A 72,089-nucleotide genomic window follows, 5' to 3' on the forward strand; every position below is an offset into this window, starting at 1 on the left:
GATGAAGGGAGACATTGGGCAGTGTAAGATATGATAAAATAGTAATAATTTATAAATGATCAAGAGTTCATGAAGGAGGGGAGAGCAGAGAGGGAGGGAAAAATGAAAAAATGGGGAGCTGATTCCAAGATTCCAAGTGGAGAACAAATGTTTTGAGAATGATGTGGGCAGCGAATGTACAAATGTGCTTTACACAATTGACGTATGTATGGATTGTGATGAGTTGTATGAGCCCCCAATAAAATGATTTTAAAAAGGTCAGAAGACATAAGGAATAAAATGTGGCCTTGTATGAGACTAGTCAGTTTAATTTGGGGTAGGTTTTATAATTATTTGGTTAAAATGATTCATGTTGACATACACACTTTGATTTGAACAAGGCTCCGGACTGTACCAGCACTACCTTTGGCACGTTGGTCAGTGTATCGAAATGCTCCTTATAAGTGAGCATGGCAAGGCTTGCTTTTGTTTACTTTGGACAGATAATCAAGAAAGACAGATTGCTAGAAAATGACCATTCGTTTTGTAAGGGAGAGGGTCCGTGAGAACAGGGAAATCTCAGGAAGATGAATGGGCACAGTAGCCACACAATAAATTCCAACAAGCATCGTGAAGATGGTGCGGGAGCAGGACAGGGGTTTCTGTTATTGAAAAGGGTGTCCTGAGTTGGAACTGAGCAGATGACAATCAACAAACACAAATACTCATTTTCCAGGTCTATTAAGTGAAGGGTCAGCAACATGGAAGAGGACATTTTTGTGGACATAATTCAATCATGATAAAGCGTTAATAATTATCTTTCTAAAATTGAAGAAATTACAAACGTAGCATAATACGTGTTTGCTTGCAGGTATCAGCACTCCCTTTTCCTCCCCAATACTCATAGAAATCTAAAGTTCATAAGAATGAAGAAATTGTTTGGTAGTCTAATTTTCACCATAATTTTAATTCTCTTAATACCTCATAGAATCTAGAAACTTTCATTTATTTAAAATTGAAGTTGTGTTAATAATTTGGCATATATGTGTATGTTTATGCATACATTCACATATTACTTATATACACGGTATAGTGTTTGCCCTGTGATCCATATGGTCAGAAGTTCAAAACCACCAGCAGTTCTGCAGAAAAAGGACTAGACTTTCTACTCCCATAAAAATTTACAGTCTCAGAAACTCTCTTAGGGGCGCTATGAGTCAGCAATGCCTCAATGGCAGCGAATTTTTGTTTTCTGTATATATATGTAGAAATATATATATACATATACATATATATAATTAGGGAAGCACATTTACTTATATAAGTAATATTTTATATATAACAGATTGTATTAAGAAAAATTTTCTAGCAATTTTATATGTAACAATTTTAGAAAACAATTATATATGCAAATACTTATTAGCACAATAATATATCATCTCTAGCTCATAAATACTGCATGGGTTAAAATCAGGAAATGAGTGTGCTAAGTCTGTAACCTCTCACTAAACTTGTTCAATCTGCATCCTGAGAAAATTATCAGAGAGGTTGAATTATATAAAGAAGAATGCAGCATCAGAATTGGAGGAAGGTTACTAATAAGCTGAGATATGCAGATGTATAACCTTCCTTTGCTGAAAATGAGAACTTGAGGCACTTGCTGATGGAATCAAGGATTTCAGCCTTCAACATGGATTAAAACTCAATGAAAGAAGACCAAATTTTTCAGAACTGGACCAATAGGTAATATAATGACATATGGAGGAAAGGTTGACGTTATCAAGGATTTTGTCTTGCTTAGCTTCACAATTGATGTTTGTAGAAACAGCAATCAATAGATCAATAGGCACGTTGCATTGGATAAATCTGCTGCATTAGACTTCTTCAGTGTTGAAAATCAAAGATGTTACTTTGAGAACTAAGGTGCAGCAGATCCACACCAATGACCTCATTCATATGCATGTGAAGATGGACATTGAAAAAGGAAGACCCAAGAAGAATTGATGCATTTTAATTGTGGTGTTGAGGAAGAATATTGAAAATATTGTGGACTGCTTCAGGACAAACTGATCTGTCTTAGAAGAAATACGACCAATATGCTCTTTAGAGGCAAGGATTGGTAGACTTTGTCTCATACTTTGGAGAGTAGCCACAGGAGAGGAATCATGCTTTGTAAAGTAGAGGGACAGTAAATGAGAGGAAACCCTCAATGAGATGGACTGACACAGTGGCTGCACAATGGGCTCAAATCTAGAAACAATTGTGAGGATGGCTAAGGACTGAGCATTGCTTTGTTCTGTGTTCACAGGTTTGTGACGGATCAGAACTAACTCCATGACACCTAACATCAACAACAAAGACATCTTAGAAATCATGTACGCTAAGCCCATCCCAGGAGTCAATCAATATGCAGCACTTATGCAAATAATGCATTATTCTCATCTTCAAGCACATGCACCGAACTCCTTTCTCTATCTAAAGAATGAATGTATTTAGCACGTGAAGAGTTAAAGTCTCCTGTCTATCCTGCCTGGGCCAGGGTTCTCAGTGTTTTGACAATGAAGACTTATCTGATGAGACCCCTGATGAGTAGTGTAGCCTTTTTCCAGGATACATAGCCGCTGTAGAAAAATCTCATGTATGTATGTTGGGATTGAGCCATTAGCTTTTGGTATTGCCTGGCAGTCCTAGAAGTGGTCAACAGTCGGCCATCGTACCTGCTCACCTTGACTTCATCAGCTTCTGCAAATATTAGATTCATCAGTGTCTGCAGGTACCTCATTCAAAAGAAGTTTCCAGCCTATTATCTGACCTATAGACTCACGATGCGCCTACTTTTACAACTATTGGAGCCGTTTCCCTGATATAGACCTTTTAGTTCATCTCATTGTGTAAATAATAAAATTATGTAGCTTGTGTGATAGAATTTGGGGTTAATGTGACTTAGCCAACCGTATATTGTTAGGTGCTGTCCAATCAATTCTGACTCATAACCACCCTATGTTCAATAAGGCAAACACTGCCTGGTCCTGTGTCAAATCCACAGTCGTTCTTCTGTTTGAGCCGCTTGTTGCAGCCACTTGGTCAATCCATCTTATTGAGGATCCCCTGGTGGTGAAGCAGTTATGCCTTGGGCTGTGATCTGCATGGTTGGGGGGGAGGTGGGGGGGGGGTTTGAGGCCACCAGCCTCTCCATGGGAGAAAGACAGGGCTTTTTACTCCAGTGAACAGTTACATTCTCAGATAACCACAGCGGGTCCCTATGAGGTGGCACTCACTCAATGGCCAGGAGTTTGATTGAGCATCTTCTTTTCCAGGGGTTGCTCCTTCCGGACAACATGCTCAAAGAACATGAAATGGAGTCTTGCCACCTTTGCCTCTAAAGAGCATTCTGGCCGCACTTTTTCCAATGCAAGCGTGTTTGCCCTTTTGGCAGGCCACAATACGTACTTTAAATATTCTTCACCAGCACCATAATTCAAACAGATTCATTCTTCTGCTGGTTTCTTCATTCATTCATTCACACACACATTTTGGTTGATTTTACTTCTCTAGAGAATCCAGCTAAAACAGATTGAGACTCACAATCTCACAATGCATACCTTGTCTTTTTTTTTTTTTTAATTCAAAACTTAAGGGTGATGAGCTGGCTTTCTTTGCACTCGCAGCAGACCCAGATGAAACTTTCTTGGACATCAGACACAATTACCCTGTGCCCAATGGTCTGGATCCCTGAGATGTAATTGGCAATGTGCTTGTTCTCACACATTGGAAGCAACTTCCTCCCCAAGTCAGAGACTCGTAGAAGCTTCCCCACACCAATCAAAACCCGCCCTTGAAAAGGGGCGATGGCAGCAGGGACCTCTTCAATGGAGTCTTGTGCAAAGACTCTAGTTTCTCGCCATTGTTCTCGAGCTTGTAGGTGCAGACCAAGCCCCCAGCCACGGATCGGGGGTTCAGGAGCAGGTCCTTGGCCACACCAACCAGCACATACCGGCCCTCCCCGTATTGGAGAACCTACAACACAGCGACACTAATTGCTGCCTCATTCCGCTCCAGCTGGACACGGTCCAAGGTGCTCCCCTGAACAGGATTCATGACTCGGATCACCGAGGCCACTGGCCCATGCCAGCCTCGGGAGCGCCAAAACTGGACCCAAGGAGGTTTTTGTTGAGGAATGCAGCAGCCATCTCTGCCGCCAGCTGCTGCTCGTCCTCCCCGGCCGCCTCGACCATTTCCTCAGTCCAAAGATTAAGGGTCAGGGAGCAGGAGAGATGTAAGTCAATCCCCCCTCCCCCGCAGTCTCATATCCATGCACATTCCTCCCGTCACAGAATGCCCATCAATTTGCCCACTCTCTCTTCTCTAAACGTGCTCGCAATGTTCAAGTAATCAGTGCTTTCAATTAGCCGTGTTGGCAGACTGGATTATTGTTTTAGCTACTGAACTTCTTCTTACTGTGAGAGGTCAGAGAGATCTGTTCAAAGACATGGCTTCTGGATCTCGTCTCCCTTCGTTCGAATACTAGCACCTTTACACACACTCTCTAGGACCTTCATCAATTTATTTAACTTGCCCTGTATCCGTTTTCAGGTATGTATACTAGGGTTAGAAAGAAACTTGCCTCCTTTAGTCACAAAGATGTTATTGGTTCACATATGTAAATTCTTGATAATAGTGCCTGCCATACAGTGAGCTCTACTAATCCAGGGATATTGGTGGTAATCGGCATCTTTTCCCCTAAGATTTCTTGACAGGGAAGCTGCTCTTTCCTTACTGTGCTGAAAGCACTTCTCTTGTATTTTCATTAAGAACTAAAAAAGCTACATTTTTGTGCAATAGTAAACGATTTGAATGTTTTTCAACCTCACAAAATTTTATATATATATATTTTTTAGCACAGAAGCCTCAGTGCCCTCTTCCTTGTCCTTGGTGTTCTCTCAGGGCCTTAGAAAATGCTTTCTAAAATTTTATTTTAATCTTGTACACAAACTGCTGGTGAAAGGAAACCATATATGTAATTTATTTCTTATTTGCAAGCTTATTGTCTGTATCTTTATTTTGAAACACGGGCTCCATGAGCCCTGTGACCTTGCCTGTCACTCCTAAGTCCCTGGGCTGAAACTAGCGCAGGGCACAAAATAGACAGTACACATTTGTGCAAGGAAAGAATACATGAATGGAACAATAAATGAGTTAATTAAACAGTGTAATGAGTTATCCATGTATGAAGCCTCATGAAAAATCTTCTTCGAATGATTTAGAAAGAGTATGCTTAAATTCTTATGTTCCCTGTGTGTTTCCACATACAAATGTACATATGTGTATATAGATTGTGAAATAGAAATCCTTTCCAGATTTGGGATATAAATTTGACATGAGAGCGATGACTCGACTAGGTAGCAGGGAGATATTTGGACAAAAATATCTTGCCTAGAGAAAAGCAGGTGGAATTTGCCTTTTCAACATTTTTTGTGCCAAGCCAAGACAATTTACTTCTCACCTGGGAGCAATTTTCTTCCTGCAGCCATAATGTGAATTTCACCCCAGCTGTGGAGCTGAAGTCAAAGTCAAAGTCGAGATTGTTGCATCATGTGCTGGGAAATGACTTTAGTTTGTGTCTGTGTCCTTCTCCGGCAGCTCTATGATCTGTGTTTAAAATCACAGACAGGAGATAGGCACCCATCTCTTTCTGAGTTTATAAGTGTAATATGTAAGGAATTGGGTTTTGCAACTTTAAATTCTTGGATAATTTAGTTATCCAAACACATGCATTTTGACTTCTATTTTTGCAGCCAAGAAGGGGCAGCTGCATCTCGATATGTGCATTATGCATCGAGTTAACAGGAACATACACTTCCTCTTTATCCACAATTCCCTGACAGCCATACTCCTCAGGAGAGTGCTGGTGATCTTCCATCCCCGCTTCTCCTGCTCTACTACAGAATTTACCGTACTTAACATCTCTTCTCCCAACTGGAGAATACAATATTTTACTCTCTGGATCTCTCTCATTGCTTTTTGTTCTTTTTCTTTTCTATTTGAGAATATAGAAATAATACAGCCGAGTACATTGTATGTATTTATGTGTGTGAATGAAAGGGGCCAGAAGAAGCAGATTTACATGGGTTTTATGAGTTAAGGTGAGTTTAAATGTCTTATGGACCAACTAGGGGGTAAAAACTAGCGCAATTTCTTAAAGTTGCTTGTGTTAAGTGGGAATAAAATCTATATCTATAAATTTGCTAGGGGCACCAGTTTGAAATATATATATATATATGTTGTAAATAAAACTCATGCCTGTTATTCCTACTCTGACTAAGTCTGTTGTCACGGCAGACAGTTCAAAGCTTTACAATCTAACTTTGAGTTAAATTGATGTGATGTGTTCTCATTTCAATCATTCTCTCATTAAAAAATAATTGCTAGCATTCTGATGAAAACAAAGTTCCATCACCCACTGGTATTGGGACTTAAAAATCACAGACTTGAGGCACAGAAAGGGAAAAATGACAGCTTTTCCTACTTTTGACACAAATTCCCATTGTCTTTTGAAAATTTAAGCCTCAAGATACATTATGTGCTTTCTTTTTTGCACCTGGTCATACACCTTTTAGTATATGCCTGCTGTTAAAATGATAAATGGCTGCTATTAAAACACTTTAATGTAGAGTGCACAAAAGTGCCTACTTAAAGGCTAGTTTCCTTTCAGAATTTTGAAGCAGATGCCTTCTCAGCTTTTTTTCCCCTTCCCTTGGCACAATTCTTAAGAAGATGGGCCTGTGGATAGGCTTGTGTATCTTTCGCTAAGGGGCCACAGAGATAATGCTGTATTTCTGTTAAAGCGTCAGTGTAAAAGCTGTAATTGGCTTTTCTTTGTTGGTAAGTAGCTTACCACTTCCCCTTTTTCCTCCCTTCCCAAAGAGTTGAGAGCTTGACTGACAGTGAAAGCACCAGAATTGCTTATATCTAGAGCTTCCCATTTCAACTTGCTCTTGAACATGCTACTCTGAGAGAATAGTTTTAGTGTGATTTGGGGTGAAAGTCATGAGAATTAAACATCAACTATGTTAGACACAAAGGTATACTTTATTTATTTTTTAAGATCATTTATTGGGGGATCTTATATCTCTTTTTAATTTTTTCTTTATCTTACAGCTCTTATAACAGTCCAAGCATCAATTGTATCAAGTATATTTGTACATATGTTGCCATCATTATTTTCTAAACATTGCTTTCTGGGTATCAGCTCCTCTTTTCACCCTCCCTCCCCACTCCAACACTCGTGATCCCTTGAGAAATTCTAAATTATTATTTTCATTGCTTACACCAACCTCTGTCTCCCTTCCCCCATGGTTTTTGTTTTTCCTCCCCTCAGGGGTGTGTGTGGTTATGTGTCCACCATTGTGCTCAGTTCCCCTTCCACCCTTCCCTCATGGTATTGCTATTCATATTTTTTGTTCATGAGGAGTTTTTCTACTCTGGATTCCATGTATCCTGAACTCTTATCTCTACCAGTGTACATGCTCCAATCCAGCTCGCAGTGAAAGGCAGACTGGGGTCATGATAGTGGGCAGTGAAGAAGCCTCAAGAAACCAGAGAAATATTGTGCTTCCTTGGAGCTATGCTGCATCCTGGTTGACTCATCCCTTCCTTGTGACCTTTCCATGAAGAAATGTCCCATTGTCTAGAGATGGGTTTTGAGTCTCTGCTCTGGCACCCCTTATTCACAACAATGTTTGTCTGTTTGTTTATTTTGTGTTTTGGGTCTTCTGATGCCTGACCCCTGATCCCATGACACCTCATGATCACACAGGCTGGTGTGCTTCTTCCATGTGGACTTGTTGCTTCTCTGCTAGATGGTTGCTTGTTTAACTTCAAGTCTTTAAGACCCCAGACACTGTGTCTTTTGATAGCTGGGCACCATCAGCTTTCTTCATCACATTTGCCTTTTCACCAATATTTTTTCAGCAATCGTGCCAGCAGGGTGAGCATCACAGAATGCTAGGTTGATAGAACAAAGTGCTCTTGCATTGCGGGAGCGCTTGAGCAGAGGCCCAAAGTCCATCAACTACTTCAAGCATTGCCATATAAATATATGTAGATAGGCCAATACCTCTATTTTTTTAAGTAAGAAGGCAGTTTTGTGCTGATTTATTTCCATGCAGAAACATGTCACACTCATTGAGTTAAACAAAATAAGGAAGTTGAAGAAATAGGTCATTTAAGATTTCCATGGGCATGTGAGAGGGCAAATTACTGGGTCAAAAGAACCTTTTTTTTTTTTTTGCATCATTTATTGGGGTCTGTAAAACTCTTATCTCAAGCCATACATCCATCCACTGTGTCTAGCACATTTATACATATGTTGCCATCATCATTCAAAATTATTTTTCTTTTTATGTGAGCCCTTAGTATCAGCTTCTTATTTAACCCCTATACCCTCTACCCTCCTTCCCTATCTCCCTCATGAACCATTCATAATTTATAATTTATTTTCATGTCTTACACTGACTGATGTCTCCATTCACACACTTTTCTGTTGTCCATCCCCCTGGGAGAGGGGTATATGTAGATCATTGTGATTAGTTCCCCTTTTCTCCCCCCCCCAACTTCCTCTTACCCTCCTGGTATGGCTACTGTCAATATTGATCCTGAGGGGTTTATCTGTACCTCTATTTTTATGAATTAATATATTTACATATGCATGCACCTATGTTTATACCTCTATCCATAGCTTTGCTTCGAGATCTTTCCTCTGCTTCCTTTGTCAAAAGGTAAATTTTAGAAAATGCTGATAAACACAGAACTTCAAAGTTTCTCAAGGTTTTCTTGTCTAAAATACACTCAAGCCCAATTTTATAGAATGGTATGCTGGTGAGAGTGTACTGATAATACTTGTTTGCTCTTAAAACTACCCTTTCCACTTCAGTGTTCTTAAACCCATTCATAATATCTAGTTCAGATCATCTTTAAAATTAAAAAAAATATTTGAAAAAATAACCACGACTTCTTTTGCTGGCACAGAAAAACCATTTTTCCTTAAAAGGCAGAGTCATTTCACCCATCTTATTCAAATATATTTTGAGCATCAGTCCAGCCTGAAATGGCACTTCATGAAAATATATAAAGCAAATGCTCACTAATTAATAGTGTAATTAAACAATAAAAACTGTTTATTGTTTTTAAGTTTCCTGTTACTTGAACACTAGTTCAGAATCCACATAGAACTACATGCTATAATGTTAATTTCCTTGAATTCAATGATTCCAAAGTGATGATTCATAAAAAAGTAGAGTTCTATTTCAGGAAACAAAATCTCTACCTTATTTATTTATTTATTTATTTATTTATTTATTTATTTATTTATTTATTTATTTATTTTCCCTTGATTGCTTAGGAAATCCTACCAATCATGTGTACAAAATGGCAATGGATAGTGTGCCTCCTTGAAGATCCCTACTTCAGGTTGTTGTTAGGTGTCACCGAGTAAGCTCTGACTCATAACAACCCTGTGACACCATCGAGTTATAGGGACACCAGCGCGGAACACTGCATGGTCCTGTGACATCCTCACAATTTCCCCTACGCCTGAGCCCATTGATGCAGCTGTTGTCTTAAACCATTTTATGGAGGGCCTTCATCTTTTTTGGATGCCCCTCCACTTTCCCAAACATGATGTCCTTCTCCAGGGACTAGCCTGTCCTGACAACATGTCCAAAGGATGTAAAGAAAGTTTTGCCATCCTTGCCTCTACGGAGCGCTCTGGTCTTAGTTTTTCCAAATGAAGTTTATGCTTTTCTTTAAATGTGTCTTTCTTAGCTTCAGATTCCATTTGACTGGAAGTGGCACAGATGTCTCCAGTTCTAGCAGTGCCTCCCAGTGTCTAGAGATGGATAGGAATGAGACATCCCTAACTGCTTACCTTTCTGACCGCTCCTACTGCCGAGTGAAGAATGTTTCAAAGTTGGTACAAAGTGGTCTCCACAGGCAGTGTTCTCTGTGGCTGTCTATAATTTGTAATTTCTCGAACTTTATTTGGTTGTTATGATTTATCACCTTGCCACTGTGGGAGCCAGCCGTGAAATCGCCATGACTCAGGGGCATATAACAAAAGCAATCAAGAATGTGGCATTTGAATGAAGGGTGGCCAGATGCATTTGAACAAGATTTCATCAACCAAAGAACTAAAGCAGAGGCATTCCTCTGACTTTCTTCAATCTTAGAAAGTTAGCATGTCAGTTCTTTCTGTTTCTTAGTTAATACCCTTAAACCTGGGAATGAATTAATGTCCATGCAGACAATCAACAAAGATGGATTTAGAGAGGGCTAATAGCATGGGTTTATCCTTTTTTTCCATTTGATTTTAGTGTTCCTTATTCTATTCCATGGTTTTGAGAACAACACATGTTTTAATCTTTTCGCCAATCCCTATTTTATCCCAGGTGGTAATATTTAACAAAATAAGTTTCATGTTTTCAATACATATTTACTAAAATGGTCTTCAAGCTAGTTCTATTCTTATGCCCTTATGTATGAAAGTGGGCAAAGATCAGATTATTGGTAGGAATATGACGGATGATTTGGATATCTGCCCTTAACAGACTTTTAGTTTATGAGTCCATGTTAGATGCTGCTTCCTTGTTTTGCAAACACTATTTAACCTGCTTTGGGTTAAGAAGAGAAATAATGGCTGCTTCTTACAAAGTCTCACCATCAGGGATGAGTTCCTTGGTGAGAAACGTTATCCAGTTGCATTAGCCAGAGATTATAATACACTTACCGTTGCTACCATGGGGATTGGGAGAAGAAAAAAAAAGAATTGTCAGGGAAATTTTACTCTGACTAATGGACAGCGAAAGGGAAATTTACTGTCTGATGTTCTATGCATAAATTCAAAATATGCTAAATTCCCTAAGGGCCAGAATTGTGCATTCACTTGATAGGAGCATTACTTAGGATCTGGCCTAAGAGCCATGGAGGTAGTGAAGTTAAGCACTTGACTGCTAACCAAAAGGTCACTGATCAAAATGCAGCCCCTACTGTGGGAGAAAGATGTAGCAATCTGCATCTGTAAGCAATTTAGCTTTGAAAATCTCATAAGGCATTCTACTCTATACTAGTGTCACTATAAATAAACTCAGCCACATAAAGTTTGATTGGATTTGGGGTATGATTTGATAAGCATTCCATAGGTCATATTATATCCTTGATTGGTCTCGACCTAGAACACTATCTTCTAGTAGTGACATCATTAAAACTCACAGTAAATGGAGTCAACAGTAACTTTGGGTGTGTATTCGTGTGATTATATCTTTGGTAAGGACTGGAGAACTTCTTGGAAAGTGTATTAGAATGATGATATATATATAATTTACTTATACAAGTATTAACTTGTGCTTGATCGCTAAAGTAATATTCAACTTTTGAGAGCTAATCATCTTTTGCTTTCTTTATTACCCTAGTTAAAATAAATTAAAAATATATCTCCCTATCACTTCACATAGTTGAAATTTTAGACGTTAGGAACTAAAGATTGAGGAGGAGGTTGACTCTTTTGTTCGCTTGTTCCAAAAGTATTTGAAGCGATTTAGCTGTCTAAGTGATTGACACCTAGTGGTGCCTCACCAAATTTGGTTCAACTTTGGTAGATATGTTAGAAAAAAGTTAGCACACACCTCTCCACGTCAGTGACCTCATTTAGTCCTTAAACCAGTTCTATTGTTGTCAGGTGCTATCGAGTAAGCTTCAACTCCTAGCAGCCGGATGTACACGGGAGCAAAACACAACTCAGTCCAGTGCCATTCTTCCATCATTAACCTTGAACCCACTGTTAATCCTTTCAGCCAAGCATATTCCTCATTTCACAGACCCTCTTTTTACCAAAACCTTTTACGCTTCTCCCAGGGCTGTTCTTCCTTATAATATTGCCAAAGAATTCACTTAGAAGGAGCATTTAGGCTGAATTTCTTTTAAAACGGATTTGCTTGTTCTTTGGTCAGTCTATGCTACTTTTAATATTCTTCAACATCGTCATAATTCAAATGTATCAATTACTTCTTCTGCAGTTTTACTTTTACCCAGTGTCCAACTTTCACATGCATTTGAGGAGACTGAAAACACCACAGCTTGGGTCAGACACACCTTAATCCTCAAAGTAACACCTTGACTTTTCAACACTTTAAAAGAGGTCTGGTGCAGCAGCTTTACCCAGTGCAATCAATGCGTTGATCGACTCCTGACTGCTGTTTCCAAGAGCACTAAGTGTGGATCCAAGTAATGAAATCTTAACAGCTTCACTCATTTCTCCATCTATCATGATGTTGTTTTCTGGTCCAGTTGTGAGAACTTTTGTTCTTTATATTAAGGTGTGATCCCTATTAACAGCTTTATTCTTTGATCCTTATCAGATATCCTTCGACTACTTTTAATTTCAGCAAGCAAGATTGTTTAACCTGCATATCCATATCGAACATCGTTGAGCAGTCTTCCTCTGACTCATGTCTAGTTCTGCTTCATAGACTCCAGCTTCTCAGGTTATTTGTTCAGCATTGATTAAATATGGTGAAAAGTTATCATTCTCATTTGCTCTTTTTCTTATTTTGACCATTCATTGTTTTTTCTTCTTCTGTGTCTTCCTCTTGGTCTATGAACAGGTCCTCCAAGAGCATAATCGAGTGTTCTAGAAGTCCCATTCTTTGCACTGCTATCTATAATTTGTAGTCCATGTATCCTTTCACCCACTTTTTTGTTGTCCGTCCCCCAGGGAGGAGGTTATATGTAGATCCTTGTTGGACAGGGCAAGACATGACAAAATATTAATTTATAACTTATCAAGGGTTCATGAGGGAGTGGAGGGTTGGGGAGAGAGGGTAAAAATTAGGAGCTGATGCCAGGGGCTTGGTTGGAGAGCAAATGTTTTGAGAATGATGAGGGCAATGAAGGTACAAATGTGCTTTACACAATTGATGTGTGTATGGATAGTGATAGGAGTTGAATGAACCCCTAATAAAATGTTTTTTAAAAATGAGGAGCTGATACCCAGGGCTCAAGGAGAAAGGAAATGTTTTAGAAATGTTGATGACATCATATGTACAAATGTGCTTGATACTATTGATGTATAGACTGTTATAAGAGCTGTAAGAACCCCCAATAAATGATTTATTAAAAAATTGTAGTCCACATAATACTTTTGTCTAACAAACAAACCACAGGTAAACATCTCTTTGGTACTCTTTCTTTGCTTTCAGCCAAACCAATCTGTGATGTATAAATTGCTATTATTTTCTCTTTTTTGTTTTAAATTATTTTATTGGGGCTCTTACAACTCTTATAACAATCCATACACCAATTGTATCAAGCCTATTTATACATATGTTGCCATCATCATATTCTTAACATTTACTTTCCCTTGGTATGAGTTCCGCTTTTTTCCCTCTCCCCCCTCCCACCCTTGTAACTCCTTGACAAATAATAAACTATTATTGTTTTCATAATGATCTCCATTTCTATGAGGCAGAAGAACTGGAGGGTGCCTAGCCACCACTGATGACATTCTGTTCATAGAAGAATCTTGACCCAGTGGGGGAAAATGGAGAACAGAAGTTCAAATTCTCATGGACTGTAGACTTTCTGAAATTATTGACAAAACACACAAAAGGAAGTGATTATATGATTTTTAAAAAGATGAGCTCTTGCCAGTGCCTTAAAACAACCTGCTTTCATCTCTTCCCTGCTGACCCATTGGCTCTCCATAGCCTACTGCATGAGTGTTAATTTGAGCGTTAAGACCCTATCAACGGTTGCCTATTTGGAAAATTTACATCATTTGTTTGACTTAATTCCAATTCAAAGTGACCCTTTATACCTATGTATGACAGGAGGAATTATTTCCTTGCACTCTGCTGTCTGCACCATTACTCTGTTTGGGCCCATTGACACATCCCCAGTGTAAGCACAGCTCACTGCGGGGCTTCCTCTTTTTGATGCTCCTGTCTTTGCTCAAGCATGATGTCCTTTTCCAGGGACTGGTCTCTCCGGATAGTCCAAAGTTATGTGAAACCAAGACTGCCATTTTTGTTTTTGAGGAGCATTATGGACTACACTTCTTTCAAGTCTGAGTTGCTTATTCTGCTGGGTGGCCTTGTACTTGAAAAAGGTCTTACGCATGGCTGAATACTGTGTTTTTTTCATCCATAATCTGCACAGCCAGACACCACACCACAGTATCGTTTCCCTTTAACATACTTCCAGAGTGCTGTGTCTTCTTCATGGCATATCATCTGTAAAGGTGAACACAAAGAAAAAAACAATGTTGAAATTTGGTCAACGTAAATTGTCATTTAATGTCTTGACTACTGCTTGTTTCTTTATCTTGATTGTGGATCCAGGTAAAATGAAATCATTAACAACCTCACGTCTTTCCCCATTTATAATGGTGCTGTCTGCGGGTTGATGTATGAGGTTATTTGCTCACTATATGTTGAGATGCAATCCATATTGAAGTCTTTGATTTTCATCAGCAAGTGCTTCAAGCTTGCCTAGTTTTCAGTAATTATTCATGAGTCAATGGTGGTTAAATAATCAAAAGTCTTAACAAGACTGCGCCTACTTTCTAAAGGAGTCAAATTAATGTTTGAGAAAGGATAGGCTAGAAGATAGAAGCAGAACGTGGTTAATTGAAGTTTGGATATTAAATATAAAGTGATAAAGACAAAGACACATACAAACAAGAGAAAAATATTGACCCCATGAGGAACAAACTTTATGGGGCAAATAAATATCTATTTTATATATATATATATATATATATATATATATATATATATTGTGTGTGTGTCTGGGCTGGATAATACAAAGAGATCAAAACCATGTAATCTTACATTTCAGCTGTGATCTCATTCAGTACCCCTAATAGTGTTCTGTTCAGGCTATCCTGATCATGTCAATGTAAATGAGATTGAGGAATTGGATTCACAAATCAGGCTCCAGATGCGTTAACCCCTTTTCCTGTCCATAGCACATTGTGTTCAAGCCCAAGGGTCCATTAACTGAACTCATAAATGGAGTTTCATGCCCTCAAAGTCTGCTCTGCATGCTGCGTGCAGATGCTCACAGAATTCTCCCCCTGTGCCCATGTGAAAATCCTCCTGGCACTGAAGATCATCATCTCCCTCAAGCCATCCTGTCAAAACGAGAGCAGTCCTAAGTGAAACGCTGCAGATCAGTGAGTTGGTAAACCAGCTATGGAAACAGTGTGTTACAGCCCATCAGACCTCCGAAAAGACCGTGCTTGGAAGACCTAAGAATGGGACCGAGACATCACAGCGAGAGCCTCGAGAGGGTTTTGTAGGTGGGCAGGTTCTGATGACCTTTGAAAATGCTAGGGGCTTTACTTTCTGATGTTTGACTTCAGCAACAGCTTTCAGACCGACTCTTAGTAGAGAGGTTATAGATTATAGCAGTGAAATATAATACAGCCCACAATGATCAATTGCTCATTAGCACTGAATTAACTGTGCAATGTGTATAGTACAGACGTTCTAATTACCTAACAAGTTGGTAGTATTCTTGTCTCATTTTCCAGACCAGGAATGAGGTCTAGAGTGAAGATACACACTTTTCAAATTTATAACTAGTTCTGCCCTCTAATTTAATTCCCAATCTGCATGACTCTATACCATATGGTTTTCACATACTAGGCCAGAATGCTTCAAAATGAAAGTCAGAAACCAATTCAAGAGTAAACACACATGAATGCGGCAGTTCTTCAGTGTGCCTATTTTTTTCTGGGAGCTTTATCAAGAAAAATGTCATGGCATTGTATGTCAGCAAGGGTGGCATGGGATATGGCTCATGAGAAGATTTAATTCAGTTTTATAAACTTCTCACAGGTAAGAACCAAAGTTTGATGAGGACATCTGATTCTTCTTGCTTCTAAGCTTACTGTCATGGACTTAATTCCAACTCATAGGGAACCTACTCAACAGTTCTGAGGATCAAAGTTTTATGGGAGTCTCTGATAGCTTTGGGGAAAAAAGAGAAACTCACTGCTATTGAGTCTTCTGACTCATAGCAACCCTATAGGGCAGCGGCTCTCAACCTGTGGGTGGCAACCTCTGTGGGGGGTTAAACGACTCCCTAAGACCAGCGGAAGACACATATTTCTGATGGTCTTAGGAACTGAGGTACCTCTCTTCTATCTGTCTCCAGGCAGGTTCACCCACATGCAGATACGCCCACACAGGAGTACACGGTGTGAAGACTTTTGCCCTGCTACACCATGCTTCAAGACAAAGTTTCATTGATTTGTCATTAGAAATATATATTTCACAACATATAATTACATATTTTTGTGTTCAATTTGTAGCAATGAAAATACATCCTGCATATCAGATAATTGCATTACGATTCATCACAGTAGCAAATGACAGTTATGAAGTAGCAATGAAAATAGTTTTATGGTTGGGGGTCACCACCACATGAGGAACTGTTTAAAGGGTCGCAGCATTAGGAGAACCACTGCTGCAGGGCAAGCCTCCTATTTCTCCGATGGAGCAGCTGATTATTTCAAACTACTGACTTTGCAGTTAGAATCCCAACACATAATCACTACACCAACAAAGGCTCCTTCGATTGTTTAGTGGGACTAAATTTGCCCGTGCACAAAGAATGCTCTGCACAAGAAATGACACCTGTCTGAAAGAAGAAAGCAAGAAGGTGTTACATAATTGTCTATGGCTTTGAAATAAACCTCTTGGCAAATAGAACAGAAGGCTTGTGGAACAGATTTTAGAGAGAAAGGCAATTTTAGATCTTACCCAAAATGTACTGCCATTGAGTTCCTGGTGACTCCTAGCAGCCCCCTGTGGGTTTCTGAGATGCCCCCCTGTGGCTCACAGCCCAGTTCTCAACCACTACCCCTCCAGGGCGCCGAGTTTGGGGAACTGCTAAGCAGCTGGTGTATGATAAAGGTGTCAATTAGAAGACAGGCTTAGAGTATCAATACTTGAAAATATTTGTGTGATTTAATAGTTGTCTCTTATTGCTTTGCTTAAAAAATAATTTCAATTGACCTTTGGGAAGCCTGACGATAGGAAAGCAGGTATAAACAGATGTTTGGCCTTATCAAGTTAAATATTTGAAATGGTGTAATTCACGTGAATGTTTAGCCTTTCTCCTCACCCCACCCACCACCCCTGCTCCCACCCCCGCCCCTTTGTGCAAGTGCAAAACCTGCCTAGGCTGGTATTTACTTTTCTAATTAGAAAAGCTTGAGTGAGGTGAACAATTAAGATAATACAATACCTTTGCAAGATAATTAATCTTTTCTTTGTGATTCATCCTAGCACATCCCAAGCTGATAATGTTATTTACCTCCCAGTTAAGGCTATGTTCAAATGTAATTGGAGCCATTTGATTTGACTATCAGTTGAGAAAAGATCATGCAATTTGCATCTCATATATCTAGAAATTAAATCCGAAGGACTGACCACTTGACACCACTGAAGTTCCTGAAATGAAGCCTGCTGAGCTCAATTTGTTGTGGCTGCTAAATGACTTCTCTCTCCAATTTGAATGCATGATGGAACTCCTGTTAGAACATAGCACTGTAATAATTGACAACATAAAGAAACTGCCAAAGACAAAACGCAAATACTTCTCTGCTGACCCTTCAGACCTGCACTCTAAACTTAGAGGAAAATGCCCTCTCAGATAAGGAACGTGATCCTTTATTTTTTCTCCATTAGGACTGTGAGCCTGCTTTGGATGCTCATCCCTTTAGGAACTCACGCTTGAGAGTGGGCAGCAATGGTAGACTGGATAATGACATTTGGATATTCTGAAACTGTAGGGACTGATAAGCAATACAATTTGAAAATGATTATCACTATCATTTTATAAAAATATGAAAATTTCACACAAAATTATTTATAGAGATGTTTGTAGTGTAACAGTTTTATACAATAATTTAGTTTGGTTGAAACAGCAATATTATAATGTATTCAGTGGGTTAATTGTTTTGCACATTTGCTTTGGAGCTATGAAAACTTGATTATGCATTAGCACTGATTTTTAGCATCACAACTCTATCTACAACACTATTTTATGCTTATAATCTAAAGTCAGGCATTGCAATTAAGCTTGGAAACCTTTTATTCTGTGTAACTGATAGCATGTTTGCTTGCTGGCTTCATGTCACCTGTGGCTTTTATGTGTGAGGAGTCCTAGTCAATATTCGAGGCTATTGTCCACATCTTCCATTTTGAAAGAAAAAAAGTTATCATTTAGTTTCAACCGCTACACACATTCTTTGGGCCCTCCTCTGTAGAGTTTCTCATTCCATTCTGCTATTTTCTTTTCCTTTTTCACTGAGGGGTTGCTGTTCCTCTGGAACTGGAACAACCAATACATATATATATATCATACATATGTAATAGGGAGGAATGCTTTATCTATATACATACATACATATTACATATAATACATTACATATATAGGAATTATTTTTAAATGAAAAATCAATCATGGAATTTCCCATATACATATATTTGTATACACACATACATGTGTATATGCATACATGTAAATATATACACATAAGCATTCACAAAAGTTCACCCACATGTATACACACATATATTAACACACACATATGCATACACATTAAAAATTCCATTTTCTTTTAATTTAATATTTTCATTAACTTTTTGAAGACCCCCTCACATACTCTCATGGTTTTAGTTAATGACAAATCTTAATTTATGGGCCAGACAACAGTACTTCCAAGTATTGGATTTTATCACCAACCATTAGAAATTCCTGTTTAAAATTACAAAAGTTTATAAAATGTAACAAGTCATTATACCTTGTCCTCTGGGGGTCCCTGATTCTTCACGTGGAATTATTATTCACCTATATTTCCCAACCTCAAAGCCATTTTCACCGAATCAAGAAGATTCTTGTTTCTACATTAGGGACCTGATACAAACTTTTACTTAACGTCCCTCGACCATGCAGCCTTCAAGACGTCTACAATTCATATAGACTTTTCCTTCCTTGGAGCTTCTGCAACACTTGTGCTGCAATGAATGCAATGTCGCTGACAGTTTTTAAGCTAATTCATGTATATCACATACATTGCATGTGGACTCTATATTGCTTTCATAGGGATACCTTAACAAGCTACCTTAAACTGGGTGAGTTAAAAGAACAGATATTTATGCTCGCACAGACCAGGAAGGCTTACTCACTGCCCATGTGAGTCTGAAATCAATGCCTGGAGTCTGAAATTCAGGTGTTGGTAGGATTGGTTCCTTCTGGAGTCTCTGAGGCTGGAGTAACCCTTGAATATCTCTATCTTCACATGACCTTATGAAAATACTTGGCATTACATTTAAAGCCCACCCTATTTTAGTGTAATCCCACCTTGACTAATTATATCTGCAGGGACCGTATATCTAAATAAAGTTAAATTTCACTTTCTTTTTGTTGGCATTTTTCATCAAGTTGGCTCCCATTGATAGTGACCCCATGTAAAACATCCATCATCCCGAGCGGTCTTCCTGAACAGTAGTGTGTTCACCACCATTGTGGAGCACATACTGAGTGTCTTCCAACCTAGGAGTATCATCATGATCCATAGGCTTTCCATGGGCTGTTTTTTTTGGAAGTATATTACCAGACCTTTCTTACAATTTATACTAGTCTGGAAGCTCCATTTAAATCTGCCCATCACCCTGCTGATATTGAAAAACAAAACAAAAAAAAATCAGTGGCATGGATTCTAGCATGATAGCTACTCCCAAGTCATCACATATGACAAGAGAAAGACGGGTGGCAGACTAGTTTCCTAGGACTTCTCTCATAAGGTACCACAGAAGATAACTTAAAATGAAATATTTATCATCTCATAGTTCTAACCAAAACAAACTCAAAGAAGAGAATTAAAAGTGAAAACAATTTATTAGTTCATAGTCCTAGAGGATAGGAATCTGAATTCGAGATGTTACCAGCACTATGCTGTCTCCAAGGAATCCGGGGAAAACCTTGCATTTCCACTTCAGCTCTCCTCCAGCTGTGCTTCGCTTAACTGTCGCAAATCCTACCTGAAGTCACCTGACACTTTACCCTCTTTATATATTTCTGTGGCTCTCTTCTTCATTTAAAAGGACATCACTTGTACTGAATTAGGCCCACTTTGGTATGACCTTATGTTAACTTAATAACAGCTGCAAAGCCTCTGGTTTCCAAATAAGGTCACATTTACAGATACGGGGTTTAGACTGAAGCCAGTTAGAATGGCATGATTCCTTGTGACAGGTGACATTCTGAGATCCTGCTTGCACATGGATTTGGCTGGACACTAATCAATCTTATATAAGCCTCTGCAGCTTTCTCAGAGCAGCAGGTGCATGGCTGAATATACATCGGAAGTGAATTTCAAGATACTTTCTACATAGATATTACACTTTTACTTGCTCTCACTTAAAACAATTACATCAGTTACTATCATTAGATTATTCTCTTAAATGTTACTTGTTAGAATATTTCAGCTTGTAAAAACACATTACATGATCTGATCAGAGCACACGGGAGCAGATGAAGGGGGAGGAGGAGAGAGTGGAGCACACCCTGGCCAACCAGGCCTTCAGGACAATGTTCCCATTTAGGGTAGTCAGTCCACAGAGAAGACCACATGGCAAGCTCCACTATGACACACACACACACACACACACACACACACACACTATATATATATATATTCTATAAAGGTTGTTCTTCATGGGCCAATATTTTTCTCTTGTTTTGATGTGTCTTTGTCTTTAATCACTTTATATTTAATATCCAAACATAATTAACCACGCTCTGCTTCTATCTTCTAGCCTATCCTTTCTCAAACATTAATTTGACTCCTTTAGAAAGTAGGCGCAGTCTTGTTAAGACTTTTGATTATTTAATCACCATTGGCTCATGAATAATTACTGAAAACTATGAGACATGATGTCCCTCATTGACCCATAGCCCTAAAGGGGACAAAACGAAGACACGAAGTGGGAATTGTGCCAGATCTGATCCCGCCACGCCGAGGGAAAACACTAAGAGGTTCAACAGAACAGCAAGGGAATGGAGTGGCAAGGTCCCCAAGGAATGCTGAAGGTGGACTTTGGGGCCAGGGCTTGGTGCCCCAACAGACTTCACTGGAAAACACTGCAAAAGGCCAAAAAAAAAAAAAGTCCTTGAACTAACTACAAACTTTTCTTTCTTGTGTTTTGTCATTGATTTCTTGTTATTGTTTTGTTGTATATTGTTGCTTGGTTTTTCTCTGTCTTGTTTTTGTGCATGTTATTATCTCCACAGATCTGTCTAAATAAGATAGGTTGGATGAACAATCTGAAGGAGAAAACAACGGGACCAACAGCTCTGGGGGACATGGGAGAGGGGGTGGGGGGGAAAGGTAGTGGTGTTAACAAACCCAGGGACAAGGGAGCATCAAGTGATCCAAATCAGTGGTGAGGAGGGCGTAGAAGGCCTGGTAGGGCATGATCAAGGATAATGTAACAAAGAGGAATTACTGAAACCCAAATGAAGACTGAGCATGATAGTGGAACAAGAGGAAAGTCAAAGGAAATAGAGGAAAGAGCTAGGAGGCAACGGGCAATTATAGAGGTCTAAATAAAGTCATGTACATATGTAAACATATTTATATATGAGGATGGGGAAATAGATCTATGTGCATATATTCATAGGTTTAGTAGTAAGGTAGCAGTTGGACATTGGGCCTCCACTCAAATACTCCCTCAATGCAAGAATACTTTCTTCTATTAAATTGGCATTCTATGATGCTTACCTTCCCAACACAATCTCTGCAGACAAAGTGGGTACATAAGCAGATGTGGTGAAGAAAGCTGATGGTGCTTGGCTATCAAACGATACAGCACTGGGGTTGTAAAGGCTTGAAGGTAAACAAGTGGTCATCTAGCTCAAAAGCAACAAAGCCCAAATGGAAGAAGCATACCCCCCTGCATAATCACAATGTGCTGAAAGGATCAGGTATCAGGCATCATCAGGAAAAAAATCATATATTTGTGAATGAGGGGATGGGGGAGTGCGGAGTGGAGACCCAAAGTCCATTTGTAGGCCACTGGACATCCCATTACAGAAGGGTCTCGAGGAGGAGATGAGTCGGTCAGGGTGTGGTGTAGCAACAATGAAACAAACAACTTTCCTCTAGTTCCTAAATGCTGCCCCCCCAAAACTGTCATGATCCCAATTCTACTGTACAAATGTGGCTAGACCAGAGGATGTACACTGGTACAGACAGGAACTGGAAACACAGGGAATCCAAGGTGGAAGATCCCTTTAGGACCAGTGGTGTGAGTGGCGATACTGGGAGGGTGGAGAGAGGGTGGGTTGGAAAGGTGAAACCTATTACAAGAATCTACATATAGCCTCCTCCTTGGGGGATGCACAACAGAAAAGTGGATGAAGAGAGATGTCAGACAGGGCAAGATATGACAAAATAATAAGTTAAAATTATCAAGGGTTCATGAGGGAGGGTACAGCGGTGCAGGAGGTGAAAAAATGAGGAGCTGATGCCATGTGCTTAAGTGGAGAGCAAATGTTTTGAGAATGATGAGGACAATGAATGTACAAATATGCTTTACACAATTGATGTATGTATGGATTGCGATAAGAGTTGTATGTACCCCTAATAAAATGATTTTAAAAATAAAAAACGCATTGTATGATAAATGGCAATCCTCAATGTACATGTTTTCTTTTACATAAAATTTAACATCTGTATTCTGTAATGTATACCAAAACACAGATATGAAACTGTTTCCTGAACTTTATCATATTTGTATGTTTTCACAATTTGAGATTATTTGTTGCAATTTCAAAGCTTAGGATGTCGAGAAGAATTTCACAGGTGCCACTCCTTCCCAGAAAAGTCATTCTTCATCACTTCACTACAGGGATAGCAAGTTCAAGTTAGGTCACAATATCATTTTATTAACTATCCTAGATATTCAGCGTCTCTCCTCCATCTCCCCACACTCCACTCTTGTTACATCAAACTTGAAAGGAGGGCAATAAAGGTGATAGAATGTGTGGGAGGGGAGAAAACATGCACAATTTTCTCTTAGGATGTTCACTTCTCCACACTAGAATGTGGGCCTTCTCATATATCTGTTATTGCCCCCAAGTTTGGTATTAGAGATTTCTTCTTCTTCTCCTCTATAAAACTCCTATTCTTTCAGTCACCTTTAAAACTTATTTCCAGAGCATCCGTTTCCAGGCGGCCTTGTGTCTTGCATCAGAATGAGAAATCTAACCAGGGAAGGTCTTTAAAGATCAGGCAAATAGACACTTGAACACAGACATTTATTCTTTTGCCGGAATTATTTATGGTTGGTTTCAAAAGGAGATTTTGAATTTATCATGCTAAGGGATAGAGTCCTATCTTCTTTTCATTTCCTGTCTGCTTTCTTTGATGTTGGAAGAATTGATGTCTTTGAAAAGAAAGAAGACAAACTTCTTTGCTGTGAGATTTTGTATTATGCAGTTTTAAATTTTTCACACTGTCCAAAATTGCATGGAGCTGTTTTAAAGCCATCTTCTGAGAGTACCGGTATGTGGGGGGTTGGGGCTGGGGCAGGGGGAGCAGCAAAGAGGGCAAGGGAGAGAGACTGTGCTATTTTGCACCTAGCAACAAGCAAAACAACTTGTTTGTTTCATTCAACTCCCTCACAAGATTGCTGTAGGAAATAATTGTGTAGCAAACACTTGCAAAGGCCCAAGATGATAAGAATGATAGTTGATCAAAACAGCATGGGTATATTTTATGAGAATAAGCCTACCTTTGATACATGTTTCCTAAAATGAATTTGCATTTTGAACATTTCAGCCTATCTTATTTAAAATCTGGTCTGAGTCTGTTATTCTTTTGAGCATTTCCTCTGTGCTTGGTTTAGTGATTACTCCATCTTTAACGTTTATCCATTAATGAGGACATTTAGGTGTACCTATGAAATTTTCATATTAATGTCAGAGTGATTTACACATGAACCATAAAGGTAAAGGAGAATTAAAATAAAACTCTCTCCCAGGCTCAGCCGTTTATGTAGCTGTGTGGCTGGTGACAGACCTGATGCCCACTTAATAGGGAGATTCAACTTTTCCCTGGCAGTCTCCTCCGGGTCCTTTGTGATGGAACCAGAGCACAGCCATCTGCACATCAGCTTGTCCTTTTCTGGGCCACCCGGCATAATTGGAAGAACTGACTCTAGGCCATTTCACCCTTGGGTAGGAATGATGAAGTCAGGGCTTCTAATAGTGGCATCTGATTACTGCTTTTATTTGGAGGATAGAAAGTAAAGCAAAATGAATGCTTAACTTCATCTCATTGGCCTTATATAGACAACAGTGAAGAAGGAGATGGCAGTTGAGATTATTTTCTAATGTCTTTTAAATATTTAAAAATGGGTAAAATGTTTGATTTGTCATGTGGGAACGCATACCAGCATACTTTGTAGAGTGATCCTATAGTGAAACATCGCAAACGACAGGTATGACGACATAAGTTAAGATCTCTAGGCCACCGGCATTTCCTTCTTCCTGCCCCTTCTTATCACAGGGAAGATTTACTTGCTCATACCTTAATAAATAAAGGAAGACTATTTAAAATAAATGATAGAATTCAATACAGTTGCGTACAAATTTCCAAATAAATACTATCCTCAATTTGTGTCAAAATTTTGCTTTTATTCTACGTGATAGCACAACAAACTTGGGCTTGGGTTGTTAGCGTGTGTGTGTGTGTGTGTGTGTGTGTGTGTGTAAGTCTTGCCTATATTTGCAATGGTGGTAATAGTATCCCATTAGCAAAAGTAATTCTGTAAATCTGCTGAACAAGATCTCTTTAAAGGTATGCACATGGCCCAATGGAGGTTATGTTCCATTCACTCATATGCATGTGAATGTCAGCCACTGAATAACGAAGACCAAAAGAGAATTGATCCATTTGAAATATAGTGTTGTGAAAGAGTACTGAAAGTGCCTGGGCTACCAACAGAGCAAACATACTTGCCATGGGAGAAATACGTACAGAGTACTCTTTAGAGGCAAGGACGGTGTTACTTGGACTCACATACTTTGGGCGTGCTATCGGGAGAGACCCGTCCCTAGAGAAGGACATCATTCTTGGTAAAGCGGAGGGCAGTGAAAGTAACTTCACCCAGTGGCTGCAACAAGTGCTCAGACATAAGAAAAATTATGAGGATGGCACAGGACAAGGCGGTGTCTCATTTGGTTGAACACAGGTCACTGTGAGTTAAAACTGACTCTATGACACTTTACCAACAACAATAATACAAAATAGTAGATTGTATTATGGTAATTGTATTAATGGTAATTTTGGACAAGGATATGTAAATCGATATGGAAAAAGGTAGTGTGTTCGTCTAGGTACTTAAGAGAAACAAATCCACAAAAACTCATGTACAAGAAAGAGCTTTATATAAAGCGTAAGTGCACATCAAGGAAACATCCCAACCCAGTGCTGCCCAAGCCCACAAGTCCAACATTAACCCATATGTCCAACACCATTCCACAAAATTCTCCTCCATCTCACAAAACAGATGCAATGATGCCGACTGCAGGAGGAAAGCTGAATCAGGGAACATATAAGCATCTCAATGCTGGCAGCGGTCTCCACACGGCTGCTCTAGCACCCAGGGCTGCATCAGGGTAGGTCCAGGCGGCTTCTCCTTGGGGATGTCTTGCAGGAAGTGAATCCTGCCAACTGAAGCAAGGAACTGGCAAGGCAACTGCACCCAGGTGTGACTATTACAAAGTAAGAGACCCGAGAACTCCAAAAGCGAGCCTCACCATGCCATTTATCTCTCTACCCTTCAATTAGCACCACATGTGTTTACTGACCAGGTTGGCACATTAAACTAGCTCAGGCAGAGGAGCACATACACAATTTATATTTGGGTATGTTTATTATGGATTAATATTTTGAAGACATAATTTGGAGTTTTAATTTTTTGAATCACTTCCTCTTAGCTTTGATGGGGTGGATAGAAATTTAAAATTTTAATTCTAGTAAAACTAAACCACCACTTTCTGTCTGTTTGTCATATTGTGGTGACTTGTGTATTGCTGTGATGGTGGAAATCGTGTCACTGATATTTCAAATGCCAGCACGGTCACCCAAAGTGAACAGGTTTCAGTAGACCTTCCAGATTAAGAACAGACAATGCAGGACTCAACTTCCCACACAAGAGGAAGGAACAGCTGAAATTTTTATGCACAGTTTAGGAACACTGTCGAGTACTGAAAGCCTAATAAGTGGGAGCAGACCATTATCAGAGACAGTGTTGGGGGTGAGCTCATCAGCCTGGTAAGCATTTGAAAAGTAAATGAGGAAGAGCTGCTTTTGGGTATTGGAAGCAACCATGATAGCAGGGGGACTTAAGCATGTGCGCATGGAACCTTTAGGATCTCAGCTTTCTGATGGAGCACATGCAAGGTAAGGAGACATAGCTGCAAAACCACTTAACGATCCTAATTTAAAATGTGAAAATGAAATAGAAAGTATAAAGATTCATAATCTGGGCATTTGTGAGCTGAAATGACCTGGTATTGGCCATTTTGATTTTTAAAAATCCTTCTATTTACTATGTCAGAAATAACACCATCAGGAGGAATGGCATGACATTTATTGTCCCAAAGAACATTACAAAATAAATCATGAAGTATAATGCTTGCTATCTGTGACAGGGTTACATATATCCACCTTCAAGAAATCAATACAATTACTTGAATTCATGCACCTAGCACAAAAGCTCATGATGAAGAAATAATTTTACCATTGACTTCAGTCTGAAATTGATCTAATATCCAATCAAAATGCATTGTTAATTATAGATAATTGAATTTTAAATGTTAGAAACAAAGAGGAAGGAACAATATGGACTTGGTGATGAAAAATATGGACATGATAATAGAAATGAAGTTGAGGTTGAGGATGGATTCAGGAGGGGACATGGATGGAGGGATATCACTGTTGATGTCAGATGGATCTTGGCTCAAAGCAGAAAATACCAGAAAGACATTTAACTGTGTTGTGTTGATTATGCCAAGGTATTTGACTTGTGAGTTAATCTATTAAATTGGCGTTCCATGATGCACACCTTCCCAAAATGATCACTGAAAGCAAAGCAGGTGCATAAGTAAATGTGGTGAAGAAATCTGACTGTGCCAGGCCATCAAAAGACATAGTGTCTGGGGTCTTAAAGGCTTGCAGGTAAACAAGCGGCCATCTAGCTCTGAAGCAACAAAGACCACATGGAAGAAGCACACCACCCTGTGTGATCATGATGTGTCAAAGGAATCAGGTATCAAACATCAAAGAACAAAAAATCATATCATTGTAAATGAGGGAGAGTGCATATTGGGGTCCCAAAGCCCATCTGTAGGCAACTGGACATCCACTTACAGAAGGTTTTCAGGTAGGAGATGAGCCAGTCAGGGTGTAGTGTAGCAATGATGAAACATACAATCTTCCTCTAGTTCTTAAATGCTTCCTCCCTTCCACTATCATGATCCCAATTCTGCCTTGCTAATCTGGCTAGACCAGTGCATGTACACTTGTACAGATAGGAAATGGAAACACAGGGAATCCAAGACAGATGATCCCTTCAGGACCAGTGGTGACAGTGGCGATACCGGAAGGTGGAGGGAAGGTGGGGTAGAAAGGGGGAACCGATTATAAGGATCTACATAGAACCTCCTCCCTGGGGGATCGACAACAGGGAAGTGGGGTAAGGGAGACATTGTACAGTGTAAGATATGACAAAATAATAATAATTTATATATTATCAAGAGTTCGTGAGGGAGGGAGAAGCGTGAAGCATGGGAAAAATGAGGCGCTGATATCAAGGTCTCTTTATGGTATGTCTTAATATAGCAGGCATATTTGTACTTTTGTGAATGAGCATTATTGAAAGTCTTGCCCTACTGAAAGTTAAGCCCTCATTGTTTGAGTAATAATGACCAGCTACTAAAATTTTTAATCTATACAAGTCCATAATCCATGTGTTTTAGTTTAAAAGCTGTTCCATAGATGTAAATCTTCCTTTTCTCTATAGTATTTAAAATTCTATATGATTGGCTAAATGAATGATATTCTACTTGGAATTATTTATGGCCTTGGGCATGGTTTATAATTCTTCCCAATAAATTAATAATTATATCTCTAATACAGTAGTTCTCATCCTTCCTAACATCATGATCCTTTAATATCGTTCCTTCCCAACCATAAAATTATTTTTGTTGTTACTTCACAACTGTAATTTGCTACTGTTACAAGTTGGGTAACCCACATGAAAGGATCATTGAACCCTCAAAGGGGTCCCGACCCACAAGTTGAGAACCACTGCTCTAATGTGTCTTATAAAACCATAAGTCCCTGGCTTTCAGAAGGCTATGGATGAGATTGAAAACCCATGATCTAACCTGCAGGGTCCCCTGCAGGGGCCCCACCTGTAACAAGCCTCTAGAGAATCCCTTCTGATCATCGATATGGTATTTTAATAGCCTTGTTATCTATCTGACAGAGTGCATTAAAAGGTGGATTAATACAGATGTAGTTAGGTTAAATTTTAGCCCTTTATCATTTGTTCTCCCTTTTGACCCATTTTAAATTTCTTATAGTTTTTATTATTTTTTGCTTTATTCTTGATTGGGATATTTTTCTATGTTTTATTTTGTTATTGTTGTTGGGTTTGTTTGGTAAGACTTATTTTTGGTGGGGAGTATGTGTTTCTTTATATGAAATCTAGGATAAGGAAATCTAGAGAGACAATGACTGGATTACACTTTTCTAAGGGTTATGGAAAGGAGGTTAGAGGAAATGTGGCGCTGGCTCCATACAACAGAACAATACACTACCAAGTTCCTCTGCCATCTCACAAGTTTTCTTATGCTTGAGCCCATTGTTTCAATGACTATGTCCATTGACTGTGTTCATCAATTTTGTAACGGGCCTTTCTCTTTTACTTTGCCCTTCTGTTTTACCAAGCATGAATGCCTTTTTCCAGGGACCAGTCCATCCTGATAACATGTCCAGATGGGACAAAGTCTCTAAGGAGCATCTTAGTAGTGTTCTTCCAAGACTGCTGTCCTGCTTCCTTGTTAGTGAATGATGCTTCCAAGATTTTTTCTGAGCAACTCTTTTTCACATGCATATGAGAAGATTAAAAATGTCATGCTTTTGGTAGGCACACCTTAGTCCTCAAAGTAACCTCCCTACTTTTTAACACTTTAAAGAGGTCTGAAACTCCTTGATGTTGCCCATTCTGAAGCAAAGACTTTAGTTGACATTGCCAAGTTACTAGACGCTGAGATTGGCGATGGGGCGCTGCCTCAGTGATCCTCCTGGCCATGGAGTTTATCAAGCAGGTGAAACCATATGTGGAGGAAGGTTTGCACCCCAGATCATCATCTGAGCTTTCCGCACCACCGCCCAATTCGCAGTTAGCAAGATCAAAGAAATCGCTGTGACCATGAAGAGAGAAGAGACAGCGGAGCAGAGGAAGCTGCTGGAGTAGTGTGCCAAGACCGTGCAGCGCTCCATGCTGATCTCACAGCAGAAAGCCTTCTTCATGAAGATGGTGGTTGAGGCTGTGATGATGCTCGATGACCTGCTGCAGCTCAAGATGGTTGGCATCAAGAAAGTACAAGTTGAAGGCCTTGAGGAGTTGTGGGCGTTGAGTTCAAGAAGACGGTTCTCTTACGCTGGATTGAAAGCAACCCCAAAAGTACAGCAATCCCAAGATTGCCCTGCTGAACGTGGAGCTGGAGCTGAAAGCCCGGAAGGACAACGCCGATGTCCGAGTGCACACAGTGGAGAATTACCAGGTCATTGTTGATGCTGAGTAGAATATTCTCTATGACAAGTTGAAGATCCATTGTTCTGGAGCCAAAGCCGTCTTGTCCAAACTCCCTATCAGGGATGTGGCCACCCACTACTTTGCTGACCGGGACATGTTCTGTGCTGGCCAACTGCCCGAAGAGGAGCTGAAGAGACCAATGACAGCCTGCGGAGGCTCCATCCAGACCAGTATGAAAGCTCTGTCCGCAGAAGTGCTGGGCAGCTGCCAGGTCTTTGAGGAGACCCAGATTGGAGGCAAGAGATGCAATTTCTTCCCGGGTTGTCCCAAGACCCAAACTCGCATGATCATCCTCCGCAGAGGTGCTGACCAATTTATGGAAGACAGAGCGGTCCCTGCATGACAACATCATGATTGTCAGGCTCGCCGTCAATAGCGGTCGCTGGTGGTGGGGCCATTGAGATGGAGCTTGAGAAGGAGCTCTCCAGGTACCTTGGGAATTACCCCAGGACCATTCCCCGGGAAGCAGAAGCTGCTGATCAAGGCCTCAGCCAAGGCCTTGGAGATCATCCAACGCCAGCGGGCAACAATGCGGGCTTTGTTGCCACAAATATCCAGAACAAGCTGTGCGCGAGGCATGCCCAGGAAGGCATGTGGTATGGGGTGGACATCAACAACGAGGGCATTGCTGACAACTTCGAGGCCTTCCTGTGGGAGCCAGCGATGATGCCTGTCAATGCTCTGACGGCAGCCTCGGAAGCCTCGTGCCTCATCGTGTCAGTAGATGAAACCATTAAGAACCCTTGCTCCACTGTGGCCGCTCCACCATAAGTGGGCCGTAGCCGGAGCCTGGGCCACCTCGCATTGAGAGATACCTCACTCAGCACGGGATTACTGACAGCTGGCTGGAGTGATTGGTCCATTGTTTGCTCATTGGGAGTTATCTAAATAAAACTTAAGGTCTAGTGTTATCTTTACAAATTAAAAACAAGAAAAAGAAATCAAATGCATTGCATTGGTAAATCTGCTGCACAAGACCTAAAATGTTGAAAAGCAAGGATGTTACTCTGAGGACAAAGGAACACCTGACCCAAGTCGTGGCATTTCCAGTTGTCTCATATGCATGTGAAAGCAGGACCTTGAATAAGGAGGACAAGGAGGAGTGCACTTGAATTATGGTACTAATGAAAAACATTGAAATTATCACGGGGCACTTTGTTCAAAAGAATGAACAAGTCTGTCTTGGAGTAAGTACAGTCAGACTGCTGCACTTGACAAACATAATGCTCAGTAGGGTGCCAGCAAAGAAGAGGGAGCCCTTGACAAACTGGATCTGCGCAATGGCTGCAAAAATGGACTCAAAAGAAAGAATAGTTGTGAGAACGGTGTAGGACTGGCCAGGGTTTCCTTCTGTTGTGCATGGGATCAGTATGAGTCAGAACCAGCTGATGGCACCAAACAACAACAACAACAATCAGTAGAAATGGCAAAATGATAAAACAGAGGCTAGCAAAAGAATCCACCATGGAGATGGATTTCACAATAGCCACAAGAATGAACTCATACCAATCTTCATGAAGATGACACAGAACCAAGCACTGTCTCATCTATAAATTCTCTATAAGGCAGAATCAACTCATGCACAATAGTGAGTGGCACGATTAAGAAATATAATTAATAATAGTATGGATAAGATCTCTGTGAAATAAACCAAAAAGGCAACATTGGGATCATCAAAGAAGTTGAAGTGAGGATATACAAGTAAGAGAAATGTTCACATTGTAAATAAGGAAAATAACATGAAGACAAACTTGTGTAAGATATGTATAAACTGTGGAAGAGAGAACTATACTTGGTTTGGTGTCAATATCAAAATATATCATCAAGGCATGATATTTAGGAGTGGAACTGAACAATTAAAAGAAAAATCAGAATTATATTTTGTTTTCAGTGAGTAGAAGCCACTAAGAGAAAGATGTGCAAAACAGACTTAGGAATTTTAGGCACTTTTATAAAATTTATTAATCCAGAAGGTGAAAGGGTTGCAATTTGAATAGATGGACCTAATGTAAAAGTGTGGACTTTCATACGTTTTGCATAGTGTCCCATTTGAAGTGGAAGGAAATTAAAATTTGAAGATTATTCTATTATTTCCATGATAAAGGATCAGGAGGTTAGCCATAGGAACACAAAGAAAAAGATCTCTCAAAGGACTCTACAACTTGATGATATATTCCATCAATTCCATCAATTCTTTGAAGAAATAAAAAGATTCCCAATTATCTTCAGTATGTAAAACTTTAAAGGATTGCCTTAAATGAGTCTGTCATTAATTTTAGGTAAGGAAAAATCAGTAATTATTTGCTGGGTACAACCATAGACATTAATAACTACTTAAAATATTTTAGCTCTGGAAATACTCTCCACAGACTCAATTAAAACTGCCAATAAAATTTCCACCAGCGTCAGGGGCAGAGGATTTTCACGTTTCCCTGGGTGTAGCCCCCAGGAAACTTAGTTGAGTTTGTTTCTGGAGACCAAAATGTCTTACTTCCCAGCAACTGAAGTCTTCCTTTTGACTTTGTGGAATCTGATTGGAGGACTTAATTTCCCCCAGATAATGATCACAATGAAAGTAAGTGGTAGATTTTATTAGAGCTGATTATCCGTAGTTTTACGGTTTCATCTCTCAGTTTCGCCATTTCGACTACTGAAATGGTGCTGGTTGGGGTCCCCTTCAGACGCTGCAGAAGAGAGGCTTAAGAAGAGTAACCAACAATTTCAAATGAATTCCTAACGACCGCCCAAGTACTTATTTGCCCAAGAATGGTGAAACCCCAGTAAGTAGCCTAGCCCATGCTACTCAACTGAACATTAGCAATGAATCCTGACCCAAGTCCTTATGGAATCATTTTAAGAAGCAACCTTCAGGGTAAATTTTTAAAATGAATATTTGTTATGATTATGTCAATGAAAACTTCATAGATAGAATAGGAACATTGTCAGATACTGTAAACCTCATGGGAAAAAGCAGAATATTATAGTGTCACAAGATGAGCCTCTCAGGTTGGAAGGCACTCAAAATACAAGACAGAAAGCTCTGCCTTGGTAAAGAGAGCTGATTGAAATGACATGGGTGGAGGAAAGCCTGTGGAAGTAATAGCTTTGAGGGATTCAATTGCTTATAGGACAGGACTGAAAATGGTAAGAAACAGCTGCAAAAATCACTTAATAGATAGAACCTGGAATATACAAAGGATGAGTATTGAAAAACAGGGATGTTACTTTGAGGACAAAAATGTGTCTGGCAGAAACCATGGTATTGTCCATTGCCTCATATGCATGTGAAAGTTGAATATTGAATGAGGAAAACCAAAGAAAATCACATACTTTTGAATGTTGTTGCTGGTGAATTATGGTGAAAGTGCCACGGACTGCTGAAAGGACACACCGATCTGCCTTGGAAGAAGCACAGCTGAAATACTCCTTGGAGTCCGGGATGGCAAGACTGCATCTCTTACACTGGTTCCTGTTATCAGGAGACAATAGTCCCTGGAAAAGGACACGTTATCAGGAAAGAACAGTTCAGGAGAAGGACTTTAAATGATGAGGTAGAGGGGTTATGGAAAAAGAAGTCCCCGGCCAAATGGATTGACACAGTAGCTGCATTGACTGCCTCAAACCTAAGAACAATTGTGAGGATAGGGCAGGGCTGGTCAGTGTTTCATTATATTCTACATAGGATCAATATGCATCTGAATCGTCTCCATGAAACTTAACAGCAACAACATGACAAATAATAATAATTGTTAAACCTCACAGATTTAATATATGTGTTAGGGACACTCCTACGTGTGTGTACACGAAACCTTTATATCAAGAAGTAATTATGCCTCAATAAAACATCTCAGCCCAGTCCAGATAAAGTCCATAAATTCAATATTAGCCCATAATTCCAATATTAATCCATAAATTCCATGTCAGACTCACGCACCACATGCAGTGATGCCAAATGCAGGAAGATTGCAGGCCAGTGAGTGAAAAAGGTACTGTGGATCCAATGGCAATGGAAGCATCTCCGGGACTCTGGCTGCTGTCAGCATGGCTCCATGCGGCTTGTGAACAGGAATGTCAAGCAAGCAGAGAGTGTGTCCTGCCTCTAGGGAGGAAGATAGGAAGTTTCCAGAATCCTCATGAGAAGGCCGTGCCCACAAGGAGGGTTCACCAGGCTGTGACATGATTGACAGGTTAGGCTCTACCCCTTCATTATTTTATCAAGTTGACATGAAATTGTGTAACAACCACAATATATATATCAATATATACCTCTCTCTCTCCATATATATATACATACATATATATATACAGCATAGCACAAATATATATATATACTATTTTATATATACTATTCTGTTTTCTGAATACTTTGCAATAATTGACTCAGTTTATATTTAAAATTCTTAATTATCAAGTACTACTATTAGAGTGCTTTCAAAATTAGCATGCTGCCTGAGCCATACAATGCTTAAATAACAATCAAATTCACATAATTGGAAATAGTAGAATGAGGATTTTCAATATTCTTAAGAAAAGTTGTCACTTCTCTGAAACCACCTAATTTCAAGAGAAATTTCCATATAGAAATATGAACTAGCTGCTTCCATCACCATTCCTTATATTTGCAGGAAAATATGATAACAGAAATTACAAGTTTTCAAATATGAACTGACTTAATTAGAGCAGTTTTAAACTGAATTGGTACAAATCAGAGAATGAGGCTTATGAAATTATTTTAATATATACAATAGCAATTCCAAAGAATTACTACATTAAAAAAAATCAAGGCCATACTTGCCTCGATTGAGCACTTTGGCTTTACTTCTAAGACAGATTGTGTTGTCCTTTTAGCAGTACATGGTACTTTCAATATTCTGTGTACAAACCACAATTCAAATGCATCAGTTATTTGGTCTTCCTTAGTCGATACCCAACATTCATGTGCCTATGAAGCAATGGAAAATACAATGGCATGGGTCAGGTACATCTTAGTCATAAACATAACATCCTTGCTTTTCAATACTCTAAAGAGGTGTTGGGCAATAGATTTTCCTAATGCAATTTGTCTTTTGACCCCTTGACTGCTGTTTCCATGAGCATTGATTATGAATCCAAGCAGGATAAAATCCTTGACAATTTCAACTTTTTCTCCATTTAACATGCTACCTATAAGTCCAGTTGTGAGGATTTTGGCCTTCGTTACATTGAGTTGTACTCCATAGTGAAGACTGTAGCTTTCATCTTTATCAGAAAGTGCTTCAAGTCCTCCTCAGTGTCAGCAAGCAAGTTGTGTCGTCTGCACATCGCAATGTTAATAAGACTTGTTCCAAAAAAAAAGACTTGCTCTGATGCTGATGCCACATTCTTCACATAGGTCAGCTTCCCTGATGATTTTCTTAGCCTATAAATTGAACAAGTATGGAGAGAGGATACAAATTCAAAAGGTGCCTTTCATGATTTTATGCTATATAGTATTCCATTGGTCTGTTCACACAACTGCTTGTTGTTTCATGTACAAGTTCTGAATGAGCGCAATGAAATACGGAATTCCCATTCTTCTCAAGGTTTATCCATAGTGTATTATGGTCCACACAGTCGAATAACTTGCCATTTTAATTTAAACACAATTAGACATTTTTCTTGTGTTCTCTATTTTCATCCAAGAACCATCTGACATCAGCAATGTTATCCCTTGTTCCACATCCTCTTCTGAATGCACCTGTCAATGTACGCATGTCCAAGGAATGAAAGATGAATTCTTGCTATCTTTGCCAGCAAGGAATCTTCTAGAACTTTGCTCTTTTGGCAGTCCATGATCCCTTCAATATTATTCTCCAGAACTATAATTCAAATGTATCAATTCTTCTTCCTTCATCCCTATTTATTCTCCAATTTTACATTCATGTTGTTTTTAGGTGCTGGCAGCTTATAACAACCATATGTACAATAGAAGAAAACTCTGTTTGTCCTGTGCCGTACTCATAATTAATTGTTCTTATGTTTTAGACCATTGTTGTAGCCACTGTATCAATCCTTGTTGCTGAGGGCCATCCTCTTTTTCACCGCCCCTCTAGTTTAGCAAGCAAGATGTTCTTCTCCAGGGACTGGTCTCTCCTGGCAACATGTCCAAAATACGTGAGATGAATTCGTGAAAGCCTGGCCTTTAAAGTGAATTTTTGGTTTCTTTGGCAGGCTTTCACTATCAGATAAATAAATGAATATTTATTTATCTCAATATTAGACAAATAAATATCTTAAATATAATCAGTGAAAAATATATGGGGTACACTTCTACTATGACATAAACAAAGTCTCTTCGATATTATTATCCAGCACCGTAATTTAAATCCATTGTTTCTTCTTTGCTTTTCCTTATTTGTTGTCCAACTTTCCCATGCATGAGGCAATTGAAAATTTTATGACTTGGGTAATATCTTAGTTCTCAAAATAACATCCTTGCTTTGCAACATTTTAAAAATTTTTTGTGCAGAATACTTACCCAATAGAATGCATTCACTGATCTCTTTCCTGCTGTTTCCATGAGCACGGTTGGTGGAGCCACGTAGTGTGAATTCCATGACTACTTCAATCTTTTCTCCATTTATCATGGTATTACCTATTGGTCCAGTTGTAAGGATTTGGGGCTTTACATTGATTTGAAATCCATATTGAAGACTGCAATCCTTGATTTTCAACAAATGCTTCAAATTGTCCTCACTTTCAGCAAGCCAAGGTATGTCAACTGCACATTATAGGTTGTTAATAACCCTTCTTCCAAACCTGACACCACATTTTCTTCATATAATACAGCTTCCCTAATGGTTTGCTCAGCATGCAGATTGAACAATTATGGAAAGAGGATGGAACCCTAATGCACACATCTCCTGATTTTAGATATGCTTATGAGAGTGGTGGGTTCTAGTGTTTCAACAACTGGGTTACTACCCTAATGTCTGTTTTAAGAATAAAACACATATATACCAAAATAGTTATTTCATCCTGTTAATAGTTAAATAAGAATATTAAAAGAACTAAACTTTTTAAATATTTTTAAATGGTTCATGAATTGAATTATATAATACCTGACAAAAACCAATACAATTGCTACTTAAGGTATTTCCAGAGTGCTTCTTGATTGTCATCAAAACTTGCATTATTCATCTCTTTTATCTGAGCATTGTTGGCTATGTGACTTTTCTTTAACCATTTTTACTGTTTTATTGGCATATAATCCACATATCATAAAATTAAATCATTCAATCTTATCAAGAATTTACAATCAGGACCACTATCAATTTTAGAACATTTTCTCTCCCCGTCCCATGAATAAATCACTTATAAAATGAGTTGGATAATCACATTCAGTTCTACTGCTCCCTCCCCCTGCCACCTACATTGTTTACTCCCCAAGTGTCCTCACCTTCCACACATACACCCCACCTCTCCAACCCCTACAAACTGTTCCATCAGTTATTATCTCTATGCATCCACTCATTCTGCGCTTCACAATCTTTAAACGCAGCAGAAACAATACAGATGAAAAATGAACTAAAGTGGTAAGGACAAAACAAAAGGAATGTAAAGATAAAAACACAAAGCATAAGTAAGAAAGAAAAGACTACCCTCAATATTTAAAACGCCAGGGAAGACATTGTATTCCGGAACATGCAAGAGCTATTGGTCCCTAGAACAAATTCAGGTTGGGTCAGAAAGAAGGTCAGCTGAGCAAGTATCAAGCTTGATCGAGCATAATCAGGATTTTAATGATTTCTGTCAGATAATAAGGTCATTTGAGACCCTTTCCTGTGGCTTGCAGGGGTCTGCCAGAGGCTTAATACAACTAGTTACTCTGCAGATTAAGTCTTGGGCCTCAAACCTTCTACAAATTGTGTGCTCATCATTTTAGCTCTGATACTTTTCCCTTTGTCATATATGAATTTTATTCTTGTCATCATTGGATCACACCAACTGGTGTTCTTTTTCCATGTAAACTTAGTTGATTCCTCGGTTAAATGGCTGCTTATTTGAATATAAACTTTTAAAACCCCAGACACTATTTTGATTGATAGCCGGTCACCATCTTCTTTCTTCACCACACTTTGCTGCAGCACCCTTGTCTTCAGTGATCATTTCATGAAGGTGAGTATCAAGCAGGGCCACGTGATCAGAAGTAACTCTTCTTGGATTGGGGATACAGTTAAGCAGGAATGTCGCATCCATCTGACTGTGCATGGAGGTTTACTTTGGCGGTCGTATTATGACAAAACCAAACTTCCAATTACACCAGCACTAGCAACAAACCAACCAGCAAACGAACAAACAAGCAAACGAATAAAAGGAAAAAAGAAGAAGAAGAAAAACCAAGGCAAAGACAAGAAAGCAAAAATCCATATAAACAACAAAAAAAAATACAACATTGTCCACCATCCCCCTGGGGTATAAGGCAATTGCATTGATGATGTCAGTTTTCCCCGGTGACACAACACTCCAGTCACTGCTAGTATGAGGAGTCTATGTGCTTACAGACCCACCTTGATCCACAGCTCATCAGTGGTCTCCCTACACTGTTAAATCTTTGTTCTATAGAGTTCTGTTTACCCAAGTATGGGACTTGGTGCCAGGGAGAAACGTTCCGGATCAGATTTTTCCAAGTGCAGATTCCTAACAAATCAAAACCTGTCATGTCACTTCAACAGTGGTATCTAAGAATCACATGGTCATTCTTGGTCCATTTCCATTAGTCACCCCTGGAGCATGGGGTCCCCCCCCCCAAGGTTCAATCACTGCCACTTCCACAGTTCAGAGGCAGCCGCCCTCTGCTTCATCTCCCACTCAAATAACCCAGCCCTCAGTGCAATTTCGAGACAGATCTCAGTTCATTCAGCTGCGCATCTATGTTGACCTTCTGGTGTTGGCCCTGCACAAGCCATACTGCCTGTAAGGTCAGCATCCATGGTCATCCTGCTATTTAGTCTATGGATTGGTTCATGGAGAGTTGGGTAGAAATATATTCATTGAGTCTACCCAGAAATATAAAATCTGGTCCATTTCCCCCCTACGTTCCGTACACCCATTGTTTAGCATCCCTTCCCTATGTGTGTTATCCATATTTTCACGTAGGGTACCATTCCTTTAGAGGTAGGTTATTTAGACAGTAGTCATTGTGCAGTGAGTGGTTCTCAACCTTCCTAATGCTGCGACCCTTTCAGACAGTCCCTTATGTTGTGGTAAACCCTCCAAACATAAAATTATTTTTGTTGCCACTTCATAACTGTAATTTTGTACTGTTATAAATCAGGTGAACCATGTGAAAGTCAGTCGACCCCCAAAGAGGTCACGATCCACAGGTTGAGAACTGCTGTCATTGAGTTTGATATATTGAGAAAAGGCAGCTTTTATTCTCTGAACATACTATGTTCATCCAGAAAAAACTCCTTTCTACTTCTGCTGAACTTACAGAAATTGTTCTGACATAATTTTTAGCTATGAACACCTTCAGGATTTGGATAATTCACCCATAATTTCTTATGGGAATTTGGGGCATAACACAAAGCTGAAAGAATGACAGGGTGTCACTCTCTGGTTTAGGGCACTTTTACTCTTACATGTTCCTTTATTGAAGCAACAAACACAAGGGAAGAAAATTGTAGTATGTCATCAAAAGTAAAAGAAGCTTTAGGAAATAGATAACTATATATTACAAGCATAGTATGTCTAATTTTTATAACTATGAACAGAATGAACATTACTTTGGGAGCTTAGAAGATTTTTTTGTTCAAATGAACATTTAGAAATAGTAAGTTATGTGAAATTGTTATTTACATTTTGGGCAGCTGTCCAGTCAGCAACCTGAGAGAAAACCCTGCCTATAACTCCTATTTTAACAACCAGCTTGTTAAACTCAATAACAACAAAAAATTTGGTATTGGATATTTAGGTGGGAACCAGCAAAATCCCCCTGAGATGAGGCCATTGGAAATAACCATGGCTCAGGTCAGGCACCCCGGCTCTTCAAAATGACCCCTTGCTCTGCAACACTTGAAAGAGGTCTGTGTGTCAGATTTTCTGAGGGCATATGCCATTTGCTTTCTTGACTGCTGCTTCCATGAACATTGTGGGTTTGAGTAAGATGATAGCCTGGACCACTTCCAACTTTTCTCCCCCACGTATCATGATGTTTTCTATTGGTCTGGTGGTGACCAGTCTGTTTTTCTTTACATTGAGATGCAATTTATACTAAGACTGCAATCCCTGATCTTTGCCAGCAAGTGGTTCAAGACCTCCTCATAGCAAACAAGGTTGTCAATTATATATCATATTTTTAATAAACCTTCCTCCAATCTTTATGTTGTATTCTTCTTCAGAGAGTCTAGCTTTTAGGATTATTTGCTCAGCACACAGGCTGTATAAATATGGTGGAAGGAAACAGCCCTTTCACCAACCTTGGCTAATTTTAAAGGAAGCAATATTTCCTTGTTCTGTTTGAGCAGATACCACTGACTGAATCCACATACAGCTTCCATATAAACATAACAAAGGGCATTTACATTCTCACAAGTATCCATAGTTTGTTGTAATCAGCAGAATTGAATGTCTCTGTATGGTCAATAAAACATAAATATCAAGATTGGCTTAATATCAGCAGTGATATAATTTATCGCCAGTGCTCTTCTGAATGTGGTTTAAATGTCTCACAGGTATCTCACAATGTATTACTGCAACTGATATTTCTCTGTAATATCTGAATTTAGTTTGGTTGCCTTTTTGAAATGGATAAAAATAGGGATATATTCCAGCCAATTGGTGAGGTGGTTATCTTTCAACTTTCTTGGCAGAGACACGTGAGGGCTTCTCAGGGATTCATTAGCTTGTTGAAACATGTCTTTTAATATTCAGTCAGTTCTTGGAGCCTTGATTTTGACAATGCTTTCAATATGTAGGTTGGACTTCTTCCTTCATAGCATCATCTCCTGATCATATGACATCTCTTGAAAGGATTGTATGCCAACCAATTATTATTGGTACAATGACTGTATTTCCCTCTCCTTTGGATACTTTCTGCATCATTCTGATTTTGATTAAGGAGTTCTTCAATATTGCAACTTAAAGCCCAAATTTGTTTTTCAGTTCTTTCTACTTTAGATATCCTGAGCTGTTTTGTTTTAGTCATTATTAATTACTGCTTTTTGCACATTTCACTCTAATTTGCTTATTCCCTGCCCTTGAGCTGCCCTCTGACATTTTCTGCTCACTTCTTTTACTCCATCATTTCTTCTTATCACTTACAGTTTTTATACTTTTTGAATATTATTCACATATCACATAATGCAATGGTTTAAATGTATTAAAAAGAATTGCAAAATCATCAATTTAAAAATATTTTCTTCTTTCTTGTACTCATTATTATTAACTTCTACCATAACTCACAGAAATATTAACCCACTTATTTTCATTATATATTTACTTATCCTAGATTTCAGATAAGGAAAGAAATAGTGAAACAAAAAATAAAATCCCAACGAGAATAATAAAATAAAACAGGGAAGAACCTCACATAATAAGAGAGCAAAATATAACAAAAATGTAGAAAATATTTTAAATAGGACAAAATGGAGAACAAATGATAAGGTGTTTAATTTTAAACTAATTACATCTGCATTAATCTTCCCAATGCACTGCTCAAGTTCCAGGGCAAATTTCACAGTCTCTTTTCAACATCCACTTTGATCTCTTCTTTTTCATAGAAAAATTAACTTTTGCCTTTATTGTGTGTGGTGTTCTGGGTGTCATCTCATGGCTGCTCAATTTTGCTGTCATGAGTGTTTAAAGGATCAACTCCTTTCTTTAAATTCAGTTGGTATATATTCAAAGTTGTATTCTGTGTCTTGTAGACTTGTTTTAATTTCCTTTAACTTCAACTCAAACTTACATATGAATAATTGGTGATCTGTTTGCAGTCAGGTGCTGGAACCATTGTGTTCAACAATATTGAGTTCCGTCATTGTCTCCTCATTCAGATGTAATCACATTTAGTCCTACGTTTTCCATTTTGTCAGGATCATATGTCCAACTGCTCTTTGTACTGACAAAATATATTTGTTATGAAAAAGTTTTTGACCTTGCAAATTTCTATCATATGATTTTTAGGTCATTTCTTTCACCAAGACCATATTTTCCAACTAATGTTTTTCCTGTTTCCAAATTTTTCATTCTGCTCACTAAAGATTATCTTGAATACCTGGTAGATCAATTTCAGAATAGATGCGGATTGAATTCTTCAATTTCTTCATCACTTGCTTAAGCGGTTGCTTCTTAAATTTGAATACTAATTATATTAATTGGATTTCTTTGTAGGTACACAAATATTTTCCTGTCACCAACAACATGGTACTTCAAGGTAGATCTTGAAATATTTTTTGATGCTGGATGCAATGACATTCCTCTTGGATTTGTCATTCTCAGTATAGTAAACTATATGATTGTCTAATTCAAAATTGCTAGTAAAAGTCTATTTCAGTTCATTAATATTTATGATAGCTAATTTTCCTAGAGTCAGACACTGTATATCACAAGTTCCAATTATTAATGGGTGGGTTACAGATGTTTTTTAATATTTTGAGTCAAGCCCTATCATACATAAGCCCTATCAGAAATTCCAAGTCTTGAAAGTTTTATTCCACTTACATCATAATTATGGCTTTACTCTACTTTGAGAAGGTAGCTCTTCCTCATCATATTTTGAGTGCTTTCAAATTGGAATGACTTGTTTTCCTGCATTATGTGTGATAATGTTCTGCCACTTTTCAGACATTTTTTCATGGCTAAGATCTTACAAGTGGATAGCATAATCATTCTTTGCACTCTATTCTTATTCTGGAAGCGCTGATGAAAACTGTTCACAATGGTGCCCCTGCTGGTGTTTATAATACAGATGACATAGCTCCCAGCACCACAACAACATCCAAGTCACCACTAAAAACATACTGACAGACAAGTCCTAGCAGAATAAATATTTTTTAAAGGGAAAAAATCCTCACTGCACTTAGGTTATTCAACTTGCAGCAACCATAATTTATTATAAATGGACAGTTTACCCTAGCAAATTAAAATAAAGAAGAGGTATACTTGTACAACGTTTATCCATGTTTAATTTTAGCGCATGGTTAGAAGTGAACACATTTTTACATCAACAATAACTTGCTGTTGATATGTTGCTTCTAGGGGAGCAGCAACATCCCAATTGTTCATTGTGGTGGCCACTGTCAATTATGCTCCCTGATGGCCTTCCTCTTTTTGAGCTGACCTTCCAATTTTCCCAAGTGTGGTATCCCTTTTTATGGACTGCTGTCTCCTGGTATTATGTTCAAAGTAGGAGTGGAGATGTCTTGTTATCGCTGCTTGTAAAGAGCATTTGTCTGTACTTTCCATGACAGATTTGTTTATTCTGGCAGCCCGTGGAACCTTCAATATTCCATACCAACACCATAATTCAAATACATCAGTTCTTCTTTGGCCTTCCTTATTCATAGTCCAGAGGTCATTGTAATACTATGACGTGGGTCACATGAGCCTTAATTCCTAAAGTGACATCTTTGAAATTTAGTACTTTAAGGAGATCTTGTTCTGTGCATTGTCATTTGATGTCTTGATTGTTTCTTTCACGAACATTAACTGCAGATCAAGTAAAATGAAATTCTTTACAATTGAATCTTTTCTCCACTTATCAAGCTGTTGTCTGACCGTCCAGTTACATGTTCTTTCCATTGAGTTGCCATCTACCTGAAGGTTTCTCTTTGACGTTTACCAGCAAATGCTTTTAGACCTCTTTGCTTTTCACAAGTCATGTTGTGCCATCTAAAGATTGCTAATAAGTTTACCTCTAATTCTGATGCCACATTGTTTTTCACTTAGTTAAACTACTCATATTATTTCCTAAGGAAGAGATTGGGTAAGTATGTAGTAGTTTGCTCAGTAAGAGGTAGAATAAGTATACAACTCTAATATACAACTTCCCTGATCTTTAATCATCCTCCTGTTATGTTGAGAAAAAAAATGTTTCTTGGCCTATATACAGGTTCCATGTGAGTTCAATTAACCATCCTGGAATATCCATGCCTTTCAGTGTTAATGATAGTTCGTTATGATCCACAGTCTAATATGTACACAAAGTCAGTGAAGTAGAGGTAACTATCTCTCTTTCAGCCAAGATGCATTTGATATCAATGATGTTATCCTCATTCTATGTTTTCTGAATATGGCTCAAATTTCTAGCAGCTCCCTATATATATACTTCTGCAGGGTTTCAGAAAAATATTATTATCTTCAATAAATCAACAAAATTCTACTTGTGCAAGATAATAATGATTTCATTTGATAGTTTCTGCATTCCGTTGGGCCACCTTTCTCTAGAATGAGCAATGTCATGTTGCCTAGTCACTGACAGCACAGTGACTGTGCGTTGGACTCTTAGCCATGAGGTTCAGAGTTTGAGGGATAACAACAGGGCTTTCTACTCCCATAAAAAGTTACAATCTTGGAAACTCACCTGGGTAGTTCTATTCCGTCCTATAGGGTTGCTATGAGTCGCCAGGAGGATTGGTTTTGTTTTTGTTGTTAACTCCTTGCATTACATCTTTGAAAGTCTTATCTTCAACATTTGCTTCTATTCTCTAATTAAGAGAATATTAACAATAAGGATACATTGACTCTAGCCAACAAAAATTAAAAGCTGACCAATCTTACTTGGGCCTTTGTGGTGTAGTTAGTTGCAAATTGGGCTAACCACAAGGTCCGATGCTAACACACATCAACAACATGGGAGAAAGCTGAGGCTGTCTGATGCTTTAAAGATTTACAATCTCAGAGAAGTTTTATTCTGTCCTATAAAGTTACCATAAGTCAAAATTGAGTCGATAGCATGGGTTGGATTTGGTCTAGGGTCTCAGTAACACTCTTTTGAAGACATTATTTTCCCTGAGGTTGAGGACAGGAAATAAAAACTAAATTTTCTAGTTAAAATTTATTTTGAAATTAACTTTTAAATGTGATACCTAAATATTTTCCCCAATTAAGGTAGTCCCAATTTATGTTGTATATAAATTGCTTTAATCTCACACTAAAGAGCATCTTTTTTTGTACTACATGTAATTGCACTTCTATTGGTATTATTTGCAGATGTTCATTTGTGTATCTTTACATGTGATATTTATAACCTCCACCAAAAAATCCCATATTTATGAATATACTGATAATAAAAGCTAATAATAGTGAATTTTTATTTTCCCATAGGGCAGAGTAGAACTGCCCCTGTGGATTTCCAAGACTGTAACTCTCTCTTTTTTAGTCATTTTCATTGGGGGCTTGTACAATTCTTATCACAATTCATACATACATCAATTGTGTCAAGCACATTTGTACATTTGTTGCCCTCATCATTCTCAAAACATTTGCTTTCTACTTAAACCCTTGGTATCAGTTCCTCATTTTCCCCCTTCCTACCCACTCCCCTTCCTTCATTAACCCTTGATAATTTACAAATTATTATTATTTTCTAAATCTTACACTTTCCAATGTCTCCCTTCACCCACTTTATTGCTGTTAGTCTTCCAGGGAGGAGGTTATATGTAGATCCTTGTAATCGGTTCTCCCTTTCTACCCCACCTTCCTCCAAACTCCGGTATAGCCACTGTCATCACTGGTTCTGAGGGGATCATCTGTCTTGGATTCCCTGTGTTTCTGGTTCCTATCTGTACCAGTGTACATCCTCTGGTTCAGCTAGATTTGTAAGGTAGAATTGGGATCATGATAGTTGGGGGAAAGGGGTGGGGAGCAATTAGGAACTAGAGGAAAGTTGTATGTTTCATTGTTGCTACACTGCACCCTGACTGGCTCATCTCCTCACCGCGACCCTTCTGAAAGGGAATGTCCAGTTGCCTACAGATGGGCTTTGGGTCCCAAATCTGCACTCCCCCTCATATATAATGATATAATTGTTCTTTGATACCTAATAGCTCATCCCTTCGACACCTTGTGGTCACACAGACTGGTGTGCTTCTTCCATAGGGGCTTTATTGCTTTGAGCTAGATGGTTGCTTGTTTACCTTCAAACCTTTAAATATTTTGAAAATGCAATAAAATATCATCAGAATTGGCATATGATAGATATTCGAAGTAAATCTGTCATAAATAGGAACTATCAATATAAAATATAATGTTTTATTCATAAAATATAATTTACAATTATGACATTTACAAGGTACTACCAAAGGTCACTACCACTATAACATTTTCTCCCTGGTCAGTTATGACAGGATGAACATTTAGATTGCCTATGTAGAATTCTTCTAAGAATGGTTTTGTGTTAAAAAAATTATGAGTTATAAGTTTGGTTCTCCTGTGATGTCAATGGCCTAGATGCATTTAGATTTCAGCCTTAATACTTTAGAACATTTATAGAGATACATGGTTTGACTATAAATTGATTCTTTGTTTCTTGTTAAGTATGTAAGTCAGACATGATGAGAAATCAAAAATCGTTATGACTAGGGAATTACTTTACCTAGGTCTTACTGCATAAGAGCTTCTCTCAGCTAGATGTTATGTTCATGATAATTCTTTGGAAAATTCATTTTTCTAAAATAAATCATTTTAAAGGTATACCTGAGAACCTATTGAGAGGACTAAAAATGGACTTTTACGTTTAAGCATTGATCATTAAAGGATAAAATTCAAGGTTCTTAATGTATTAAATATACTAGGGACCGGCCACTCACTTAATCATGTACTTGAAGGAAAAGCAGTCTTTGTAAAAGACATCTGAGGGAGGCTTACTAACATTGTATATTTGTGCATTGATTTTTATTTTAGAAGAAATTGGATGTAAGTAAAAAGAACTTTCAGTATTGGGATAACAGAATTAAAAATAATTTATTGAGTATATCTTTTTCCAATCTTGATTATGGATTTATCTGGAGAATATTAATTATAGTCTAGAAGAATAAAATATATGAAGGGAAGGCTATTTTTTTCTGGAATACCTATGAAAATGTGTGCATTCATCTATCCATCTAACTACTCAAACTTTTATTCTTAAATTTATATAATTTTTTGATTCTCTAAAATGATAGAGGATGAGTAGATAGATAAATTCCTTTGTTGCTAACACATTCTCATGCAACTTAGCATATATCAGAAGAAAATCTTTCTTGGCTCTCCATTATTCTCTTTATGGTCAGCACATTTAAGTCCATCATTGTTGCTGTTATTCTGATCCTTTCACCGAGGGTGTCTCCATACCTACTAGCTCTCTACTTCACAGCTAACATGATGTCCATTCAAGCCCCTAGATGATGGGTCCAAAGCAGGTGAGTTGACAATGTGATGCTGTGATTCATAGTGCTTTTCTTAAATAATTTTTCAAAGTGATCTCCTGGCCTTTCTTTTTAGTCTGTCTTATTCTGTAAGCTTCACTGCAACTTACTCATTACTGATGAATTATCAGTATTTATAAAATACCAGGAGGAAGAATTTCCAGTATCATTATAGCATGTAAGTCATCACAATACAGGAAACTAACAGATCAGTAGTAGCCTAAAACAGTCTATCATTAAAAAAAAACCCCTGAAAGATATTCTTCTGAAATGAGAAAATTTTATGAATGGTTTTATATAGCTGAGTTAATTTTCTGGAAATCATAAATTGAATTCTACCTGAATCTACCACCTATTCCTCAGTTTATACTGTGCTAATATAATTATTACTGTGATTTGAAGACATGTCTTTTGGAGAATATATCAGTTACCAGCAAAGTCATCCATATTGAACACATTTCAGAAGAACTTCTAGACTAGGGAAGACCAGAAAAAAAGGACTTAGGAGCTTTAAAAATCTTATTAAAAATATGAGTAATAGCAGAGCATTATTTGGTATAGTGCCAGGAGAGAAACCACTTAGGTTGGGGACACACAAAATAGAACCGGGGAAGAGCTGCCTCCTCAAAGAAGAGGCAGCTTTAATGATGTGGATGGAATAAATATTTTAGGTTATGATATGAATCAAAATGAAAATAACACATGTAAACTTCTGTTAATAATATGAAGGTTGAAGCAAAAAAATGAATCTAGAAAACCTGGAAGTTATCAAAAAATGAAAAAGATAGTTCAAGGAATGACTACACAAAGGAGAAGGTTAATTCAATGTTACACTAGCCCAAAGCCAATGGTCATAAAAGAAAGATCAGACATGTCCCAACTCTCTGTCTTTACCCTATCCTGACACCAACATGCTTTTATGACACACTGCCTCTCTGCTGGATTCAATAATTTTTTGTAATGGCCACACAAAATTCAGACAAACTCACGATTACAAGAAGGCCAGGACGTCCCCTCCATTCTGCACCATGGATTCAGACTAACTCCTTGTTCTGTCCTCTGGTTTCATCTGAATCTAGAGATCACCTCAATAATAGATTAGATGCACTGAACACTCGCAACATTAGACCAGATAAATTGTGGGATGACATCAAGAACATCATGCATAAAGAAAGTAAATGATAATTTAAGTCAAAGAAAGGAAAAACAGAGGAGAGGGGAGAAAATGGCGACCAGATAGGACTCATCCCTCCGGAGCTCCTGCTGCCAGACAAGAAAATTGGGAGGTAAGGTGAGGAAAACGGGGAGTGGAGTCCTGAAATTAGAACTAGGGTACAAGTGTTTCTCCTGAACCCCTATTCTTGTGGGATTTCCACTCACAAAGCAAACCAAGAACACTTTAAAGCGCTCTAGCTTTCGCGAGCCCTCAAGCGCCAGCTGTGCCCTTGCCGGGAGCAGTGATTTCTGCAGGCGGATGGCAGAGAGGGGACAGAATCCCAGACATGGTTGGCTGCCTTGAGCTCATGGCCAGGGGAGTGGTGGCAGTAGCCATAATTTAGAGTAAAACAAAAAATATATTATTACCTTAGGAATATCGCAGTGTGGAAGAAAATAGGCGGAAAGTCGGGAGTCCAGGGAGCAAATTTTGTTCCAATTGGTTGAGAAGGAAACAACCCCCATAATAAGCTGTATCTCCCCCTCTGGGGGTCATCCTGACAGCCCCCAAATCAGTGCACTTCACAAGCAAAAAAAAAAGGGGTGAAATATATATTATTGGTTTAAAACTCAAACCCAAGTCTGGTTGCTCAGCTGCAAGGAGCACATAGGCAAAGGACCTTAACATAAATCAGCATAAAAAGCAATCTAGCTAAGAAATTCCAGAACTCAGCTACAGGGCTGGGCAGCTTTTAGCATAACAAAGACCTGCTGAAGCAAGTGTCAGCTTTAAACTGCAAGGAACTGTAGCCCAGTGACTGTGAGAAACAATTTGATTTGATTATACTCTAGCTGACCAGGGAGATAAAAAAATAAAACATAAAATCCTCTGATCTAGTAAGCACCAGCAGACTAGATAGACAATCAGCTCAGCTTTCCTCTCAGTGATTCTACACATAGCTGTGGAGACCCTGCCTGTCCAGGGGCCCCACCCCTGCTGCAGTGCTATTTACAGCACAAGGCAGGTACACCAGCAAACTCTAGCACCCAAGTGACGCCTGGCCACGGATGCGATTTTACCTTTGAAGTAATCCCACACAGCATCTGTGGAACCCTACATCAAACAGGTACATCATCCCACTACCTTGAGGAAGAGTTGGAACTCCTCCAGCCTCACAGACAGGCGATTGAGATTCAGCTATCTCCTTACCTACTACTCTATTTCTTCTCTCTATATTCACTAGACCTCCTAACTTTTCCACTGTACTCAGTATCAAAGAAATCACGTTTGTGTTGGGGTTTTATTTTTTCTCTTTCTTTTTTATCCCTCTTTTTCCCCCCTTTCTCCTCTTCTCTCCCACTTTCTCCTATCATATGCCACTACTGGCTTCCAGGTCACTACCCTCTGCTTAGGGCAAATCAACCCAAATAGCAGGAGGAACTCCAGCCTACCTTCCGTGGGAGTGCTGTACACCACACAAGGCACCTGGACAAATACCTACACCGCGCTGCGCTGCTGCGGAAACCTCCATCAGACCTCTAAGGCAACCTCGTCAACTACGGCAATTCTGCCCAGCACCACTGGGTTCCAGCATTAAAAGGGCACACCAACCTGCCATTTTGGGGCAGGGTCTAAAGCCCTCTGGCACCACATCCAAGCAATCAGGGATCAGCTGTCTCTTTACTCTTTATTTCCTCCTTCACTCTCTCCTCCCTCTTTACCATCACAGCCAATCTTAGTGAACTCAGTTGGGTTTATTTCCTTCTCTCCCTTTATTGTTTTTCCTTTCTTTCCTCTTTTTGTCTTTGCTCTCTTCGCCTCTCTCTCTGCTTGTCTGATTCTGTCTGCTCCCTCTCATTCCTTGCACATACCACTTCTGGTTCCCAGGCCCCTACACTCAGCCTAGGGCAACCCCGTCCTCCCAGCGGGCAGCCTGACCCCTAAGCCAGTGCTGCACACAGGACGAGTCAGTGCTACACACAGCACAGCACAGAGTCAGCTATTTCTTTAACTATTTTTTAAAATTCTCTCTCCTCCTTCCTTTTCTCTTCTCTTTTTCCTTTCATTGCACCCTTCTTACACATTTTCTTCCTTTCTCCTCTCCTTCAAGCTCTTCTCTATTTTCTACCACAGCCTCAAAAGATTTAGTTCATCTTTTTAGTTGTTTTCTTTCTTTCTTTTTTTAAACTGTTTTCACCTTTGTTTACGTTGTGCATTTTAGTTGCGTGTGGGTGAGTGGGTGTCAGTTTGCTTGGCATTATTGCCCCAGTCTGTTTTCCTTTCTCTTTTTCCTCTCCTTTCACTCTCTTTCCTACCACAAGACACTAGCAGCCTCCAGGACACTCCCCTCTGCATAAGGTACCTCTGAAGGCCCAGCTGGGGAGATCTCACCCGCATTTATTGGCTTGGCAAGCAGCTGGGGAATTCACGGGAGTCCTCTCCCACACACCAATCAGCAGGGGGGTTCTCCCCTAAAAAGTAGGGCATCCCCAGCCTAAATCCTGAGGCCTTAAAAGGGACTGGGGGAAATGCCTGACCACTACTTGTGGGGCTCCATGCTACTGCGGGAACATCCACCCAACTCTAAGGCAATCTCTCTGCCTATGGTAATTCCCCTGCCAGCTACAGAGTTCTACACCAAGGAGGGTATAACTGCATCCCCTCCTCAGTACTACAGCTGCATAGAAAAACACCACAGGACAGCCGAGGTGCTCCAAAAACTGTGAAGCCTACTTAGAGATAGACCAGGGAAGCGGCGCCATCGTGGGGCCACAACAATCGACCAGTGTCACAGGAGAGGAAATCCAACACACATTCCAAGAAACAGAATTCTGGACGGCTAGGATAAGAGTGAAACCACAGGAAGATATAGCGATAGCCTGATGCTTCAGAACAGCTACCGGCAGGTAGTTCACAGAAGTACTCATACGAATCCCCCAGTGAGAGCCCAGAAAATCTTCGACTCAGGAAGATGGCTCCAGGCTCCTCTAAAACAACACGCAAACAACAACCAGTTCCAATAACTTCAATGAAAAAGCAAGAAAAACATAAAACAATGATGGAAGGAGTCACGAACCTAACGATGTGCATCGAAGAAGCAGATATTGACCTGCCACAAAAAGAAATTTTCATAATTCTGCTTAAAGTCATCAAGGATATGAGGGAAGCAATTCAGAAAAAAAGAAGAAATGATAGAGGAGATAAAGGCAACACACCAAAGGGATATACAAGAGTTAAGGGATGAAATAACAGAATCCAGTGCCAAAGTTACAGATCTTGCGCATAGACTTGAGGAGGCAGAGAATCGCACCAGTGACCTAGATAGAGGACAACCAAGCACACCTCAACAAATGGGAAAAACAGTCAAAGAAGACAATCAAAGAAACTGAAGAAAACTTGAGAGCCATATCAGATGCTATGAAAAGAAACAATATTAGAATAATTGGACTACCGGAACAAGACACAACAAAGAAGTCAACAGCGAAAACAGCAATGCAATTCTTAGAGGAAAACTTGCCCAGCTTAATAAATGAAAATCAAACAACCATACAAGAGGCTGAAAGAACACCAGCTAGATTAAATCCCAAGAAGAAGTCACCAAGACACATAATTGTCAAACTATCCAACTATAAGGAAAAGGAGAAGCTCATATGAAGCTCATAAAAGCAGATAGGGAAAAGGAAACAGTCACGTATAAAGGTACCCCAATAAGAGTATGTTCAGATCTATCAGCGGAAACGATGAAGAAGAGGAGGCAATGGAGTAACGTATTCCAAAAATGAAAGGAAAACAACACAAATCTAAGAATACTTTACCCAGCCAAATTATCTATTAAGATATATGTAGAAGTAAGAGTCTTCCCAGATAGGGACAACCTCAAAGAATACATACAAAAAATTTCCAGCCCTACAAAACATCCTTGCCAATCCAGTATGGGCAGAAGATCAAAACTCATTGAGGGCAAATAAGAGATCATCACATAGAACAACTCCACCCATAGAGTGACAAAGAGGAAACAGCCCCCAGGATAGCATCAGTTCAATAGTGGAAAGAATGCAAACATAAACCACTCACATAAAACAAGCAGATAAGACAGGTAAAAAGAAAAATATCCATCGCAAAAGGTGCAATATGACATCACAGAGTCCACAGATAGATATAATAACACTATCAATGGCCTGAACTCAGGCATTAAAAGGAAGAGGTTAACAGACTGGCTCAGGAAACATAACCCATCTATCTGTTGCCTCCAGGAGACTCATCTCAAGCTTACAGACAAAAATAGGTTGAGAACTAAAGGCTGGAGAAAATATACCAAGCAAATGATAATTCATAAAAAGCAGGGGTAGCGATCTTAATATCTGACCAAATTGACCTCAAGATACAGACCATAATAAAAATCAGAGGCGAGACACAGGAGAAAGAAAACAAGAGAACTATGGAAAAATTAATGCCACTAAAAGGTGGTTCTTTGAAAGAATTAACAGAATTGATAGACATCTGGAAAACCTAACCAAAGAAAGGAAGGAACAAACGACATTTGCAAGGATGAGGGATGAAACAAGGGACATTACAGCAGACCCTAATGAAATCAAAAGGATGATTGCACAGTACTATGAAGGTCTATATTCTAACGAATTCAACACTTTGTAAGACATGGACAAATATTTGGAAATACAATCCCTCCCTAGACTATCCCAGATGGATGTCAACAGCCTCAACAGGCCCATAGCAAAGTAAGAAATAGACAAAATAATCCAGGGATTACCAACAAAAAACATCCCCGGGGCCAGATGGCTTCACAGGAGAATTCTACCAAGCATTCAGGGAAGAATTGACACCAATCCTAATAAACAAACTCTTCCAGAACATAGAAAAAGACGGAAAACTCCCAAACTCTTTCTATGAAACTAGTATAACTTTGATACCTAAAGCGGGAAAAGATGTCACAAGAATCGAGAATTATAGACCAATATCCCTAATGACCATCGATGCAAAAATCCCTAACAAAATATTGGTCAATAGAATACAAAATCATATTAAAAAATAATTCACCATGACCAAGTGGGATTCATACCAGCGGTGCAGGGATGGTTCAGCATATGAAAACCCATCAGCATTATTCATTGCATTGGCAGGAAAAATGATAAGAACCACATGATAATATCAACAGATGCAGAAAAAGCATTCAACAACATCCAACACACATTCCTGTTTAAGACACTTAAAAAGATAGGAAAATTCCTCAATATTATACAAGCCATATATGAAAAACCAACTGCTTATGTAGTAGTTAATGATGAAAAGACAAAAACAATTCCACTGAAAAAGGGGACCAGACAAGGGTGCCCCTTGTCTCCACTCCCATTTAACATCATACTGGAGGTCCTAGCTAACAACATAAGACAAAGGAAAGATATTAAAAGTATTCAGCTTGGGAAGGAAGAGGCAAAATTATCATTATTGCAGATGATATGATTCTATATATTGATGATCCCTTAAACTCCACAAGCTGAGTGTCGGAAGCAATAGAGGAATATGGCAGAGTGACAGGATACAAAATCAACGAACAGAAGTCTATTGGACTGCTCTACACATCAGACAAGACCACAGAAGACATGATTAAAAAGGTCTTACCCTTTACAATAGCTAAGTACAAATTGAAAAACCTAGGGATATACCTGACTAAAAAAAATGAAAGATTTGTATGAGGAAAATTATAAAACACTACTTCAAGAAATCAAGAGTGACCTCAACAAACAGAAGAATATCCCCTGCTCATGGATTGGCAGACTGAATATAGTAAATATGTCAGTTTTGCCCAAGGCACTATATAAGTTCAATGCTATCTCGATACAAATACAACCATCCTTCTTCAAAGAATTGGAAAAACAGATTACCAACTTGATATGGAGAGAGAAGAAGCCCAGAATTAGCAAAGAACTCCTAAAGAAGAAGGAAAAAGTGTGAGGGATTGTTCTACCTGATTTTAGGATGTACAAGATAGCTACAGTAGTCAAAACAGCGTGGTACTGGCATAATGACAGATCTTTAGACCAATGGAAAAGAGTTGAAGACCCAGACATAAAAACATCAGCATACAGGCAACTGAACTTTGATAAGGGCTCAAAATATTAAATGGGAAGCAGGTGCCATCTTCAATAAATGGTGCTGGAAAAATATCTACATGCAGAAAAATGAAACAAGACTCTTACCTCACTCCATGCACAAGAATAAACTCAAGGTGGATCACAGACCTTGAGATAAAATCCCCAACAATTAGGGACATCAATGAGGGAATTGGGACAAATCTGAGAACCTTGGCACAGGGATTACATGGGCTACAAGAAATCTGGAAGGATACAAATACAGAGGAGCCGCAAATAGACAAGTGGGATACACTGAAGATAAGAAACCTGTGTATATCGGGAAAATTCACCAAGAGAGTAATAAGAGAGTTCACCAACTGGGAAAGCATCTTTATCCATGACACATCAGACAAAGACCTTATTACTAAAACCTACAATACTTTGCAACCTTTCAATAAGAGAAAAACTAATTGCCCACAGAGGAGGTGGGCAAAGGACCTGAACAGAAGTTTCACAGAGTCTGAAATCCGAATGGCCAATAAATATATGAGAAAATGTTCCCGTTCATTAGCCATAAGAGGAATGTAATTCAAAACAACTATGAGATATCACCTAACACCATCAAAGATAGCCCAATTAAAAAAATCAGAAAGCAGCAAGTGTTGGACGGGCTGTGGTGAGACAGGAATGCTCATCCACTGCTGGTGGACCTGTAGGTAGGTACAGCCACTATGGAAATAGATTTGGCGATTTCTCAAACAGATAGAAATTGAGTTACCATACGACCCAGCAATCCCTCTACTAGACATATATCCAGAAGAGGCAAGAAACAAACCAAGGCCAGACATCTGTGCTCCAATGTTCATTGCGGCACAGTTAATAATTGCAAGGAGTTGGAAACAACCCAAATTTCCATCTAGAGAAGAATGGATTAAAAAACTGTGGTGAATACACATAATGGAGTACTATACATCACTAAAAAGCAGTGATGAACGCATGAAGCATATTGACGCATGGGAAGAACTGGAGGAAATTATGCTAATTGAAGTGAGCCAAGCACAAATGGACAAGTATAACATGGGTTAGCTGAGGTAATATATATATTATATAATATATATATATTATATTATATATATATATATACATGACAACAGAAAGGTAAGTGCAAAAGGGGCACAAGGAAAAAAACTACTGTATTCAAACACTCTAGGAGTGAGGTCCTGGTAGTATGGCAGGGGCCAGAGCAAATCCAGGGATGCATTTGGTAGCCAACTAAAATGGGGGTGGAGGGAGGAAATGGGGGGGGGGAAGATGTGTGGTAGGGGAATAGGGCACTGACTCACCTAAGGGGAGGGTATTGTTTGTGTCTCCACAGGGAAAGAGGAACCAGAAATAAAGCCAGTGCCAGATGAATGCAGTGCACTGACAAGGAGTGGGAAGCCAGTGGAGGGGCCTGAGGACTCGGCCCCCATACCAGCTACATGGACAACTGCCCCTCATCCCAGATGAATTTATTTGAGAGGATGGTACTGAAGCTGCAGCTAGGGAAGAGGGACATGTCTGGTCAGCACAAATGGGAGCAAATGAAGGGAGAGGAAGAGAGAGTGGAGCACATCCTGGCCCATCAGGCCTGGAGGATGATATCCCCGCTCTGAACAGCCAGTGGACAGAGTGGACAATATGACTGATCCCCCTACAAGACACACAGTCTCTTTTTGGCCCAGGGCCCTAATGGGGACAACGCTGGAGACTTAGGGCCGGGACTGGCCCAGACTGACCCTGTGACACTGAAGCAAACCACTAAAAGTGTGCGACACAGCAACCATGAGAGCAAACCAGGGGACCCTTGAGGGAGTACAAAGGACAGACTCTGGGGCGAAAGCATGGTACTCCATTGGACCTGACTGAAGGACACACCTAGAGATAAAAAATCAGACCTTGATCTATTTACAGGTTTTTCTTTCTTTTTAATTTTTTTTAATTAATTTATTCTTCTATGGGTAATTATTTTCCCTTTTTATTGTCATAGCTGTGTTCTCACTCACTGCCTATCTTGCAATGACTTGATTTTTGGTGCATATTATTATTTCTACAGATCTATCTAGATAAGATAGACTGGATGAATAGTCTGGAGGAGAAAACAACCAGACCAATGGTTCCAGGGGGGTCACGGGAGAGGGGCAGAAGGGGCAAGGAGGTGGTGCTGATCAACCCAGGAACAGGGGAGCAATAAGTGATCCAAAATCAGTAGCAAGGAGGGTGTGAGTATCCTGGTATAGATTGAGCAAGGGCAAGGTGACCTAGAGAAATTACTGAAACCCAAATGAAGGCTGAGCATGATAGTGGGACAAGAGTAAAGTAAAAGGAAATGAAGGAAATAACTAGGTGACAAAGGGTATTTATAGAGGTCCAACGACTAGAATGTATGTAAATATATTTATATTTATATAAGTATAGGGAAACAGATCTATGTGCATATATTTATAGGTTTAATACTAAGGCAGCTGATGGACATTGGGCCTCCACTCAAGAACTTACTCAATGCAAGAACACTTTGTTCTATTACATTGGCATTCCAGGATGCACACCTTCCCGACACGATTACTGAAGAAAAATGTGCACATAAGCAAATGTGAAGAAAGCTGACGTTGCCTGGCTACCAAAGATATAGCATCTATGGTCTTAAAGGCTTGAATATAAACAAGTGTCCATCTAGTTGAGAAGCATCAAAGCCCACCTGGAAGAAGCACACCAGCTTGGCTGACAACGAGGTGCAGACGTGACCAGTTATCAGACATCAAAGAACTAAAAATCATATCATGGGTGCCCACCTCCCTGATACGATCACTGAAGACAAACGTGTGCATAAGCAAATGTGGTGAAGAAAGCTGATGGTGCAAAGCTATAAAAAATATAGTGTATGGGGTCTTAAAGGCTCGAGGATAAACAAGTGGCCATCTACCTCAGAACCAACAAAGCCCACATGGAAGAAGCACACTAGCCTGTGTGAGCACGAGCTGTCGAAAGGATCAGGTATCAAGCATCAAGGAACAAAAAATCATATCATTGAAAATGTGGGTGAGTGCAGAGTGGACACTCAAAGCCCAATGGTAGCCAACCGAGCACCCCATACTGAAGGGTTGTGGGGAGGAGATGAACCAGGCAGGGTAGGAACAATGAAACATATAACTTTCCTCTCGTTCTTAAATACTTTCTCACCCCCACAACTATCATGACGCCAATTCTATCTTACAAATCTGGTTAGACCAGAGGATGTAAATAGCCACAGATAGCAACTGGAAACACAGGGAATCCAGGACAGATGACTCCTTCAGGACCAGTGGTGAGAGTGGCGATGCCGGGAGGGTGGAGGGAATGTGGGGTAGAAAGGGGGAACTGATTAGAAGAATATATGTAGCGTCTCCTCCCTGGGGGAGAGACAGCAGAGAAGAAGTCGGGGGGAGACATCAGGCAGTGTAATATATAACAAAATAATAATAATTTATGAATGATGAAGGTTTCATGAGGTAGAGCAGAGTGGGGAGGGAGGGGGGGAATGAGCAGCAGATATTAAGGGCTCACGTAGAAGGCAAATGTTTTGAGAATGATGCTTGCAACAAATGTACATATGTGCTTGACACATGGATGGATGTATGGATTGTGATAAGAATTGTATGAGCCCCCGGTAAAACAATTTAAAAAAAAGAAGGGAAACAAAACTTTTAAAGACTAACATTTATGTCACAAAACACCTGATATTCATAAATGTGGAGTCGCTGAAGCAAATACAAAGGATAACATCAAAACTCTCAACAGATGACTTCCAAGGGCAGCTCAAGAAAACAAAAGAATTACAATTAAATGAGCAAGGGCAGGAAGTCTTAACATCAAAAGACCAGGATATGCTTTTCATTTCTCAAGCTGAAAGATCTAATGAAGACTTTCACACTATGAGCTGCAATATGGAAAAATTCTATAGGAAAGTGATTGAATGACACAGGGAACATCAAAAGAATATTAAAGGAAATACAAAGTCACTTTGCAAAAAATTGGTCGACATTCAGCTATTTCCGGAAGTAGCGTATAATGAAGAACCGATGGTACTAAAGAATGACATCCAAACTGCACTGAAGACATTAGCAAGAACACAAGGCTCTAGAAATTTAAAGACTGCCAACGGAGATGTTTCAACAAGCAGATAAAATGCTGTGAGTCCTTCCTCATCTAGACTAAGCAATTCGACAGACAACTAACTACCTGCTCAGTGATAGGAAGAGATCTGTATTGGTGCAGATTCAAATGAAAGGAAATCCAACAGATCATAGAAGACATTGAGCAAGGTCATTACTATCACATGCAAGTAAAATTTAGTTGGAAATATTTTTTTAAATAATTAGAGTAGCACATCCATATAGTACTTCAAGAGATGCAAGTTTAGTTCAGCAGAGGTCATGGAATGAAAGATATCATTGTTGCTGTGATGAGAATCTTGACTGAAAGGAGATAATAAGTTAATGATGTTTGCTTGTGCTTCTTCATTGTCTAAGCAAAAGCACTGAACACTGCAAATCATACCAACTGTGGGTAAGAGCATAGAATGAAAATTTTAGAAAACTTACTTGTGCTCATGGTAAACTTGCCCCTAGACCAAGGGGTAGTAATTCAAACATAACAAGGGTACATGGTTTGGTGGGGCAAACTTTCTTAAACTGGTTCTGTGTCTGAATTGGCAGAGGTCACCAAGACCAGATGCCTTATGGATGGTGTCACTGACTAAGAGGAGCAGAGCTGAGACTAAGGGAGTCCTTCGTGCGTCTGCCTCAAGAGTATGGATCTGCTGATTTTGCTGTGTCCTCCCAGGGACTTCAGTCATTTGTGGAGCTCTGGGGAGCTCTCTTAATGTTGGGTGTGCTAGTAAACCAGATTGCCATGCACAAACTGTCCTGGAATAAGTATTAGTACTTAGTAATTCAAATGGAATTTTAGTAGCAAGTTTTACTATAACTGTTGTTGGAATACAGTTTAAGTAATAAATTTATTTGCAAAAATACTTTTCTCTAAGAAGTGCTTTGAGGAGAGTTGTAAGGGATGAGGACTTTATGATTTTGTGACTCTGGCAGTACTTTGGCCAAACCAAGAAAAACAACCTTGTAACAGATTTGCCTGTAATAGTGAAAGTAAATACTGTTATTTCTCTTCAAACTACTGTATATACTCAAATATAAGCCAACCTGATTATCAACTAAGGCACCTAATTTTACCACAAAACTGCATTAAAAATGTGCTCAAATCTTACTCAATGCAAGAACACGTTGTTCTATTAAATTTACATGCCAGGATGCACACCTCCCCGACACGATTGCTGAAGAAAAATGTGTGCATAAGAAAATGTGGTGAAGAAAGCTGATGGTGCCAGCTATCAAAAGATATAGCGTCTGGGGTCTTAAAGGCTTGAAGATAAACAAGTGGCCATCTAGCTGAGAAGCATCAAAGCCCACATGGAAGAAGCTCACCAGCCTGTCTGACCACAAGGTGAAGAGGGACCAGTTATCACACATCAAAGAACTAAACATCATATCAGTGGGTGCTCACCTTCCTGATACAATCACTGAAGACAAATGTGTGCATAAGCAAATGTGGTGAAGAAAGTGATGGTGCCTGGCTATCAAAAGATATAGTATCTGGGGTTTAAAGGCTTGAAGATCAACAAGTGGCCATCTAGTTCAGAAGCAAGTCCACATGGAAGAAGCAAATCAACCTATGTGACCACAAGCTGTTGAAAGGATCAGGTATCAAGCATCAAAGAACAAAAAATCATATCATTGTAAATGTAGGTGAGTGCAGAGTGGAGACTCAAAATCCATCAGTAGGCAACTTGATGCCCTCTTACTGAAGGATTGTGGGGAGATGAGCCAGTCAGGGTGCAGGGTAGCAACGATGAAACATATAACTTTCCTCTTTTTCTTAAATGCTTCCTCCTGCTCACTATCATGATCCCAATTCTACCTTACAAATCTGGCTAGACCAGAGGATGTACATTGATACAGATAGAAACTGGGAACGCAGGGAGTCCAGGACAGATAACTCCTTCAGGACCAGTGGTGAGAGTGGCAATGCCTGGAAGGTAGAGGGAATGTGGGGTAGAAAGGGGGAACTGATTACAAGAATCTATGCAATGCCTCATCCCTGGGGGAGGGACACCAGAGAAGAGTGCTGAGGGTGTCATTGGACAGTGTAACATATGATAAAATAATAATAATTTATGAATTAAAGGGTTCATGAGGTAGAAGGGAGTGGGGAGGAAGGGGGAAAATGATCAGCAGATATTTGGCTCAAGTAGAAGGCAAGTGTTTTGAGAATGAGGATGACAACAAATGTAAATATGTGCTTGACACATGGATGTATGTATGGATTGTGATAAGAATTGTATGAGCCCCCAATAAAATGATTTTTAAAATGTGCTGGAAAACTTGGCTTATACATGAGTGTATACGGTAATTTGTGTCTATATACATATATTTTCCAAATATGAATTTTACTCATTAGAACTTTAGAAATCTTTTAAGTTGACTATGGTGCTAATAAAGAAATAGTATATTTTAGGAAAGCAGAGTTGTATTTTTTTTTAAATGACCAACCAATGAGTTGCCATAAAATTGATTCTGAGTCATGGCAACTCCATATATGTCAGAGTAGAACATTCCACAGGGTTTTCAGTGGTTGATTTTTCAGAGATAAATCTCTATGCCTTTCTTCAGAAAGCCCTTTAAATGAAGTTGAACCACAAATCTTTGGTCAACTGAACTCGTTAACCATTTGCTTTACCAGAGAATTTTTAAAGACTAGGTAATGTCTTAAGCATAAATCATATATAACTATATCTATATATATCTATATCTATAGATATCTGAAGATATATAAATGGTATTTGTTATTTATGGGTAGAGGAAGAGTATTTAACAAGCAAAAATATTAAAGATTATAAATTAAGAAACATAAAAGAAGAAATTGCACTATCAAAGATTAAAGTATACACTATATAATTTTGATAGAAGGGTGACAGAGTTAGTGTAATATTGATAAAATACCAGAAATATGTTATAATTTAAGATTCAGTTTGTTGGAAATACAAAATGCAACAATCCCCTCTCTTTCAGTAAAAATTTCCTTTTAAGGTCAAATCAGTAACGAAGTTTTAACACAGGGAGGATGCAAGAAAAGTCATCATGCTAAATAGCCAAGTATAATGGATTAATTTAATGTAAATAAAAACAATGGATCATGAAGCCTACGGGGATGATAGACTGATAATCGCTGGAGAAATGTTGTTGTTATTAATAAGCACCATCAAGTTGGTTCAAGTCCTAGGAACCCTATTCAAAACAGACCAAAACACTGCATGGTCCTTCCTTGCCCTCACAGTTGTCCCTGTGCCTATACCCATTAGTGTAGCCACTGTGTCAATTCATCTGCTTGAGGACTAATATAGTTCAAGTTTATTGTGCCAACCTGGTCGATAAACACATGTGGGGTTAATTGAAGGGCAGAAGGATAAATGGCCCAGTGAGCCTCACCTTTCTATTTCTTGGGTCTCTTGTTTTGTGATGGTTGGAGTAGGGTGCAGCTGCCTTAGCAGTTCCCTGCTTCAGCTTGCAAGGCTGACTTCCTGCAAGATATCCCCAAGGAGAAGCCACATGGACATACCCTGATGCAGCCCTGAGTGCTGGAGCAGCCGTGTGGAGACCCCTGCCAGCACTGAGATGCTTACACAATCACTGATTTGGCTTTCTTTCGGAAGTCGGCATCATTGTGTCTGTTTTGTGAGATGGAGGAGGACTTTGTGGATTGGTGTCAGACACATGGGTTAACGTGTTAATGTTGGACTTATGAGTTTGGGCAGCACTGGGTTGGGATGTTTTCTTGATGCACACTTAACCTTTATATAAAACTCTCTCTTATACATGGGTTTCTGTGGATGTGTTTCTCTGATGTACCCAGACTAATGCAAGGATCTTCCTCTCTCTTTCTACCTCTCCACTTCACCACGCTTTATGTTCTTCTCCTGGAACTGTTCTCTCCTACCAACCTGCCCAAACATGCAAGCCCAAGTCTTGCCATCCTTGCCTCTAAGGAAAATTCGGGCCCTACTTTTATGCAGACAGATTAATTTGTCCTTTTAGCACTTGATGATACTTTCAATATTCTTCTCCAGCACCTCAGTTCAAATGCAGTGATTCTTCTTTGGTCTTCCTTATTCAAGATTGAACTTACCCATGCATATGAGGCCATTGAAGATACCATGGTTTGAGTTAGGCACACCTCGTTCCTCAAAGTCACAGCCTTGCTTCGCAATACTCTAGATAGAGCTCATGTAAGCATAGATATCTTTTGTCTGTGATCATTACAAAACCTCCTTTTCCACCTTGTTTGGAGCAGAGGACTAGCTTGATTTTCCCTGGATTTTTTGGAGCAGCTTGGAAGTAGCAGACCTCACTGTTCCCCGACTGCTCTCTTATGGAAATTGTCACGGCCATCCCAGATCCTTGTTCATGTCAACATTCTTACCTGTAAAATACTGCAAATATGGCTTATGATGCTAGACACAAATACTCTTATTTGCATGGAATCAGCTTTTGAGGAAAACTGACACATAAACTATCAATTAAGTAATTGTATTAGAGAAGATTTTTGCCTTGAAATTTGTGCTTGCTATTTGTTTTAATGTAGTGTTTTTGCGATAAAATAACAATTTAAGAGTTAACATGAATTTTTCTGTTAACTGCCTGGAGTCACTTTAGTAAATTAATTGTAACTAATTTCCTTTCTTATCTATCAATTGTATCGCATCCCACAGAGAAATTATATAAATCTGCCTTTTGACTGTTGTTCTCTCTTAGCACTGTCACCTATTTTCCTACAACAGCCAGCATGATCCCTTTAAACATGTCAATCCTCTGTTCCAAACACACACATGGCTTCCCATTTCTGAGTAAAAAGCAGTCTTCCCTTGGCCCCATGGCATCTGCATCAGGCCTCTAGCAGCAAACTCTTTGGATTTCATGTCTTCCCTTCTCCTCCCTGACTCATCCTACTTTAACACATCAAGCCCTTTGCTATTCTTTTACATATAAAAGATGTTCCTGCCTTACATCAATGCCATCACTGTTCCGTGGGCCTGAGTTATTCTTTCTCCAACTTGCCAAAAGGTTGGCACATGCATTGTTCTGATTATGGGTTTTCTTGTCATGTCCCTAATGACTTTCCCTAAATCCCATCTTCTCCTGTCACTAACTAACTTTCACTTAGCTCTGTTCTCTTCTTCCTACTTTCCCTCTTCTTCTTCGCCTCTTCCTACATTACCATTTCCTCTTCTTTCTTTAAGCCACCTAGCACTGAGACTAGATTTTTTTAATTTTTAGGATTTGATCATTTTGCTATTTTTCCCAACTAGGATCTATGCTCCTTGAGGACAGAGCTTTGGAACTTTTATTGCCTACTATATCTTCAGAGACTAGCACAAAACTCCACAAACCAAACACTTTGCCATCTAATAATTTCCAACTCATAGTGACCCTATTTAGGTCATCTCAGGCTATACATCTTTAAGGGATCAGGTAATCTAACGTGTCTCCTCCAAAGGGCTTGCAAGTCTGAACCAATGCCCTTGTGTTTAGTAGACCATTGCTTACCCAATAGCACCAGCAGGGTCCCCAAAGCAGGTCACACCAAACCCCAATCAAATTCAATTCCATTGAGATGATTCCGACTCACAGAACAATATACATACGGTCTCCAAGGCTTTATAAATCTTTATGGAAGCAGACAGCCTCATTTTTTCCTGCAGAGCAGCTGGTGGATTTGAGCTGCTGACTTTAAGGGTAGAAATCAAATGGTGACTCAAGGAATCACCATTTCTCTTAGAGGACAGCACAATTATGACCAGAATGCTAGTACAACATGCATAACTCCCTCCTCCCATCTTCTCTAATCTTATCTGAAAAATTTCCTGGTAAACCTCATCTTTTCCATTCAGCTTCCTGTCTTTTGCTTCACGTCTGAATCAGCTTTTTCCACTGGCCCAACAGTATGTAAATAAAGGTTTTGCTTTCTGTATTATTTTATTTCTATTTTTATCTTCATATGTTCCTTCCTTTTTCTTTTTATCCTTTTTTAATAAACTAGAATATATATTCTATTTGCTCTTCCCCATTGCTTTCCCTCATGTCATAGTCACAAAGAAATTACTTGTCATTCCAGGTAATATAAATACATATAAATGTAAGCAAATAAAACCCCCTTTATTGATTGGAGTGCCAACTTATCAAATACTACATAAATATGCCATTATATGCTTGAATCCTTCAGAGGGAATTTCTGGACCTACTTCTCACTGGATATTATTTTGGCTTATTTTCTTTAAGATTGTTAGGAATTAATTGCCTTGAAGTTTTCTATTTGTTGTCTTTTGACCTGTCCAATCATCATCAATTAGTGAATAATATATACACTTGCTAATGCACAAACTATGGTGTTATATAGTATGGATAATTTCATTTTAAGATTTACGATTTGGTTTTCTTTTTACCTTTGTAAAGCAGGTATGGGGCACAGACTGCTGGAGTCAAGAGAGATAAGGGAAAGAAAGGCTATGGGAAAAGTCTTAGCTGATTAAAAGAAGGAAAGAAAAGAAAATGAAAGGAGACAACATACAGCGTGGTCACATACTAAGCGACCTTGGCAGAAAAGGGATTCACAGTAAATCGAATGAAAGATCCATTTATGAATGAAAGAAAGGTCTAGAGGGTTAAGAAAATGAAATATAGACTGCCCCACTATCTTAAGAATACAAATACAGTTCATTTATATATACGCTCGTCTTTTCCCCTGAACGTACATAGGATAAATTGTTATTTTTAAAATCCTGCAGTCTTTTATGCATATGTTCAGTTATTCTATTCTGGTAACACATTCAAACTGGTGTTTTCCTTTCCTTTGATAAATGAAATCTTCTAATCTCTCCCATCCTCCAGCATGTAGTTCTTAGTTGCATACATCATTCTAAAATCCTTATTCTCTATGGACCCAACACAAAAGACAGGCAGTTTTTTACTTGTTCCTGTGCTTCTCTATACATTTATGATGTAATGATGTGCTTTTCAAGAACTATGAACTATAAACTCTCAGAAGAGTGTCGCACTACAAAAAGAGTGTGAGCAACACTTGCTTGACTAGCTTAGGAGCAGGGCGTGTGCTAAGTGCAATGTCACATTCTTGATGGACAGTTTTTCAGTCCATGTCCCTAAAAGGAATATTAATCTAGCTATTATTGCTAATCATAAATTAGAACATTTGCATCTAGTCATAACAAGGTTTCCTTTGTCCATTTTATAACAGTGTTTTTTGATTGGTAGGTTAGAGTAAACCAAATCAAAATCAAGCTCACTGCCATTGAAGCTATTTCCATGGCACGAATCCTGTAAAACTGAGTAGAACTGTCTCTTTGGATTTTTAAGGCAGGAAGGTTTTACAGAAACAGACAGCCTCAGCTTTCTCCCATGCAGTACCTGGTGGGTTTGAACCACTGACATTGCACTTAGTAGTTCACTGCTTACCCAACAGTACCACCAGACAGCTTTTTCAAAAACAACTGAATGATTCTACACCCCTTTGTAACTCACACGGAACTGTCTGCAAGTTAGAAGTTTGCAGTCAATTTTCCAGTTGCCGAGAGCTATAGTCCCAGAAAGAAGCTAAATATAGTTGTAGGGATGATACCTTATCAGAGTGGCTGAACATGTAATGTTCAAATCATTTCTCAATTATAATATATTTAAATGCAATCCTGTATCAACTGAAATGATGACAAATCATAGAGCTGTAATTTACATTCACTAATTTAGAAACATACATTTAAGCAAATTCATTTACAGTAACAGTTCAACTTAAAATAATCTGCCACAAAAGGACTGTCAGCCAAATAACAACTTACGTAAAGGTTATTCCTTATACAAACAACATTTACAGAGATGGAAAAGCCATTACCACTGAACAGAATGATTTTATTTTATTAGTTTAAGGTACTAAGCATAATTTTATAAGCAGTGATGTGCCTGACACTTTTACTGGAATGACTCTTTCATTTTGAATATGTAACATATTTTTTGTCATTTTAAAGATGTATAAAACATTGATATTAAAGATTTTAAAGGGTTCATAATTGTATCTATGATAATGTATTTAATTTTCATATTTTATGTACATTTAAAAGGAATATTAAGTTACTTTTAACTTGATAGGCACCTTGGTGATGTAGTGGATTACATGTTGCCTCGCTAATTGGAAGGTTAGTGCTTCAAACCCACCACTCCTCTCTAGGAGGAAAATGAGGTCATCTACTCCCATAAAAATAGTATCATAAACAAAATCGGCAATTCTACCCTGTTTTATACGGTGACTATGAGTTGGAATCAACTTGATATTAATGAATTTTATGAGTGCAAAACCAAAAACTCACTTCCACTCAGTCAATTCTGATTCACAATGATGGATAGGAGAGCGTACAACTACCCCTACACTTTCTGAGACTGGAATTGTTGGGTGATTAAATGCCTCAGCTTTCTCCCATGGAGCAACTGGTGGCTTCCAATTGCTGACTTTAAGGTGGGCAGTTCAACACTAGAAATCCTTTTTAGTAGTAGAAGTCCACAATCTTAGACGTCTCCTTCATCAGTTCTGTCCTGCTCCAAGCAAGAATTCAAGGGAAGAGTCAGCAAATTAAGCACTTGTTATTGGAAAAGAAAAATACACTCAGCACATGCATGCTTGAGCATATTAAACTAATCTGAGTGCCATGCCTGCTGAGGGTCTGGGAAGTTTCATAGTCTTAGGTACAGGTTTGCAAATCGCCCCTCCCAGGTGTGAGAAGAACGCATTGAGTTCACATCTTGTCTTTTCCAGAAAATGTTGACACATCTGAAATCTCCTTGTGTCGGTTTCAGAATTGCTTACTTCCTTGCTTTGTGACTAGGAAATTGTTTTGTTTGTTTGCTGCCCTTCACCCTGTCTTTCTGCCAGCAGTGAGCTTTCTTTCTGCATCACAGGTCTCATTTAAGGTTGAATGAGGTTAATTTAAAACTGCAATACAGCTCAAGAATCAAAATAAAAAATGCCAGTGATCTCTAATTTATATTTTCTAAATTTACTATTACACAGCACAAGGGGGGCGGGGAAACATGATGTCTTGGTGTTTTAGATCTTTCCCTGGGATTATTTGAGGAACTAATTCAGAAAATTGGATTGGATAGACTACATCAGCTCTAGTTTCTTAGATATAATGTTCTACTATATTTTTAGCTACTAAGCTATATGTGATAGGTAGGTTTATTGTGCCAACCTTGCCAATAGGAATATGTGGGATCAGTAAAGTCGCAGTTTGATTGGAGGACAAAGAGACAAATGGCTCAGCAAGGCCCGTGCCTCTCTCTCTCTCTCTGGTGATTGGGCCAGTGTGCAGATGCTTTAGCTAGTTCTGTGTCTCAACTTGTGAGCTACACTACCTGTGGGACAGACAACTAACCCGTGAATCATGTTACTAGAGCTTGAGGTTCCTTTAAGATTTGTTTCACTATGCTGCTGGTGTGTTCATTGCTTGAGCTTGAGGCTGGCAGATCCTGTCACCTTGCATTGTTTGACTTTGATATTCCATCTGGGGCCTGGTTGACAAATCTCCTGAGCTGCTCACTGTTGGCGACCCACCCTGCTGTTTGCTGCCTGTAGGTGGACTGACTCCATGGCCTTAGGGAAGACTCAGCTGTCTGTTTCCTTAACCTTGGACCCAGCATCCCTCCTGTATTGAAGAATTTCCAGCATATTAACAGTTCGACAGAAATTAGTTGGACTGAGCCCTCTGTACTTCTGAGTGCACTAACTAGCCGTTATATGCCGTCATGAGCTCTCTTTCTCTCTCTCTATATATATATATAGATATTGATTGCACAGGGTCACTGAATTAGTAAATATATATAAAATTATCAGTGTCCTGGTTTTGTTTCTCAAGAGAACCTGACTAACTTACAATACTAATATCTTAAATTTCAATATGTTTTAAATATAAAGATTCAAACCCCATAAATCACAGGATAAGCCAAAAATGTGTGAAGTATTTGGAAAATTTTAAGCAGTAAGGAACTTCCAATGGAAGTTGTAGCATAGATGCCAGTTGGTCACACACTGAGCTCCCAGTCATGAGGTCAGCTGTTTGAACCCATCAGCCACTCTGCAGCCTTTAAAAGATTAAAAAGTTTGGAAATGCAAAAGTGTAGTTCTTTTCTATCCTTTAGGGTCACTGAGTTTAGTGTTGACTAGATAGGAGTGGGTTTTTCTTTTTGTTATGGGAGGCTGTATATACAGAGACTACAAGTAAGATAACACAAAAGTTAGAACACAGCTTGAAGAGAGTGGAAAATTAAAAAAAAGAAAGAAAACCGAAAATCCATCTATATGGAAGGTGTTCGGATGATTTTAAACCTGGAAGTCTACAGTCATGGAGTTGAGCTGACTTGTAATGATTCCATAGGACAGGGCAGAACTGCTTCTGTGGGATTTTGAGACTCTTATTCTACTAAAGATTTTAAATGCCATCTTTGTTATAATTGATGTTGCAAGTGTTTTGATTTCTTTAAATCATATTTTCCTCACTTTTACATTAATAAAAATAATATGAATCCTGTAGTTATCTTTCTCTCTCTGCACACACACAGAGTGAGAACACTGATTTAGATTTTTTACAAAACCAAAGAAGGCAAACTACAAAAAATCCCACCACATTTTTTGTTTTAAAATTAAATATTTGAAAGTTAAATATCAATCCAACTTATTGTGTATTATCTAGTCCCACCTTTCATTTGACTGTAATATTTTGACATTTTAATATAATCTACTTAATTTTATATCCTAGAGACCCACTGCACCAAAATCCTCTATTCTATCTCCAAGTGTTCATTAAATGACAGCATTTTGGACTGGCAAGGTGGCCAACACCTCCAGGAAATTACGAGGGTGGTATAATAGATGATTCCAGAGTTTTGATCTGTTGCTTTTATTGTAGGTTCATGTGGACTTTGTTTAAATCCTTTTCAGCTCAGCATTTGAAATGATATTATTATGTTTCATCCATTACTTTTGATATTTTATATTAGTAACACCCTAAAGTTAATTACCCCAGCATATTTATAGAGATGCAAGTCTAAAATAATTAGTATATTGGTTCAGGAAGCCATATTATCCGTAAACTGAAGCAAGCAGATGCTTATAGCACCTTAAATCCTGGGAATCCCTCCAGCCTGGGAGCATCAGATTACCTTACATCCACCCTGTATTAATCACCTCTGCCAGTTAGGGTTTTAGGTGACAAGTAACACAAACTAACTTTTACCATCATAGACTGGAAAAAAAGGAAATTATTGGAAGGCTACTTGGAATTATCAGAATCCATGAATGACTGGCAGCCAGGCCTGGAAGATGAGGGCTGGGGGTGGGGGTGGGGGGGAGCGGGCTCAAGTAGAAAGCAAATGTTTTGAGAATGATGATGGCAACAAATGTGCTTGACACAATGGATGGATGTATGGATTGTGATAAGAATGGTACAAGCCCCCAATAAAATGATTTTTTAAAAAATCAACAATGAGAACTATCTGAATCACATACCCTTGGTCAAGTTTCCAAGAGTCCTGTGGGCAATTAACTCACAAAACCGTGTCCCTACTCCATGGCTGCATCCGGTAAGGGGGCCAGAACGCTGACTAAAATAGAAGAATTTCTCTAATACTGCTAACTGCAGCAAAACAAACAAAGAACCATTTATCTTTCGGTTTGTCCTGTTGTAGTGGCTTTATGTTGCTCTGCTGCTGCGAACTTTGTCCGTGGTGTTTAAAATACCAGCAGGATGACCCAAAGTGAACAGGTGTCAGCAGAGCTGCCAGGCGAAGAATAGACTTCGAAGATTGGCTCTCCACTTCAGAGGAAGTGGCTACTGAAAACTTACGGACAGCCCTGAAAGACTGAGATCGTTTGAATCTCATGAAGAGCGGCAGGCCAATGTCAGAGAAAGTGCTGAGAGATGAGCGCCGTGAGGAAGCGCTTCCTTCTCAAAGGAGAGTCGGTGATGATGTAGTGAAGTCTTTAGAAATGGCATTTGCTGGTAAGGCAGGACTGAAAATCACAAGGGAATGCACCCCACAGAACTACAAACATCTACTATTAATTGGAATGTGGAATGTACAAAATAGGAATTTAGGAAAAATGTAAGTCATTAAAAATAAATGAAACAGATAGATATTGATACCTGGGGTGCTAATGAACAGAAATAGAATCATATTGGCCATTTTGAATCTGGTGGTTATTTGGTTTACTATGACATGAATGACAAATTCAAGAGGAATGACACTGAATTCATTGTCAAAAAGGATATTTCAAGATTTAACTTGAAGTAAATGCTGTTGGTGATAGGATCTATCATCATGTAAGGAACTTAGTTAATACAGTTATTATACAAATTTTGTATTAAGTAGTAGATGTGTAAATATGAATACTTTGAAAAGTTGATGATATAAGGATTGAATAATTTTACCAATATTTTCAGTCTAAATTTGATCAAATATGCAATCACTAGAAATGATAATTATTAGTGATTAGAATACAAAATTTGGAAACAAAGAGGGTGGAACAGTCGTTGGAAAACATGCACTTGGTGGCAAAAATGAATTTTTCAAGACCAACAACTTCATCATAAGTGCCTTTGTACAACACAAAAGTGGCTGAACATGTGGACTTCTCCAGATGGTATACACAGAACGAAGAGAACAATGGAGAAGCACAATATCAGCAGATAACATGAGACCAAGAAACAACTGTGTTACAGACCACCAATTGCTCAGATGTAAATTCAGCTTGATAAGAGAGCTAAATTCTCAGCACTGATAACAATATCTGATGAGCTGTGGGATCACCTCAAGAACGTCATGCATAAAAAGAGAAAAAAATCATTAAAAGACAGTAAAGAAAGAAAAGAGCAAAGTGGATATCAGAAGAGATTCTGCAACTTGCTCATGATTGTAGAGTAGCTAAGACAAATGGAAGAAATTATGAATACAAAAAACTGAATGGAAAATTTCAAAGGCAGCTCTAGAAGACAGAGTCAAATTTTATAATGAAAAATTAAAAAAAGAAGAACATGTTTATCAGCATATCTTAAAATGAAATAACTAAAGGAAAAAAATCCAAGCCTCAAGTTGCGATATTGAACGATTTTATGAGCAAAATATTGAGATATATAGGAGGTATTACAAAAGATGGAAAGAATACACGGAGTCACTGTACCAAAAAGAGCTAGTTGGCATTCAACTATTTTGAGAGGTAGCATATGATCAAAACCAGTGGTACTGAGGGGAATAGTCCAAGCTACATTGAAGGTATTAGCCAAAAACAAGGCTCCACAAATGTATGGAATACCAGTTGAAATGTGCCAGCAAGTTAATAT

The 72,089-nt window shown here is 38.9% G+C and overlaps 1 non-coding gene and 1 pseudogene across 1 annotated transcript; both read left to right on the top strand.

Moving 5' to 3' along the window:
- The first annotated feature begins 14,144 nt into the window (after positions 1–14,144).
- On the top strand, positions 14,145–14,281 carry LOC142442155 (small nucleolar RNA SNORA15). Its single transcript, XR_012783389.1, has one exon. It is a non-coding gene; the product is annotated as a small nucleolar RNA SNORA15 (small nucleolar RNA).
- Positions 14,282–26,444: 12,163 nt separating this feature from the next.
- Positions 26,445–30,713, top strand: LOC142440203 (T-complex protein 1 subunit eta pseudogene; annotated as a pseudogene).
- Positions 30,714–72,089: the final 41,376 nt, after the last annotated feature.

This window comes from Tenrec ecaudatus, chromosome 2 (assembly GCF_050624435.1).
Source record: "Tenrec ecaudatus isolate mTenEca1 chromosome 2, mTenEca1.hap1, whole genome shotgun sequence".
Lineage (NCBI taxonomy): Eukaryota > Metazoa > Chordata > Mammalia > Afrosoricida > Tenrecidae > Tenrec > Tenrec ecaudatus.